Source organism: Mustela putorius, unplaced genomic scaffold, assembly GCF_011764305.1.
Source record: "Mustela putorius furo isolate JIRA1106 unplaced genomic scaffold, ASM1176430v1.1 tig00000731_pilon_pilon_pilon, whole genome shotgun sequence".
Taxonomy (NCBI): Eukaryota; Metazoa; Chordata; class Mammalia; order Carnivora; family Mustelidae; genus Mustela; species Mustela putorius.
Genome location: NW_025421461.1, coordinates 1,434,649 through 1,505,922, shown reverse-complemented (window position 1 = coordinate 1,505,922; position 71,274 = coordinate 1,434,649). Strand labels below are relative to the sequence as shown.

At 47.1% G+C, this 71,274-nt stretch overlaps 2 protein-coding genes across 3 annotated transcripts; both read right to left on the bottom strand.

Moving 5' to 3' along the window:
• Positions 1-26,763: 26,763 nt before the first annotated feature.
• On the bottom strand, positions 26,764-64,473 carry NT5M (5',3'-nucleotidase, mitochondrial). 2 transcript variants are annotated; one of them, XM_004776578.2, is made up of 5 exons: positions 64,031-64,473; positions 60,783-60,883; positions 49,173-49,233; positions 29,187-29,319; positions 26,764-27,594 (listed from the first exon to the last, which is right to left on the bottom strand). In XM_004776578.2, exons 1-5 carry the CDS (start codon positions 64,298-64,300, stop codon positions 27,452-27,454), a joined length of 708 nt encoding a protein of 235 aa, XP_004776635.2. In that variant the 5' UTR covers positions 64,301-64,473; the 3' UTR covers positions 26,764-27,451. The 2 variants fall into 2 exon arrangements, with proteins under 2 accessions (XP_004776635.2, XP_044939575.1); XM_045083640.1 differs by having other exon boundaries at positions 29,205-29,319; positions 64,031-64,472.
• A 3,425-nt stretch (positions 64,474-67,898) lies between these two features.
• On the bottom strand, positions 67,899-70,741 carry LOC101685883 (serine/arginine repetitive matrix protein 1-like). Its single transcript, XM_045083639.1, is given in 4 exon segments — positions 67,899-68,434; positions 68,437-68,610; positions 68,613-70,109; positions 70,112-70,741. Coding segments are annotated over 4 exon segments (2,685 nt in total). The 5' UTR covers positions 70,728-70,741; the 3' UTR covers positions 67,899-68,036.
• Positions 70,742-71,274: the final 533 nt, after the last annotated feature.

The following is a 71,274-nucleotide window of genomic DNA, read 5'->3' as shown; positions in this document are numbered from 1 at the left end:
ACCTGACTGCTCTCTCCCTCTGATCTCTGATGGCACTGGCACCTGGCACTGAAGCCAGAGAACACAGCAATGCAGCCTGAAGCATGAACGTCCAGGACCGCAGACAGAACAGAGGAGAGCAGAAGCTGAACCTGGAGCAGTATACCTCATTAACCTTATTTTGCAGATGAAGAAACAGAAACTAAGGCCCAGATAGATTCAGTAACTTGCCTGGGGTCACACAGCTCATAAGTGGCAAGGACTGAATAGGTAAGCATGATGCTGAGCTTCCAGAGGAACAGGGGACTGTAAAGATCCAAGAAAGAGAGGGTCTCCCTAAGAGGAAAGATCAAAAATGACTTCCCCAGGATCTGAGAACTAAAGGCAAAGTGGGCGTGAGGGAAGAAAAGGGTGTAATAAAACTACTGGCAGAAGTGCACAAGCAAGAACCCTAGGGCGGGAGAAATGATCATTATTCAGATGAGAAGAGGGGCGGGGCCAGCAGGGGGTTGGGAGAGCTCAGGGAGGCCAGGCAGGAAAGGTTTCCCCAGCAAAATTCATCAACTAGGGGGACAGGCACTGGAAAGCCTCAGTGAGAGGCTACCTGAACTAGTCTGCATTCTAGGAAGATCACTCCAGAGTGAGGGTGGGAGCTTAAGGAATAGTCTACAGGTGCGGTGGCGGCAGCATGGGCTTGAAGGCTGGCCGCAGAAATGGTGAACTGGACAGACTCAAGCGATGCAAGAAGTGGAATTATCAGTAAGACCCAGGCCCTGGGATGGATGGGGAGGGCGGAGGCCAGGGTGCCTGTTGGATTCAAGGCATGGGCAAGTAGAGAGAATCTGTTGCCTTCTACTGAAAAGGGGGGATGTGGGGAGCAAGCTTAGGGAGGGGTGCATATCACGCAAGGTTCTTAGTTGCAAACAACAAAATCCATGCCGAGCAATTTATTCAAGATTATACAGGGATAGATTTATTTAGGTGTAAAGCCAGTTTGCAGGCTTTTCAGGAGAACCAGAAGCTCTGTCCAGATTGAGGACCCTGAGGAACACAGCACCAGTGTCCAGGGCCAGATACTGAGCTGCATTGGACATTACAGCTGGTATAATAGCCCCTGGGCATCCTGGTGGCCACCATCACTAAAGTGGCTTCTGGATCTACAGCAGCACCTCACACAGGGTTGTGTGACTGGCCAAACCCAGATCTCATGTAGATGCCTATTTGTAAGGAACTCTGAGAAACGCATTTCTCTCTTACCACATGGGATATTCTCCCAACCTAAGAAGGATATCAAAAGTGCTGGTCAGCCAAAAAGTATGACCATTGTTGACCAGACACAGGCAGATGTGAGTTCTGTTTGGGTCATGTTAGACACGTAGTGGAAGAATCAGTAATTCTGGCTACAAATTCTGGCTGGAGCTCATGGGGAGGTCTGGACCATGTCATTTAAACCACTTTCCCCCTCAGAGATGTTAAGCAAACTTGAAGTGTTATTTACAAATTGCATGATGAGTTTTAACCCTTGCTCAGGTTATGGTTAAAAAATGTTGCCGACAACGTGGATGGAACTAGAGCGTATCATGCTTAGCGAAATAAGTCAAGCAGAGAAAGACAACTATCATATGATCTCCCTGATATGAGGAAGTGGTGATACAACATGGAGGCTTAAGTGGGTAGAAGAAGAATAAATGAAACAAGATGGGATCGGGAGGGAGACAAACCATAAGTGACTCTTAATCTCACAAAACAAACTGAGGGTTGCCGGGGGGAGGGGGTTTGGGAGAAGGGGGTGGGATTATGGACATTGGGGAGGGTATGTGATTTGGTGAGTGCTGTGAAGTGTGTAAACCTGGTGATTCACAGACCTGTACCCCTGGGGATAAAAATATATGTTTATCAAAAATAAAAAATTAAAAAAAAAAAAAAAGACACACACACAAAAAAAAATGTTGCCGATACTCAGGATCTATGGATTTAAGAAATCGTGTTTTCAGTTGTGGCCTAATTGATATATGGGTCTGTTTACTTTAAAAATGTCAAGATTCACTAGTATCTGCATTTAGGGTGGGCTGGACAAATTTGAATCTTGAATTTGAATTTGGGAGTCATAGAATTTTTCATCTGGAAAGAACTTCATAGGGTTACACCCATAGGCACAGGTTTGCCCCCATCAGGTCTGGATCAATGCAGAATGTGGCACAGCTTAGTCCTTAGTCAGCCCCTGCCTCAGACCTGGCTCTACCTTTGAGGTTCAGTGTAAAATGGGGAAAAGAGTCATATGTCCAAGGGCTGCTGAGGAGCAAATGGGAAAATATGGACAGTACTTGGCTTGGGGCCTACCTGTACATACCAGGGAAAATCAGTGACCAGCCCTCTGCTGCACATAAAAACTCTTCAGGTATTTTCAGGGAAGTATCCAAATTAAAAAAAAAAACTATATCATTTATGACAGCAAATATCATTCACAATGGTGAAAAACTGAGACCTTATTCCCTAAGGTCAGGAATACAGCAGGAATGTCCACTCTCACCACTGTTGTTCAATATAATACTAGAAGTCCTAACATCAGTAATCAGACAACAAAAAGAGATAAAATGCGTTTGAATTGGCAAAGAAGTAAAGATGAAGTTGCAAGAAGTCACAGATGACATGATACTCTGTGGAAAACCCAAAAGACTCCACCCCAAAATTGCTAGAACTCATATAGGAATTCAGGAAAGTGACAGGATATAAAATCAATGCACAGAAATCAGTTGCATTTCTATATATAAACAATGAGACAGGAAAAACAGAAATTAAGTTGATCCCATTTACAGTTGCACTAAAACCCATAAGAAACCTATGAATAAATCTTACCAAAGAGGCAATAGATCTATACCTAGAAAACTATAGAACACTCATGAAGGAAATTGAAAAAGACACAAAGAAATGGAAAAATGTCCCATGCTCTTGGTTTAGAATAACAAATATTGTGAAAATGTCTATGCTACCTAGAACAATCTACATATTCAATGCAATCCCTATCAAAATACCATCAACTTTTTTTATAGAGCTGGAACAAACAATCCTAAAATTTGTATGGAACCAGAAAAGACCTCAAATAGCCAAAGGAATGTTGAAAAAGAAAACCAAAGCTTATGGCATCATAATTCTGGACTTTAAGCTCTATCACAAAGCTGTAATCATCAAAACAGTATAGTACTGGCATAAAAACAGATGCATATAATCGTACAGAATAGAGAACACAGAAATGGACCCTCAACTCTATGGTCAACTAATCTTCGACAAAACAGGAAAACACCTGGGAGGCTCAGTCAATTAAACGTCCAATTCTTGATCCCAGGGTCATGAGTTCAAGGTCTGCATTGAGCTCCACACTGGGCATGGAGCCTACTTAAAAAAAAAAAAAAAAAAAAAAGGCAGGAAAGACTATCCAATGGAAAAAAGACAGTCCCTTCAACAAACGGCATTGGGAAAATTGGACAGTCACATGAAGAAGATTGAAACCAGGCTATTTCCCTATACCATACCTACCCACAAAAATAGACTCAAAATGAATGAAAGACCTAAATGGGAGACAGGAATTCTTCTAAATCGTAGAGGCAACAATCTCTGTAAGCTTGGCCACTGCAACTTCTTGCCAGACACGTACCCAACGGCAAGGAAAACAAAGGCAAAAATGAACACTGGGACTTCATAAAGATAAAAAGTTTTTGCACAGCAAAGAAAACAGTCGACAAAACCAAAAGACATGAGATGCTTAGGTGGCTCAGTCAGTTAAGCATCTGTCTTTGGCTTAAGTCATGGTCCCAGGGTCCTGGGATTGAGTCCTTCATTGGGCTCCTTACCCAGTGGGAAGCCTGCTTCTCCCTCTGCCTCTGCCTGTCACTCTCCTGCTTGTTCTCTCTCTCTCTCTGACAAATAAATAAATAAAACTTTATTTAAAAAAAGACAATGGACAAATAGGAAAAGATATTTGCAAATGACAAATCAGATAAAGGGATGTATCCAAAATCTATTAAAAACTTATCAAACTCAAAACCCAAAGAACAAATAATCCAATCAAGAAATGGGCAGAAGAGGGGCGCCTGGGTGGCTCAGTGGGTTAAGCCTCTGCCTTCTGCTCGGATCATGGTCTCAGGGTCTTGGGATCTCTGCTCAGCGAGGAGCCTGCTTCCCTTCCTCTCTCTCCCTGCCTGCCTCTCTGCCTACTTGTGATCTCTGTCTGTCAAGTAAATAAATAAAATCTTAAAAAAAAAGAAAAAGAAACAGGCAGAAGACATGAACAGACATTTCTCCAAAGAAGACATACAAATGACACATGAAAAAATGTTCAACATCACTTGGTATCAGGCAAATGCAAATCAAAACCACAATGAGATAGCATCTCACATAGGTCAGAATGGCTAAAATTAACAAGTCAGGAAATGACAGATATTGGCAAGGATGTAGAGAAAGGGGAGCCCTCTTACACTGTTGGTGGGAATGCAAGCTGGTGCAGCCACTCTGGAAAACAGTATGGCAGTTCCTCAAGAAGTTGAAAATAGAGATACCCTATGACCCAGCAATTGCACTACTAGGTATCTACCCCAAAGGTACAAATGTAGTGATCTGAAGGGGCACTTGCACCCCAATGTTTATAGCAGCGAAGGCCACAACAGCCAAACTATGGAAAGAGCCCAGACGTCCATGAGTAGATGAATGGATAAAGAGGATGTGGTATGTATACACATTGGAACACTACTCAGCTATAAAAAAGAAATCTTGCTACTTGCAAGGATGTGGCTGGAACTAGAGGTTATTATCTTAAGTGAAATAAGTCAATCAGAGAAAGACAAATGTCATATGATCCCACTCGTATGTGGAATTTAAGAAACAAAACAGAGAATCATAGGGGAAGAGAGGAAAAAATAAAACAAGACAAAATCAGAAAGGGAGACAAACCATTAGAGACTCTTAATCATAGGAAACAAACAGGATGGGTAACTGGGTGATGGACATTAAGGAGGGTACGTGATGTAATGAGCACTGGGTATTATATAAGACTGATGCATCACTGACCTCTACCTCTGAAACTAATAATACAGCATATGTTAATTAATTGAATTTAAATTAAAAATTAAAAAAAGACTTGCTGTAAATTTCTATTCAGTGAGATGGTGTGGGCTTGACACAAGGATGGCCAAATACACTGAAAGAATAGAATTGAGTCCAAAAACCAAAACAAACAACAACAACAAAAAAGAATTGAGCCAGAAACAAGTACACATTCAGGTTCCCTAAGTTGTGATAAAGTGCGATGGGAAGAGGTGGTCTTTTCAATAAATGGTGCTAAGTCAATCGGATATCCTTATAGAAGAAATAGTATCTTGACTCTGACCTCATACCAGATTCAAAAGACAGGCTCCAGATGGACTACAGATACAGACAGAAAGTAAAACATTAAACCTTTAAAAAGAAACCATGGGAAACATATGCCCATGCAGGAATTTTTACATAAATGTTCAAACCAGCCCTATTTATAGTAGACAAAATGTGAAAGCAACCCAAGTGTCCATCGAAGGATGAATGGGTAAACAAAATGTGGCATACGCATGCAATGGAATATTATTTGGCAACAAAAACGAATGAAATTCTGACTCGCGTTATCACATGGATGAACACTGAAGACATTATATGAAGTGAAAGAAGCCAGATACAAAAGCTCACATATTGTAAGATTCCATTTACATGAAACATGCAAAATAGGGAAATCTATTGAGACAGGAAGTAGAATGGCCACTTAGGCCTGAGAGTGAGGGAGGGATGAGGATAATGGTGTGATAGTTTAAGGATTTAGGATTTCTTTTTCAGGTAATGCAAATCTTAAATGGACTGTCATGACGGTTGCACGACTCTGTGAATATCTTACAAGTCACTGAATTATACACTTTAGATGGATGGATTGTATGGTATGTGAACTATTTCTCAATAAAGCCAACTTTTTTAGGGGTACCTGGGTGGCTCAGTTGCTGAAGCATCTGTCTTTGCCTCAGGTCATGGTCTCAGTGTGCTGGGATCAAGCCCCACATCAGGCTTCTTGCTCAACAGGAAGTCTGCTTCTCCCTTTCGCTCTCCTTCTGTGTTCTCCCCACCCTCTCTCTCTCTCAAATAAATAAAATCTTAAAAAATAATAAATAAATAAAATTTTTAAAGGGAGAGTATTTTCATGGTCTTGGAGAAGGTAGTGGTTCCTTAGGACACCAAAAGTGCTAACCATAAAGAGAAAAGTGATAAATTGAACTAAGCTAAATTAAGAATGTTTGTTGATCAAAAGCACTATTCTGAGAATAAAATGGCGACCCATAGCCTGGAAGAATATACTGCAACTCATATCCAGAATATATAACATATCCCATTTTTAGGCTAATTTTTTAAAGTATTGTATTTATTTATTTGAGAGAGAGAGTGAGAGAGAGCATGAGAGGGAGGAAGGTCAGAGGGAGAAGAAGACTCCACATGGAGCTTGGAGCCTGATGTGGGATTTGGTCCTGGGACTCCAGGATCATGACCTGAGTTGAAAGCAGTCGCCCAACACCAACTGAGCCACCCAGGCACCCCTAGGCTAATTTTTAAGTCCCTTTGCCTATTCTGTGTATGTCTTGATTTTGAATCCCTTCACCAACCTGGTTGTGTAGACACTGCTGATGGCTCTGCCAAAACCCACCAGCAGCCCCTCTTTCTTTGCAACTTCCTACAACAGAGCCTGGGAAGCCCCCAGTTCACTTCCCCAGTCTTCCTTCCAGTTAATGTGATCATCTTATCTCATTTTCCCAGGGCTTGTCCAGTCTTAACACCAAAGTCCCTGGATCTCCCTCAGTCCCAGGCAAACCGAGATGGTTTGTCAACTTACCTACAAGTTCAAGGACCTATATAACCCAGTTCTGGACCAAGACCTAAATGAAATTTCTTCAGAAGATCTGGAAAGGCTCCTGCACCCAATAAGAAGGATGGTGTGGGAAGGGAGTCTGCAGGTTTGATCTGTACCCCATCCCCCTGCTTGAACATAGGTATTATTTCTGGGGCTATGACAGTCATCAAGCAATGAAAGAATAAAGGTAAGCACACCAAGAGTGGAGACGCAAGAGTACAGATGGAGCCCGGCTCCTTGGGGCAACGTTGCTGGACAGTTCAATTGTGCCAGCCACTGGGAGATCCTAGGCTTCTATTTTATTCACTGTTGGTTGCATTTTCTGTGATTGGCAGCCAAAAACATTTCTAACATCTATACCATTTTTTTTTTCATTTGTTGTGATATCTCTTAAAATTCAGCACTCAGAATTGATCTCAACATCCATTTCCCTTCCCTTCCTCTCCAATAATCCCCGGTTGCAATTGGGATGCATATAGTTCTGGCTCCACACCTGGATCCTAGGGTAAAACTAATTATAGGACTCCATCTATGCTAATTAGAACATTCCATCCCCAGCCGATGTCAAGCCAGTCCACCTGAAATCCCTTCTTCCTGGGAACAGTCCTTCTGAAACTGAGCATGGGAACAGTCAGCACCCATCATAGGGCCAGGAGGAGCTCCTCCTCCTCCCTAGGACAGGTCTCCACACAGAAAGGAGGGCAGAGAGACAGGGAGTAGGACCTCAGAGACCTCACTGAGCTTGGAGCACGCCCTACCTGAAACAACACTGTTGTGTATTTTCTTTCAAGATAGTTGAGACAATGAATTCCCTTTCTTTTTACTTGAAAGTAACATAACAGACACAGCAGCCCCACCAACTTCTTTGATAAAGGTAAAATACCTAGAATACCTAGCTATGGTCACGTCAGACTTTTAGCAGTTGTGTCCTTATTGAATTATCTCCTAGAACTTCACCCCACTTGGGACTCCCATTTCCTCCCATGTGAAGTTAAGAAGCCTGGATTAATCCTCCCCCTCCAGGGGTGGGTCACCAGGGCCCTAAGCCCCACAAGTGATAAGGGAAGCCTGCTTTCCCCTGGATTGCCCCTCTCCTGGGTCCTGCTACCAGTCATAGCACACCACCCCAGGACAGCCCTCACTCCCCTCCAGGCTTTGTCTCTGCAATGCCACTGCCTGTAAACCCCTCTCCACCCTGCCCTCCTGGGAGGTCCGGCTCAAAAGAAGTCTTCAGTTCCTCTGTGCAAGTATTTACTCCCACTCTGGCTTCCTATGACATTTTGTTCAACCTCTCCTAAGACCACATTCATCGATACATTATATTTTAAATGTGTCACAGGTGTAGGTTTTTCCACACCATGGGCTCATATGTTACCTTGTTATTTTTGTCTTGTGAATTTTACATATACATTTTCACTATGGTAAAATACACATAAATATTTTACTATTTTAACCATTTTTCACCTGTTCCATTTCTGACCTGGGTAGATTCAGCTCTCCTTGCACAACGTATGGCTTCTGGACTCAAACCCTCCTGCCCCAGCCTCTCGGATTGCTGGGACTACAGGTTTGCAGCACTGGGCCCAGCTTAACTAATTTTAAGTGTATAGTTTAGTAGAGTTAAGCACATTCACATTTTTGTGCAACCATCTTTATCACCCATCACCAGAAGTTTTTGTACCTTCCCAAACTGAAACTCTGTCTCCATTAAAAACTAACTCTTCCTCCCATTTTCTCTAGCCCCTGGCAACCACTATGTAACTTTTTTTTTTTTTTAAGATTTTATTTATTTGACAGAGAGAGATCACAAGTAGGCAGAGAGGCAGGCAGAGAGAGAGAGGGAAAGAGGGAGGAGGAAGCAGGCGCCCCGCCTAGCCGAGAGCCCGATGTGGAACTCGATCCCAGGACCCTGAGATCATGACCTGAGCTGAAGGCATAAGCTTAACCCACTGAGCCACCCAGGCAGCCCCCACTATTTTACTTTTTGTCTCAGGTGTCTCAGGTAAGTGGAATCACACAGTATTTGTTTCTTTCTTTCTTTCCTTTTTTTTTTTTTTTTACTCAGTATAATGTCTTCAAGGTTCAGTCATGCTATAGCAGGTGTCAGAATTTCTTCCTTTTTTAAAGCTGAATAATATACCATTGGATTGTAGGCCCTATTTTGTTTATTCATTTCTCTATCAATGGACACTTGCATCATTCCCACATTTTGGCTATTGTGAATAATGCCTCTGTGTACAAAAACCTGTCTGAGTGCCTGCATGTAATTCTTGTGGGTTTTTTTTCCCCCTTTGTTCTGTGAATGTGTTATATTATTTTGACAGATGTTTGTATATTAAACCATCCTTGTATTCCTGGGATAAATCCCATTTGGTCATGGTATATAATCCTTTCAATATGCTGCTGAATACAGTTTGTTAGTATTTTTCTAAGGATTCTTGCATCAATATTCATCAAGGATATTGGTCTGTAGCTTTCTTTTCTTGTAGCTTTTCTTTTCTTTCCTTATAGTTTCTTTGCCTGGCTTTGGTTTCAGGGTAATGCTGGCCTCATAGAATGAGTTCCCTTCTCTCCAATTTTTTGGAAATATTCAAGGAAGGTTGGTGCTGGTTCTTTAAATGTTTGGTAGTATTCACCAGTGAGGCCATCAGGTTCAGGGCTTCTCTTTGACAGGAGGGTTTTGGGGTTTTTTAAAGATTTTATTTATTTATTTGACAAAGAGAGACACAGCAAGAGGGAACACAAGCAGGGAGCCCAAGGCAGGGCTCGAACCCAGGACCCTGCAATCATGACCTGAGCCAAAGGCAGACACTTAATGACTCAGCCACCCAGGAGCCTCTGACAGGAGGTTTTGATTACTGATTCAATCACCTATTCAGATTTTCTATCTCTTTGTGATTCAGTATTAATAGGTTGCATGTTTCTAGAAATTATCCATTTCATCTGGGTTATCCAATTCATTATTGTAAAGTTTTTCATGGTTCACAGTACTCTCTTATAATCAGTTTTATTTCCCTAGAATCATACTAATGTCCTCACTTTCGTTTCTGATTTTAATAACGTGAGTCCCCCCCCACTTGGTCTCTCTCAGTCCACTTAGCTAATGTCTTGTCAATTTTTAAAAATTTCTTATGTTTTAAAGAACCCAGTTTGGTTTTACTTATTTTCTCCCTTTTTTCTTATTTCTTATTTCTATTTTATTTATCTATTTCTATTTTATTTTCTACTTTATTCATCTATCTGTTTTATTTATTTATATCTAATCATGTTTCCTTCTTTCTGCTAGCTTTGGGCTTAGTTTATTTTTTTTCTAGTTCCTTAAGTTGTGAAGTTCTGTTGATGATTTGAGATCTTCCTTCTTTTTTAAGGTAGTCATTTACCGCTATCAACTTCCCAATTAGTCCTGCTTTTGCTGCATCCCACAAGTTTTGGTCCGTTGTGATTTTGTTTACATCCATACCTCTTCAAAGTCATTTTAAATCCTATTTCAGCTGTCAGTTGCCCATAGATAAGAGGAAGTCAGAACCAATTAATGTTGGGATCTCTTCACTCCCAGACGTGCTGAACAAACAAGAACTTGGTGCTCCAGGACCATGGGCAGGTCCTGACTCTCAAGTGAAGGTTTCTCCATCACCCCATGCTAAGGCCACACTGAATGCCTGGTGGCCTCCAGTTCTCCCAGTCTCCAAGTGCCCCATGGCCCAGTCTGGTTTAGTCAGGTGCACGTGGGCGACGGGCAGCAGAGAGGCAGAAAGATGAAAGGTGTCATGGATGCTGGCACCAGGCAGGAGTGAGGCTCGGCGACTGGGGCCCAGCCGATGTGCAAGGGGCTCACTCACATGGCACACGGTCACAGTCACTCTTGCAGGTGCATGCCAGACAGTCCCTTCCCGCCCAGCTCTCCGTGTTGGACCCCGAGGCCTGTCCTGGTGTGCACTTCTCCCACCTGGAGGGCAGGCGATCCAGGCCAGTCCAGAAGTTAGGGGGTTGGGATTGAGCTCCGGTCTGCAGCACCCACCTCTGGAGCCCCACCTCCTGGCTGTGAAAGCAGATGCTTCCCCTGCACCCACATTCTGCTTCTCCACTCTAGCCCCTGGTCCCTAGGCCCCCCACCACCCAGCAGCCCTCAGCTAAAGAACAATGAGTGTTGAGGGGCAAATCCCCATCTCCCTCCCTTCGGGGTTGGGACAACTTGATGCACGCTGAGCGGTCTCCCAGAGGTCTGGGAAGAACTGAACCCCAACTGCACACAGCAGTAGCTGGCTAGTGCCTACACACTATAACTGAACCCCCCTTTCTTTCCCATCTCATTTCCACTCCCCTATCCATGCTCCTTGGAATCACTTTCCAGATACACTTCTTGCATTCAGATCTTTGTCCCAGCATGTCCCAAGATAGGCAACTGGTATTTTAGTAAGAGCTAGCATTTAATTGAATGCCCACAATGACTCAGACTCTCAACAATACCGTGAGAAACCTTTATTATTGTTGGTTTTTATCAGTGCATCAGTCAAGATAGTTACTTCATGCTTCAGTAACAAACCACCCCCACATCTCAATGGCTTCATACCACAGAGGTTGGGCTTAGTGGGAAGGGTCTCTCTCCTTACAGAACTTCACAGAGTAAGATGTGTTTGGTGTCTTGTGACACCATCATCGTGACATGAGTCCAAGTCAGAGGCCATGGAGGACCACATGTGGGCGTTTCCTCGAGGATGTGTCAGCTGTCACTTTTGCTTTGGTTTCCCTGGTCAAGTGACGTGGCCATACCTCCTCCGGGGAGTGAGGTAGGGGGGAGGGATGGAAGTTTGGGTGAGCACCAGTAAAGCTGATCACAACCACCATCTTGCCATCACTCCCTTGACCGAAGAGGCTCCCGGAGCCCCAGAGAAGCCAGTTCAGCAAGGGGTCCACAGCTAACCAATGTCAAAGCCACCAAGGAATTAGAAAACTCATTTCCTTTTTTGTCCTAAGCTTCAGATTGCTTTGCACATTCTATTGCCCCTAAGCGAGTTCACGTTCAACCAGATTCAAGGGGAAAGTTGAGGAAACTTTGCAGAGAAGATGTAGGAGAGAGATATTGCTGTGGCCACCACATCCTGCAAAGGAAGAGGTCATCGGGGTGAGCCCTTACCCCATCCTGGCGACTCCACCCCCACAAGGGGAACTGAGAGGAACCACTCCTCCTCACCAGGATGACCTCAGAAATCACCTTGCCCAGGTAGCTGCCCCCATCCTGAGTGTCAACCCTCACGAATTTTTCGGTACCTGAAGTGCTCCGTTGGTATCTGAACTAGAGTACATGAAATTTGGTGGCATTGAAGGGACCCTCAGTCTCATCAACTACATACATTTTTTTGTGACACTGGAGTCCCACCACTACTATGTAAGGTAAGCAGAGTATTATTCTGTTATTCTGCCCCCCCCCTTTATGACAGATATGGAAACAGACCCAAAAGTTTGCAAGGTCAATACTAGGACTTGGGAGTGCCGATCTCTGTCCCCCAGCCTCCCAACCCACCACAAGGGTCTTGGCAGGACCTCTCTTCCAGGGTAAAAAGTGAAGTTTTTTTTAGGGGAATTAGTCAACGGGATGGAGAAGGAGGGGATGTTGAAACAGAGAAAGGAAGCTGCCTCCCCATCACATCTGTCTCCCGCAGGGAAAAACTTCTTGAATCATCCAAATTTAAACAAGAATCAACTTGTCCAAACTTCTTTTTATTACATAATGGAAACTGAGGTACAGGACAGGAAGGGGCTTAGCTAAGGTCACACAGAGGGTACATGGCAAAGTAGGTGTTTGAACCAGGTTTCTGAAGCCCCTGGGCTCTTAGGGTGGGGGTTGGGGGCAGGGATAGTGTCCCCTCCCGTGAGACAAAACACAGATGTCATCCTGCTTTCCAAATAGAACAGCTGGCAACCTGATTTCTAAATTTTTTAATTTTTGTGTCTCTTTAAATGTTTTCGTCAGCCATCCCCAGGACTGTAAAAATAGAGCTGCACAGACGCAGGCAGGGCTGAGCCAGGAGCCAGCCTGAATATTCAACTAAGGGGTGCAGAGCTTCAGAAAGCGGCAAAGCCTGATGAATTAACCAGTGTCCCTGAGCAAGGCGACTGCCTTGTTCCCACTTCCTGTTGCTCCCTCCCAGGCCACAGACCAGAGGAGAGGAGCCCCTGCCAGAAAGCGAATGGGCTGGGTCTCTGGGTTCAAGGGAGAGTGGGTCAGAAGCCCAGTGGGGCAAGAGGAGCCAGCTACATTGGGATCGTCTCCTCCAGGGACCCTCCAAGTTTTCAAGAAGGTGTTTCTTATGATTTCTCTTTCTCCCTATCTGGCTCCTTCCTTCCTTCCTTCATTCATTTTTAAAGATTTTATTTATTTATTCGGGAAAGAGAGAGACAGACAGACAGACAGAGTGAGAGAGCAAAAGAGGGGAGGTCAGAGGGGGAAGCAGACTCCCCATGGAGCTGGGAGCTCCATGCGGGACTTGATCCCAGGACTCTGGGATAATGACCTGAGCCGAAGGCAGTTGCTTAACCAATGGAGGCACCCAGGCACCCCCGTCTGACTCCTTTAAACACTCTTTGGCGTCTGGAAGCTCCAACCAGGGGGCTGCCCTATCCATTCCAGGAATTCAGGGTTATAGCAGGGACACGGTTCCCTCAACCTCACCTAATCCTGGTTTTTATCTCTCTGTGAGATTGGATGGTTCCTTCGAACATCTATTTATTTATGGGTCCTGTAGACAATCACCAGGCGCCAACCAGTCCCTGTGTCGGGTACAGATGAGGCTAAGAAGGGCAGGCTGACCTGGAAGACACTTACAGTCACCCAGGGGGATAGGGTGTGGGCGGGTCACTGTAATAAGCTGGCTGATAGCTAAAGGTGCCATAACAAGCTAGGGACCAGGTAGGGACACAGCGGAGGCTCTGCCTACCCCTGCCTCTTCCCCCACCTGTTTCCTGTCCCTGTCTACACTAGTCGCTATACAGGCCTTGTTTCAGGGCCCCACCCACCAAGGTCATGTCCCTCCTGCCCCGGCGTCTTCACACATCATCCCTTTCCCATCCCCATGAGCACCTCCTCTGCCGAGAGAACTCCTTCTCCTCCTTCTTGTCCCAGTTCATATGTCTGTCCCTCCCTCCCTTCCGCCCTTGTTCCCTCTCACGAAACCCACAAAACAGTGGGTGCCCATCAAGGTCTCCACCATCAGGAACTTGATCTTCAGGTTCTCGGATCCAGAAACCATTTTCCAGAGGCTCCAGTGGGGAGGAGTTTCCGGGGCCTGGAACCTGGGAGACCACTATAACCACAGGAGAGCCGAGGTCCCCCAGCCAACTGGATGGCTCAGGTTCAAGGTCCTGGTGTCCACTCAGTGCTGGCATATTTGCCCTGGGGCTCTGGGGCCTCTTGAGCATCCTTGATGTCCACCCCTACTCGGAATCCATACAGGGGAGAGAGTGGGGCTCCTCATGGCCCACCACCACCTTCTCCTTTGCTTGTGTGGCCTATGCTCAGGAAGGCAGGGTTGGGGTCTGTCTTCCTACATGATCCTGCACCTAGGACAGGGCTCGGCATACTGAAGACCTCTTTTTTGCCTTCCGCCTACAGGGATCAGCTGGAACCTGAACCAGAGCCCAGACTGAGAAGAGAGCATGAGTCCTGGCTCAAGTCTAATGCAGCCACAGACGAACGCCAAGCCTTCCTACCAAGGAAGAGGAGGAGGCCCACCCAGAGGCCAGTCACTGCCCCTGGAGGCTGGTTCTTCATCTGGAGGAAGGGCTTGTGGAACGGCCACCAGCTGGGTGTTCATGTTGTGTTCAGGCCTGGGCACATGGACATGTAGGCATGTAGGCACCCTCTCCCACCTCCATGCACTAGCTGGGTCCTTGATGGAGCTGTTGGGGTGTATCCTTTCACTCACAGCCTGCCAGTAGGGATACAAACCATCTCACCAAGAAGTTGCATGTTGTGTCCCAGTCACACTGGATAAAAATCATAATCTCAGCTATCTCTCAACTCCCCCCAGGCTCAGCAGACCCTTGAGGGCCATAGTAGCCAGGATATATGGGATCTGATGACAGCCGGCCTGAGAGGACCCTCACTCTGACGTCACTACTCCCACTCACCCAGAGAGAGACACTTCTCTCAAAAGCCATCATCTCTCCAATATTTGCCCAGGTCCTAATCTCTGACCTTTTTTTCTGAAAGAGGGATTTTCTGTTGTTCCCAGGAGCTCACTGATCTGTCTTAACTCCTGAGGAGACAGACTGCTTGTTTCAAGCCCACACTCCACCCCTTACTAGCTGTGTGGTCTTGGGCAAGTGGCTGAACCTCTTTGAGCCTTGGTTCCCACATTCACAAATGGAGACAATACTAGTACCTGCATCAGGCCTTGCTGTGACGATAAGTGGGACAATATGCATAGTTAGACCAGCAGCACACAGTAGGTTACCATCCTTACCCTCATGACCTGTGGCCCAGGTGCCAGCCTGAGGTGGGGGCTTGTCACCTGCTGGGACCCATGCTGTAGCAACACTGAATTTCAGAGAAAAGAGGCAAGCACAGTTGGAGCAGATTTGAGAAAGACAATGCATTTGGGAGGTCCGAGGGGTCATGCAGGCCCTAGAGGTGGGTGTGGAGCCCTGGAGAGCAGGTGGGGCTGCTGGGGGCGGGGTGCGGGGAGGGGGGGAGGGTGCTGTCCAGGAAGAGGGTGCTGAACGCAGAGAGGAAGGGCCAGGAAAAATCTGGTCTGTTGTGGACTTCAGTTTGGTGGTTCCTCAACAACTTAAGCATAGAGTTACCATATGACTCAGGAATTTAGCTCCCAGGTATACGCCCAAAAGACTGAGAGCAGGTGTTCAAACAAAAACTTGTACATCAGTGTTCATAACAGCACTAGTCACCATCGCCAGAAGATGGAAACAACCCAGGTGTCCTTCAAGAGAAGAATGGTAAACATTAAAATGTAATCTATCCACACAATGGAATATTATTAGGTCATAAAACGGAATGAAGTCCTGGTGCGTGGCATAGCATGGATGAACCTTGGAAATATGCTAAGTGAAAGAAGACAGACATGGAAGGCCGTTGTTGGATTCTATTCACATGAAATCTCCAGAATAGGCAAATGAGCATACAGAAAATAGGTTGGTGGTTTCCAGGGGCTGAGGGAGGGAAGCATGAAAAGTGACAGCAAATGGGTTTGGAGTGATGAGAAAGTTCTGGAACTAGATGGTGGTGCTGGCTGCACAGCATGGCAAATGTACTTAATGCTACAGAATTGTGCATTTTTTAATGGTTAAAATGGTAAATTTTATGTTATTTGTATTTTACCACAATTTTAAAAAACCAACCCATTTGGCCACAGGATGACCTATTCTTCTGGTCCCTTTGCTGCCTCACAGGTTCCCTGTAGAACTGGATTCTTCCTTCAGCCCTGGATATCACATCATCGGAGGAGAGGCTGGGCCATCGAGATCATAGCAGTGAGATGGGAGGGTGTTGACTACTCAGCTGCTGTGACCATCAGCCACTAACCAGCTATAGGACAACGGGTGACTGGGGCACCTTCTCTGAGCTTCAGAGGCCTTACCTGTGATGGCAGGGTTGGACTAGAAAGAGACTGTCACAGAGTCTGTCTCTCCTTTCTCTGAGAGCTTAAATGGAACCATATGTTCTGTCCTGACCCATGAGAGCATGAGAACAGGCAGCACAGTCTATCCCAGGACCTCTTGCCCAGGCTTACAGTGGCCCCAAGGGCTGTGAGGCCAAGACCCTCCCCCTGCCAGGCTCTCAGAGTTCCTCCTTTCAAATTCTGGAAAGTAGCCCAACATGGGAATCGGGGATTCTCAATATTTCCTGGATCATATACTTCTTTGAAAGTCGGATAAACCCAACAGACACTATCCCTAGAAGGGTACACAGAGCAGGGTTAAAAGCACCTGTTTATGGGATTTATATTCTTCGTATGGTTTAGAGATTAAGAGCAGTGTCAGTATAAGATGGACCAAGTCCAAATCCCAACCCTACTATGATTCACTATCCCTGTGTACATCCTGGGGTTTCCATCTGCAAAATTGGTGTATTAATAGTACCCACCCAAAGATTAGATAATTCATATATACCACTTGGGAGATGCTTAGCACTCACTAACCATCGGCAAGCCCAGATTCATCTGCTCTGTGCCTTCCCTTCACTTGGGAGACAATCCCTCCCAGCTCTCACCTCTTCAGCCAGAAAAGGCTTCCCTTTGTCCTCTTGTCCTCGCCCTCCCAGGCCCCTTTCCCTGCTTTCCAAATGTCATCCCTCATAATTGTCCTGCTTTTCCCCTTTCCCACTGCCAGGGAATCAGTGGTTCTCGCATGTGGTCTTACAATCCAACAACTCTGCCATTGGCTCTTTCTCCCTTTTCTAAGAAGAAATATTGTCTAAAAAATATTGTCTAAAAAATAATTTGCTTTATGTCTTCTTTTTCAAGACTTCAATTTCATTCCCAGCCATTCCATGTATATTTGAAAATAGTGTAATTTCTTTTTTGAATTCTCTATATAAATATATGTGTAATATACATATATTTTTGCCTCTTTGATTTGTCAGTTTCTGAGAAAAGTGAATTCAAGTTTCCTGCTCTGATTGTGAAATTTCCAATTTCTGGTAGATTGTCTCTTTTAGCAACATGAATCCAACTTTGTCCCCTCTTAATGTTCTTCTTTGAATTTTGTTTCATCTGATATTGATGTACACTCACCAATAACACTTTGTTAGGACTCGTGCAGTATGTCTATTATCCTATGCAGAAACTTCCTGGTCATTACCATTTATATGTGTCTCTTGAAGGCAGGATTGTATTTTTTTTAGAGTTAAAAAAAAGAGTTTTATTAACATGTAATGTATTATTAGCCCCAGGGGTACAGCTCTGTGAATTGTCAGGCTTACACACTTCACAGTACTCACCATAGCACATACCCTCCCCAATGTCCATAACCCAACCACCCTCTCCCTACCCAGGATTGTATTTTTTATGTGGAGATTCTTCTTCAAATTTTAATCCATTCACATTTATTGCAAATATTGAAATGTTTGAAATTATTCCTGATATTGTTTTCTAGTTATGTTTTTTTTCTCTCAGTTGCTAATATCGTGATCTTAGCTCCAGATTGTGATTAATTCTTACACAATCAATACTTACTTAAATTTAATAACTTTTATTAGTTCTTGGTTAATCATTGTTTCTTGTACTTAATTTCTTGGATTAATTTTTCTTCTTGCTAGAGCACATCAATTAGCATTCTTTTTAATAAAAGGGAGTTTTTTCTTACATTTAGCTGGGTATAGAATTCTGAGTTTGAAATTATTTTCCCTTATATTTTGAAGATAATTACTTCATTTTCTTCTTTTTTCTAACATTATGTTGCTTACATGTGGCCTGGTTTTTATCCAGAAATATTTAGAATTTGTTATCCTCAGTGTTCTAAAATTTCAATACTCTGTCCAATAGTCAATCTCTTTCATTCATCCTTCCTGGCACTGGTGACCTATTTTAGTCAGAATTCTAGGACACTGTCAAGCCTCAACCCTGGACAATTTCTCCCCCACATTCTTGTCTCCTTTTGGACTAGGAAACATAATCTCATTCTTTGTATCTCCTTTTATTTTATACCTTCCGTCTCTTTGTCCTTTTAGTGTTGCATTGTAAGAGTCCTCAGCTTAATCTCCCAACTCACTATTTGCTATTCCGTGATGTCCACTCTGCTATTCAGCCTATTTATTGAGGTTTTTTCCCCATGACTAGATTTTAGTTTTCTAAATTCATTAATTGATCTTTTTGAGGGTCCAGTATTCTACAACATCTCTCTAAGGACATTGACCAGACCTGTTCCAAATTGTTGTTCTGGCTATATAACTCTCCTTCCTTGGGTCTCAATTCTCTTGTTGAGGAGTGTGATGCCATCATTCATGGACTCATCTTTGTATCTATATTTCACTCTAGCTGGAGGCACCACATCGACTTCCCACAGCCTGCCTTCACTCATTTGGGGGGAACAGAATGTACCATTATGCGATCCCTAGTGTTCTGTGTTGGGGGGTCTCCATTCACCCTGGATGTCACCAGCTTTCTGGGACACGCCTAACTCTTCAGCTGCAGCACCCACACTTGCTCCTCCACACTTCCCCAAAACCCAGATACTGGAGTTCTCTATTTGGCCCAGTTGTGTGCATGTGTGTGTGTGTGTGTGAGAGAGAGAGAGAGAGAAAGAGAGAGAGAGACAAGCATGTGGGTATTAGGGAAGAGGGTTCAACTCACCTGGTGGCTCCCGCTGAGGTACCCTAAACAGTTAAATAGTTATTCTGCCAGGAGCACAGGGCCCTCTTGAGCCTGCAGATCCCCCCTCCAGGACCTCTGGCCACCCCTCTTCCAAGGCTCCCTCCTTCCACAAGGCCCAGCTACCTTCCACCTTTGAGGTGTTAGGCATGTCTGTTTCACCAGCAGCACCACTCTTGTTTTTCACATCGTTGGGATTTGGGACCATGCTGGGAGGCTTCCGTGTGAGTCAGCTGCCACTTGACTCTCCACTGGTGTGTGCCTGTGGGTGTTTTCCTTTCTACTCAGAGCAGCGGCTCTGGATAGCAGGAATGGTATGGCCTTCGGAGTTGGACAGAACCCAGGCTCCACTTTCGCAGCTTCAATTTTCACAAAATTAAAACCAGATTATCCTGGTCTGACTTCGTAGTCATGTGGGAAGATTAATGACGTGATAAAGCGTCTGGAGTACACTCAGTAAATGTGGGGTCCTTTCCCTCCTCCGGACTCTTTCATCTGCTAGACAGGAAACGCCTCCCTAGTGGTTCAGGCGGTTAGTGCTGAGGGGGTCAGAAGAGGGAGATGTCCCTGCAGGGCTAGGGCAGTCTGTGAGAACTTTCTGGTGGGGGGGGGGGGTGGCAGAGACAAGCAGGGATGAACTGAGTGGAGAGGAAAAGGGGGGGAGTTGCAGGCTGTGGGGGTGGGGGGGGAACAGGACAAGGTCAAGAGTGGGCATGTTGGGCAAACAATGGTAAGCCTTTTTAGGGTCAGAGGCCAGGGGCTCAACTGCCACCAGGGGCCAGGAGATGACTCAAATGTGTGGAGAGGCCTGGGTGGGTCATGGAGGGAGTGGAGACAAATCCTCCAGGGCACACAGGCGTGAGCCCGTTCATCCATCATCTCTGCCCAGCACTGTCCAACCAGGACAGTCGCCAGCTGTCCCTGGCCAGGCTCGGGGCACTTGAGTGGGAGGGTATAAAAGCTCCCCTGAAAAAAACACCGTTAGCCAATAACACGTGCTTCAAGACTCCAGCTTGTGTCTCAGGTTTGTGTGGGGCACCTTGTGAAGGAGAGAATGCAGCAAGCTAGGATGGGATCCCGCAGCAATGCCATCTCCGTGGGAAGAGGGGCCCATAAGGTCTCTCAGCGCCTGCATTCTCCCCTAGCCAGGCCTGCCCAGGACTACAGTCTCCCACCTGCTCTCTCCCTGGAGCTTGAACTGCTCCCACTGACTCTGCTCTCTTAGGTCAAGGTTAGAGCAGATGCCATTGACCCATCTACTCAGTAATCAGTAGCTGAGGTCCCCTCCGGGCACAGCCCAGGCTCAGCCCACAGGAGTTTCCAGAGCGTACAGGGGTTCAGAAAGAGAGGCTGGTGGTTGGGAATACCAGTATGGGACCAGAATATGGGAAAGTCTGGTCCAGGAGGCCAATGTCTCTCTTGGGATTCCAGGGAGGCACGGAGCTGTCGGAGCTGGTCCTCTGGCTCCATCCTGTGGCCATCTGTGTGAACTGCAACTCCCGCTCTGCAGCCGGTCTGAGCCCTAGAGGATCCCAGCCAAGGTAGAACACTGAATGCATCACAGGCTTGGTCACCTCAGTCTCGCTTCTCCCCTGGCCTCTAAATTTTATGTACCCTGATGATGTCTGCCCTTTTTTAGACTCCAGCCTATGCTTCTGAACCAGCTTCGTGGAATTTAACCCAGGATTTTAAAAAATTTATCCAAATTGCCAATAGGGCTGAGGTGTTTGCTGGACAGGTGATTTGGTTCCTATTTCTATGAATTTCTATCCTAAAGAGCCATTTTGTCAGTCTAAACCTCATCCTTGGAGGGCTGCCACTCTGGGGCTTGGGCTGACACCTTCGTCTCCAAGGCCTGGCCCCCAGGGCCTGGGCAGCTTTGGGTAAAGACCTGCAAATGTGGTGGGGGGGTGCCTTGGTGGCTCAGTCAGTTAAGCATCTGACTCTTGATTTCCACTCAGGTCATGAACTCAGGTTCATGAGAACTCATGAGATCGAGCCCCGCTTTGAGCTCCACAATGAGCATGGAGCCTGCTTAATATTCTTGCTCTCCCTCGCCCTCTGCCCACTGCTCACAGTCCCCCCGCCCGCCCCCCTCTCTCTCACACACACACACCCCTGCAACTGCAGCCACCAGCTCAATCCAACCCTTCATTCCTGCAGATGGTGCAGGGCTGGGAGAGATGGCAGTCTGCCTCCCCACCATGAGGTCAGAGGTCAGGGTTGGCCCAGAAACCCTCCAGCAAAGGGCAGCAAACAGCACGTGTGAAGACACAGATAAGATGCATTCCAGGAGCTGCAGGGATCCAGGTATCTGGGAGATGCAGGCAGAGGCAGGTGAGGAGGGGTCTTTCTTGAGCTCCAAGGAGTCTCCCCCATACCCTCAGGGAGCCAAGGCTGACTTGGGATCTGCACAAGCTCCTGACTTTTCTCTTTGGGCCCCCTGAAGTTCTTGAGGGTGGTTAGTGTTTGAGGTTTTGGGCCTGAGGGTATCCTGCCCACCAGGCAGGCTGGACAAGGGTCCTCGGCCTGACACCCAGGGCTCCACCTTGTCCACAACAGCCCAGGAGGAAGGGGCAAGAAGAGCTGGTCCAGGAGGGATCAGGGAGTTTAGGGAATCTGGCCCTTCCCCCCCCCCCGCCCCCCCGCCCCACTCCCCGCAATGGCCTGAGTACTCACTAATCGCTAGCAACCCGTCCCCGCCCCGCCACCTAACCCCCAACAATTCCAAGAGTGGGCTGTGCTGCCACCTGGTGGTCAAGCCAGGATACGCGCCCCTGGATCCCATTCAGTGTCCAGAACTCACCCCTCCGCCCCAAGGTGAGCTCCCGGCTACCCACTACCTTGTTTCACGGAGCAAGTCAGTTTCCTCCAGGGACCAGAAGCATCGTGGAATAAAAGTCCCTATTTCCTGCAACCCTTTCTCATGCCATCATGGACGTTGACCAACTCTGGAACAGGTTGAGAGAGACGTGGCTTTGCAGAGCTCCCACAGCAAGCGGGTAGCAAACCCACGCTCCAGATTCCCTGTTCCCAGGCCCTCCCGCTGCCAGGCTGCCCTCTGGCTCTTTCCTGCAGGCTCTGGGAGCTGCCTTCAGAGCCCATCTCCGCCCACTGGCTGGCCCAGGGCTTATCAATTAGCCTCCCTGAACCCTGCTTTCTGGGCAGATTGTGGGAAAAACCAAATAAACCAAATATCTATAGAGCCAAAACTCTATAGATAAGCAGACACGTATTTGTTATTAACTATAACTGATAATCATTTTTTTAATTGCCAACTAGAACTAACTCAGCCTCTTTCCACCTAAAATGGCCTTCTTTGGTGTCATCTAACTCAAAGTCCTCATTCCTCGGAGGGGCTGATATTCCCCGTGGCTTTTCAGAGGGTCTCCCTCGTTTCCGTCCTGGCCAAGAGGATGTCTGGATTCAGGAGCTGGCTTCTGTGTGGGGCAAAGGTGAGGTCTCATGTCTCCTGGTTCCAGGTCATGAGCCTTACCCTACCTTTCGGCCTTCCTGAGTCCCTCCTTCAGGGGTAATGAGGGTCTGCTCTGGGCCCCAGCCAGATTGGGGGGGTCCCCCTGCAGCCCTCAGCCCTGGGGCCACTTGGTCCCTCCTTGGTGGCTGCCTAATGAGCTCCCAGCCAGGGTCCTCCTCCATCTTCTTGTATAGGCATGCGGGGACCCTGAATTCATTCCTTTCTGGGCCACAGGGAGAGCCAGGATCTTGGGGGCCACCTTGGCCTCACCAGCTCAATGGCTCCCCTGCTTGTGAGACTAGCCTCCTCAACCAGCTGGGTTGGCTGCTGGAATTGCTATCATGTCTCTCCCACACCTGACACACATTTGCTAGTGGGGGGGGGGGGTCCCTTTCCAGGAAACCTGCTCATCCTTGCTCTATCTGTGGTCACTTTCTCCAGCAGGTCACTTTCTCTCTAGTGGGGACTGACCCAGGCCATCTCCTCCTTGCTCACATCATGCGTTTTCTGATCTGACAACCTGTGCCTGACTTCCCTTGGGACAGTGGGACTCCAGGCATTGCCTGAATGCCAGGATGTAGGGGAGGACCACAGGCAAATCAGGTCCACAGGTCATGTACCAAGTGTCACACATGCTATGTTACATTCGTTCTTCTGCCTGGCTTGCAGGGGAATCAGTGAGCTCCCCCTCCACCCTCCCCTTCCTCTTTCTCCTTTTCTTTCTACCTCTTCCTCTTCTCCCCTCCCCAGCACCCCTTTCCTTGGGCTTGTGACTGAGGGCCAACTTGGCCAACTCTTCTGACTTCTAGGCAATGCACAGGTCTGGCCTGATCCTTTCCCACCTCCCATCAGGTCTACTCACCTTCAGATAGAGGCCCATCCCTGGACCACAGACATGGTTTTCCCACGGACACCTGAGCCCTTAGAGAATTCTGGATTGGAGTATGGTGTTATATAGAGGTCACAAGCCCCAGAGCACAGACACCTGGGCTACAATCCTGGCAGCACCAATGATGCGGCACAGCCTCGGTCAGGATCCCAGACTCTGCTGAAACCACAGCCCCGTCAGTCAAGTGGGAGTGACCCCAAGGGTTATGAGGCCACAGAATATGCCCATCAGCTTAGGGTCAGTGCTGAGGAAATGATCATTACGACAGTTATGATAGTGGAATGTGTCCCAGTGGGGATAGTGTGACCCAGAAGAGTGAAGGAACTGTACTGAGTTTTTTTTTTTTTTTTGCCTAAAACCCCTGGCTGACCAAGAGGTCGTCACTCCTTCCAGGGGCTCTGGTCCTAGGACCCAGACCATTTCCAATATTTTCAAAGGGGTAAATCTCCACTTCTGACCAGGGCCACCTCATCTCAGGGCAGGACAAGCTGGCTTTCCTACTGGGAGGGCGGACTTCCTTCCTTGTAGGCCATGCAATGGTTCAAAAGCAAAACATATGCCTCTCAGGCTTCTAAGAAAGTCACCTTCATCCCAGTTGTGCGTCTCCGTTCGGCAGCAAGAACAAAATCACGACACCATGCAGTCCTCGTGTCTGTCATTGGCTATTGCAGGTGTCCCCTGCCCCTCCTAGCATCATGAGGGTGGCGGCCAGCGCCTTGGCAGAATGAGAGCCACCGGGTGGGCAGCCATCCGCGCTGGTTTCAGCCCAGGTTCCACCTCCCACCTCCCCTTTATCTTCTCCAGCTCCCTGTTCTGCGGATTCCTCCCTCCTGTACTCACTCCTGCTCTTTGGCCACACTCTCCAGCCCCAGGACCTCTGCACGGCCTTCCCTCAGGCCAGAGGGCTCTAACCTCAGCTACCCAGACCCCAGCAGTGCCCCCTGCCGGAAGGGGCCTATCCGGGACGTCAGGCAGACCAGGGTCCCACTTTGCTTGACCCCGCGCAATGCCCAGGCCTCTCCTGGACCGCTGGCTCTAATTACAGTGAGTTCTGGATGGCCTGGGGGTGGGGGGCACTTTCCCAAGCACTAACTACAGCAACTTTGCCCCGCAATTATTTTTTCTCCTTTAAACGAACGAGGCACCTGAAGTGGTGAGTGTTACCTCAGGGCGAGTGCGCCTTGAGGAGCCAAGAATGGATTCAGCCATGTGTAGCTCTGGAGTTTTTGGACTGGCCTTTAAAGCTCCTGGTGCCCATCAGCTGAAAAGGGAACGCTCTGGAAGACTCAGAGCACTGCGCTCTTGCCGTAGCTCCATGAGGAGCAGACCTAGAATCAGGCCTCTCACAGGCTGGGAGCGGACAGCAGGGGCTGGCAGATGCAGGGGAGGGAGACCCTGAGAGGAGGCTGTGACCTGGCCTCCAACCCCACCCCTCCTCAAGCCCATGGCCCTAGATCTCTCTCTAGGAGCCAGGAGCAGGGGGAGGAAAAGCTGCAGGAGGTGAGCAGGCAAAGAGGTCTCCCTGCCCCCAGCAGGGTACAGTCGGGGCAACTGTTTCCCTGTGACCGAGGTGGCCCATCCCCCAGACACGGGGCCCTGAAGCTGACTTCGGGGAGACAGGCGATGCCAGTGCCAGCACCCATGGGTCCATTGACACCAGAGCGAGGATGAGGAGGGGGTTCCCTTCACCGCTGCCATCACTACACCGAGAAAAGTGCCCCCACATCCAAACATACCCACCACTCCATACTGGGGCCACTCCCCAGAGAATCTCAGATGTGGTTGAGAAAAGCCTGATGGGGTTATGTTTCCGTCCTCAGCAGAACGAGGCCCCAGGACAGAAATGAGCAAGTGGCTTCTTTGTTTTGAGGGCGTTGGGCTGGCTGGGTCTGGTCCGCTGCAGTAGCCTTGAGCTAGCCCAACCCCACGAGCGGCAGGTGCTCTGCGGGTCCTCCTCCCAGCCAGAAGGTCAAGTCCAGGGAGATGGTGGTTCTTGCCAAGCCAGCAGCTGTGATGCCTTTCCAGTCCCGGGCCATGGAACCCCAGGGGGTCCCTGCCCGACCACCAAGTGGGAGAGGATCTTAGGAGAGGGCATGAAGGCTCAGTGGGCAGGCCTCTGCCCGCGACTGGGGCTGGAGGCCACAAGCCCCAGACACAGGCAGAAAGTACATCATGCAGGTGACATCGTCTCACGGCTCTTAGACAGTGGCCTGGTCCTCGAGTGGGCAGCAACAGAGGGTCTCCGGGGAGCAGCTGGGAGCCAGCCTTCCGGGTCTAAGTTCTTCCCAGAGCCTCAGGCTGGCCAAGACCTGCCCACCCGCCCCAGACGCTGCCCAGCTTGGTCAGGTGACGCAACCCCGAATACACTCCTCGTAGGTGGGGACCTGTAGAGCCGCTCGCCACTGCTGGAGGGATACAGCTGACGTGGGGTCAAGGTGGGGCCGTGCCACGGAAGACTGCCTTTGACCCAGAAGACTGTGCTTCCTCCTCATCAGGATGGCCAGGCTGGCCCGAGAGCCACGGAGCCAAGACGGTCAGCCAGCCTGAGCCTCGGAGACTTTCTCTTGATGTCACCAGAGACACCACCCGCTGGGGCAGCCCAAGTGTGCCCGTGATGGGACAGTTAGGGGTTCTCTGCAGGGCAGTGATGGGGAGGATAGCAAGGGAGCAGCAGGAGGGTAGCAGGGCGAAGGCCTGAAAGCCTGGGCAGGTGAGGATGGGTTCAAGTTGCCACTTCCCAGTGGGCTGAGAAGAGAGGCCGGAAAGAACAAAAGGAAGATAATAACATCACCCAGACCCTCCCCACACAGCTCTTGGGATCTCAGGAGGAACTTGGTGTGGGAGGGGAGCAGAGAGTGGGGGGCCTGCTCTGAACCGGGCAGGGCAGGGGGGCTGGAGGCTGGAGGGCGGGGCATGCATGGGAAGGAGGCATGTTGGTGGGGGGACAGGTCAGCGTGGTGGGGAGACAGGTCAGCGTGGTGGGGGGCCTACCCAGGGGACCACCATGGCCACCAGCTCCTCCTTCAGCCGCTTCCTCCTCGGTCCCCCGCAGCGCCCGTGGCAAAGTGGGCGGTGAGGCTGCACGCTGCTCAGCCCCCTCAGGAGTGCAGGGGGCCACCCAAGCACTTACAAGATGTGCAGCGCAGTGCCCGGGGGCCAGGGTCTAGAGGGGGCCACATTATGGGGCAACACTTGAAACCCATTTATTTTGCCAGCTTTCGACAAATGTACAAGGCTGCTGACTGCTGGGCCCAGAGCAGGGCCCCCCGGGTCATGGGTACGAGAAACTTCTGAGCGGGTCCAAAGCAGGGCAGCCTGTGGTGCCAGCACAGAGCCTGGCATGCCCTGGAGCTCAGGGAGTGTTTGCTGAATCCATGGTGGGCCCCCGTGGGGAACGGAGACCGGGTGGGAGGGCAGGGGAGGAAGGGGTCGCGGCCCAGAATGTGAGGGCTCGTCCCATCCGCTCCTGCTTGTAGCCCTCTCACCCCAGAAGCACCTCACTGCTGGCTCCCTGGCCGAGGGGCCGCAGATGGGGGGACTTCCCTGAGGGACGGGAAGAGGCCTACCGGCCCTCCGCTCCTTGAGGTCTGGAGCCCCTAGTCCCAGCCTGGCCATGGCCTGAGGTCGGCCTGAGCTGCCTGGCTGGATGTGTCCTGTCCAGGGACCTTGGGCGAGCCAGCCCTGCCCCGAGATCAGTTTAAGGCCTGGCAGGGCTGGGGAGAGCGGAGAGACATGCAGTGGGCCTGGGCCATGTGAGAGGGAGCCCCCCGCCACCCAGGGGCCAGAGTTCTAGGCGCCCCCCACCCCCACTGGGGCCCTGAGCTGGGAGCCCTGAGGTCCAGGGCCCCCTGGAGAAGCCCAGAGCACAGTCCAGCTCAGCGGGGCCGCTTGCTGTCCAGAATGGCCTTCCAGTCGTCTGCCCACGAGTGCAGCCTGCGGCCGGGGGGCTGCAGCTGCACGTGCCGGTTGTGGCAGGCCGTGAAGAGGATGTGCTCCCAGCTGGGGTTTGGCTCGGCCCCTGTGGGCAGGAAAGCAGCGCTTCAGTCCCCCGAGTACAAAAAGTGTCCTCGTCCCCATCATGAAAGTGGTGACTGAGCTCGCACCTGTCTTGTGGCAGGTGGCCCGGAGTATGGGAGCTGGCCCACGGGAAGCAGGGGGGACGGGGAGGGCTGTACCCAGCGGAGGCACAGCACACGGGGACTTCTGTGCCAGCCACCACGGCGGCCAGCATCAGAGGCTGAGCCCCGCTGATGCCCGGCCCGTCCCCTCTGGCAGGCTCAGCCTTCCTGCCCCGGCCAGGGCCAGCTCCCGCAGCTTCCCTGCTCTTGGTCATGAGCCCCACGAGCCCCCCTAAGCTCCCATCCCTCATATCCACCTGTCTACACTGGCAAGCCGGTGCTGCTCCTGCTCCTCTCGTTCTGGCCTGACCCCCCGCCCCCATCCCCACCCCCATCCCACTCCCCGTGGCTGGACATAGAAGCGGCTCAGGGCGCTGTGCGCCCCATGTGCTCTGACTCTCCTTGTGAAACTACGTGGTTTGGGAGGTCACGAGTGGGCACATCCATGAATTATCCCCTCTGGACACTGTGACTAGTGCAGAGATGGACATGCTTCCAAAAGCCATTAGGGAAGCAATATTCTGGAATCTTCCACTGAGGTGTCCAAAAGAATTGGATTTATCCCCCAAACTGCTAATGGCTGCCGAGAGGAGAGAGCTGGCCTGCGTACAAAGAAAGCAGAGCACAGTTGGGAGACAAAGAAACTGAATTTAGACTGATGTTGTTTGAGCTCCTAGATTCATCGTGCCCAAAGCCTTCCTACCTCACCTTGCCAGGTAGATGCGCTGATAAATTTCCCTTCTCCTTTCTAAGTCAGTTTAAGTTTTGTTTGTTTGTTTGTTTGTTTGTTGGGAAGGAGTCACCTATAAGGGATAAATACAATTCCAAAACCACCTTCAACTAAAGAAATGAGGCTTTGGGGGCGCCTGGGTGGCCCCAAAGTGGGTTAACCCCTCAGTGGGTTAAGCCTCTGCCTTGGGCTCAGGTCATGAGCCCAGGGTCCTGGGATTGAGCCCCGCATCGGGTTCTCTGCTCAGCAGGGAGCCTGCTTCCCTTCCTCTCTCTCTGCCTACCTCTGCCTACCTCTCTGCCTACTTGTGACCTCTGTCAAATAAATAAATAAAATCTTTTTTAAAAAATTTTTTAAATGATGCTTTGCATTTCCATTTTATACAGTAGGTTCACTCCAAATTGCTCTTGGGGGGGAAATGGCTTTGAGGCTAAAACCAAATGTTTGGAAGCCAGTCTGGCTCTCATTTTACATAAGAAAGGCAAGGCCTAGAGATATAAAGGGAACTCATCCTAGGCCACCCAATGAGTTACCCCAGGAGCTAGGACCTGCTTTTCCTGACTCCTAGGAGCACCCCTTCCAAGGCTGGATGCTGAGAACAGCCTTGTCTTCCTGGTAGGGAAGGTGGTCAGTGCTGGGCTGGAGGCTGGAGGCCCACTACACTGCTGGTAGCCAAGTGGGGACCACCCAGGACAGGGGCCGTGAGGCCAGCCCCATGTGCTGTTTGTCCCTGTGGCTCTCAGCTCCACACTCACTCCTCACCTGCCGCAGGCCACTTGCCTGTGATGTCTGGCCGGTCGTCTATGAGAAGGTCTGCAGAGACCACAGTCTTGTCTGCGGCCAGCACGACGTGATCCAGAAAGTCAGGGCCAAAGTGCTTCTCCACCCAGGCATACTGGAACACAAACAGGTAGGGGGGAGAAGAGAGTGCCATCAGACCTGGACGCAGAGGGAGCGGGGTCCCAGCCAGGCTTTCTCCAGGAAGAAGGGCCGCTGTCTAGGATCTGTGATGATCCCACTGGCAGCAGAGCAAACGGACACTCTGGAGATGCTGTGATTTGTCCATGGCCCCACAGTTCCAGTCCTACACAACACCATCTGCCCAGGCCTGGTCTACACAATCCAACACTCATGCCAGGAGTGCCTCCTCCATTCCCCATGTGTATGCACTCTGTTGGGCTCCAGGGACAGAGACAAGGGGGGACAAAGCTTGAAGACACATTGAAGCAGTTCATTAGATGACACAAAGGAGACTGCCGCCCAGCAGTGTGGGGCAGCATGGTGGGAGGCAGTCATGGCCTGGGGTCCGTGTTTCCTGCATACCTACTCCACAAACTCACCTCCGATCACTGTATCTAAGCCTCACACAGCCAATACAGCAGGCAGCGCTCTCTGCATTCCATCCTTATGCACTAGTGCTACTGGGCATCCACTTGGACGTGGGAGCCCATGGTGTGTGGGAGAGATGCTCTCACACAGTCCGCACTCTAAATGCAGGAGACACGGCACAGAAACAGACAACCAAGTTCAGGTGGGATGAGGGCTCCAAAGGAATACAGCCAGGAGCTCTGACAGAGGGAGGCGACAGGAGGCCTCTCTGAGAAGGGACACCTGCCATTGACTGGGCATGACACGGTGGCGACTGGGTATTAAAGGTCTAGAAAGTTCCATAAAGAGAGAACAACAAATGCTAACGGTGCAGGGCAGGAACATACTTTGATGTTTATCTGAGTGGCTGGAGTGCAGAGAACAGAGCAGCAGGAGGAAAGAGAGAGGAGGGGGGCGCGGGGGCAGGCCAGGTCCCGTGGGGCCTCGCAGGACTTGTGGAGAGAGACCCCTTGTTCTAAGTCTGCCAGGTTATCTATTAGAGCTCCGTTTCACAAACTGCCTATGGCCGAGGACTGGCTGTTTTCTTAATTCCCAATTTCTTGTGGACCCCTTTGTCTGTGAGATATGAAACCCATGTCTTCTGCTCATTTCTTGATTGGACTTTTCGTTTTTTGGGGATGCTGACTTTGATAAGGTCTTTTCTTCAAAGAAGACACACAAATAGGTCAACAAGCACATAAGAGAATGTTTCACATCACTCGATCAGGGAAATACAAATCAAAACCACAATGAGATACCAATTCACACCAGTCAGAATGGCTAAAATTAACAAGTCGGGAAACAAGAGATACTGGTGAGGATACAGAGAAAGGGGAACCCTCCTACACTGCTGGTGGGAATGCAAGCTGGTGCAGCCACTCTGGAAAACCATATGGAGGAGGTTCCTCAAAAGGTTAAAAATAGAGCTACCCTACGACCCAGAAATTGCACGACTAGGTATTTATCCAAAGGATGCAAGCATAGTGATTTAAGGGGGCACTTGCACCCCAATGTTTATAGCAGTGATGTCCACAAGAGCTAAAATATGGAAAGAGTCCAGATGTTTATCAACAGATGAATGGAAAAAGAAGATACAGGGTGTGTGTGTGTGTGTGTGTGTGTGTGTGGCTGGATACAATGTCAACACACAATAACTACTTGTATTTCTATGCATTTGGATATTGAAATGAAGGAAATAATACCTTTTATAATAGCACCAAAAATATGAAATAGGATGATTACACACTTAGAAATAGTTCAGATGATACATTCCATGTTATACGCACTTTGCCACAATCATCAAACATTTGTGGGGTTTTTTTGGAGATTTTATTTATTTATTGTAGAGAGAAAGAGAGTGTGAGCAGGGGGAGGAGCAGAGGGAGAGGGAGAGGGAGATAATTTCCTGCACACTTTGGGATGAGTGCGGAGCCTGATGTGGAGCTGGATCCCCTGACCCTGAGATCATGATCTGAGCCGAAACCAAGAGTTGGATGCTTAACCGACTGAGCCACGTAGGTGCCCTGACAATTTTTAAAATGAAGAATAAAGCTGGAGAATTCACACTGTTTTTAAGAGTCGCTATAAAGGGGCACCTGGGTGGCTCAGTCAGGTAAGCATCTGCCTTTGGCTCAGGTCAGGTCCTGGATTTCCAGGATCAAGCTTGGGAATCTGGCTCTCTGCTCAGCAAGAGTCTGCTTCTCTATCTCCCTCTGCCCCTCCCCCTGCTTCTGCTGTCTATCACTCTCTCTCAAATAAATAAGTAAAATCTTTTTAGAAAGTCACTATAAAACTACAATAACCTAGAAAGAGTGGGTCTCACAAAAGGATAGGCATTTAGATCAAAGGAACAGAATATATTTAAGAAACAGACCCAAAGATGTCAAGGTAATTCAACAGAGAAAGGGAAGGCTTTCCAACAGAAGAACAGCTGGGTACCCATGGGCCAAAAAAATAAAAAAATAAAACATAAAACCACACACATTAAAACATCTATTTTTAACTCATACCATGTATAAAACGTAACTCAAAATGGACCGTAACCTAAATATAAAACCCAAAATTATAAATGCTGCTCTTCAAAGGCCATGGTTAAGAAAATAAAAAGATAAGCCACAAAAAAAAAAACCATTATCTGACAAAGGACTTGTATCTAGAATAAAGATTTTCCCCCCACTCAAACTAAGACAAACAGCCCAGTGAAAAAATCAGTCCAAAATGTGAACCCTTTATCAAAAAGGACAAATAAGCCCATAAGAGATGATCAACATCGCTATTTAGGGAAACACAAATCAAAACCACAGTGAAATAACATGAGGAACCCACTAAAACAGCTGCAGTAAAGAAGACTGAAAAGGGGCACCTGGGTGGCTCAGTGGGTTAAGCCTCTGCCTTCGGCTCAGGTCATGATCCCAGGGTCCTGGGATTGAGCCCCACATCGGGCTCTCTGCTCTGCAGGGAGCCTGCTTCCTCCTCTCTCTGCCTGCCTCTCTGCCTACTTGTGATCTCTGTCAAATAAAGAAAGAAAAAATCTTAAAAAAAAAAGAAGAAGAAGAAGAAGACTGAAAATACTAAGTGCACATAAGAATGTGAAGTGGCAGGTGCCTGGGTGGCTCAGTCAGTTAAGCAGCTGAGGCCATGGTCATGATCCCAGCATCAGGGATCGAGTCCCGCATCGGGCTCCCTTCTTGGCGGAGAGCCTGCTTCTCCCTCTCCCTCTGCCTGCTGCTCTACCTACTTGTGCTATCTGTCAAATAAATAAATAAAATCTTTTTAAAAAAATGTGACACAGCTAGACATCCCATGCCCTGCTGGTCAGCATGCAAGATGGGACAGTTGCTTTTAAAACAGCTTGACAGTTACTTTAAAAGCTAAACACACATCTATCATACAAGCCAGCCAATCCCACTCTCACTATCTGCCCTAGAGAAATGAAAGCATACATCCACCCAAAGATGTGGACCTGAATGTTTATAGGAACTTTATTCATAAAAGCCAAAATCAGAGAACACCCCCAAATGTCCATCCATTAGCACATAAACAAATGATGCTACAGTCATACAGTAGAATTATATTCAGCAATAAAAAGGAATGTGCTACTGATATTTGCAGCAACAATGAATGAATCTCAAAAATATTATGTCTTTAAATGAAAGCCAGGGACAGACTGTGTGAGTCCATACTATATGACACTGTGTAAAAGGCAAAACTGTCACAATGGAGAATACATCAGTAGCTCACCCATACCAACAACACCCAGAGAGGGAAAGCACAGGGAAAAAGGCTGATTGAAAAAGACACAAACGCACTTTATTTTTTTAATTTTATTTTTTAGAGCGATTTCAGGTTCACAGCAACTGAGCACAAAGTACAGAGAGTTCCCATATAATTCTTATCCCCAAATATATACAACTTCCCCCTTACTGACATCCAACAACAGGGTGGGACATTTGTTACGCTCAAGGAACCTACACTGACACATTGTTATCACCCAAAGTCCATAATTCATATGGGGATTCCCTCTCAGTGTTGTACATTCTTTGGGTTTGGACAGAGGTAAAAGGACATGCATCCACCATGAATAATTTCACTAATTGGAAAATCTTTTGCTCTCCATTTATTCATCCCTCCCTCCCCACTAGTCTCTGGCAACCACTGATCTTTTTACTGCCTCCATAGTTTTGCATTTTCCAGAATGTCTTATAACTGTAATCATACAGTATTATAGCTTCTTCAGATGGGCTTCTTTCATTTAGTAATATACATTTAGGTTCCTCCATGCCTTTTAATGGCTTGAGGGCCATTAAATGGCTTAGTGTTGAAAATAGTTCACTACCTGGGCGTAACACAGTTTATTTACCCATGCAGGACATCTTGGTTGCTTCCAAGTCTTGGCTATCATGGATAAAGCTTCTATACACATCTGTATAGAGGGTTTTTTTGTTTTGTTTTTTAAAGATTTTATTTATTTATTTGACAGACAGAGATTACAAGTAGGCTGAGAGGCAAGCAGAGAGAGAGAAGGAGGAAGCAGGCTCCCTGCTGTGCAGAGAGCCCGATGCAGGGCTCGATCCCAGGACCCCAGGACCTGAGCCGAAGGCAGAGGCTTTAACCCACTGAGCCACCTAGGCGCCCCTGTATACAGGGTTTTGAGTGGACATACATTTTCAACTTAACTGGATAAATACCAAGGGGTGTGATTAGCAGATCATACAGTTAAGAGCAGGTTTAGTCTTGCTAGGATGTGCCAAACTATCTTCCCAAGTGGCTCCACCATTTTGCATTCCCATCAGCAATGAGGGACAGTTCCTGTTGTTCCACATCCTCTCCAGCATTTGGTGTTGTCAGTGTCCTAGATTTTGGCCATTCTAATAAGTGCACAGCAGCATCTCACTGCTGTTTTAATTTGCAATTACCTAAGACATAGGATATTGAACACTGTTATGTGTGCTTCTTTACCATCTGTAAATCCTCTTGGATAAGGTGACTGTTTAGGTCTTAAGACCACCTTTTCATCAGGCTGTCCATTGCCTTGTCATTGAGTTTTCAGAACGCTTTGTATATCTTAGGTAACAGTTGCCTGTCAGTTGTCTCTTGCCAATATTTTCTCCCAGTCTGTGACCTGTCTTCTCATTCTCTTGACATCATATTTGGCAAAGCAGAAGTTTTTCATTTTAATGAAGCTCAGCTTATCGATGATTTCTTTCATAACTTGTTCCTTTGGTGTTGTATCTAAAAAGCCATCATCATGTCCAAGGTCATCCAGACTTTGCTATACATTGTCCACTAAGCACTGCTTTCACTGCATCCCACAAACTTTGAAACATTTTCACTTAGTTCTAGTGAAACATTTTCACTTAGTTCTAGATATTTGTCTTATCTTCTATTGAGCTCCTTCTTTGTTATTTTTAAGTGTGTTGTTTAATCTCCAGGAATTTTTGGATTTTCCAGCTATATTTCTATTACTGGTGTCTCGTTTGAGAACATGTATGATTTCTATTATTTAAATTTGTAAGGTGTGTTTTGTGGTTCAGAATGTGGTCAACCTTGATGAATGATGGTGCCATGTGAGCTTGAGAAGAAAATGTATTCTGCTGTTGTTAGATAAAGTAGTCTATAAATGTCAATCATATCTAATTGATTGATGGCATTATTGAATCCAACCATATCTTTACTGATTTTCTACCTTCTGGATCTGTCCATTTCTGACAAAGGGATGTTGAAGTCTACAACTGTAATAGTAAATTCATCGAATTCTCCTGAAGTTCTATCAGTTTTTGCCTCACATATTTTGACATTGTTGTTAAGTGGATACACTTTACACTTTAAGGATTAGCATGTCTTCTTGGAGAATTAACACCTTTATCATTATATAATGCCTTTATTTATCCATGATAATTTTCTTTGGCCTGAACTCTGTTCTGTCCTAAGTTCATATAGCTACTCTCACTTTCTTTTGACAGTGTTAGCATGATATCTCTTTCACTATCTCTATAGTTTCAATCTGTCTATGTCTATATATTTAAACTGTGTTTCTTGCAGACAGCATAAATGCGGGTCTTGGTTTTTTGATCCACTATCAAACTCTTTTAATTTAGACCATTTAGACCATTGATGTTTAAAATGATTATTGATATAGTTGGATTAATATCTGCTGTATTTGTTACCATTTTTGACTCTGCCCTTCTGTCTTCCAGTCTTTTCTGCCTTTTATGATTTTAATTGAGTATTTTATATGATTCCACTTTCTACCCTTTCTTTGCATACCGAGAATCATGTACTTTTTCTTTTTTTACTTTTCTGAGTGGTTGACCCAGAATTTGCAGTATACATTTATAACTAACCCAAGGCCATTTTCAAAAACAAGTGTGCTGCTTCACAGACAGTGAAAGTACATTATAATAGCAACAGATTTCTAGTTTCTCCCTCCCATCCCATGAATATATCATTGCTGCAATTCATTTCACTTGCACAGAAGTTAAAATCATCAAATACATTGTTGCTAATGCTATTCTGAAAAAACTGTTAGATGAACTAAAAATGAAAATTTTTATTTTACCTTCATTTATTCTCTAATGCTCTTTCCTCCTTGATGTAGATTTGAGTTTTTGACATATCATTTCTCTTCTCTCTGAAGAATTTCTTTTAAATTTCGTGCAAGACAGGTCTATGGATAATAATCTATTTTTGAAAGTCCAAGAACATATTTATTTCTCCTTCACTTAAAAAAAATATTTTTTTATTTATTTAACAGATACACAGCAAGAGAAGGAACACAAGCAGGGGGAGTGGGAGAGGGAGAAACAGACTCCCCGCCGACCAGGGAGCCCCTCGGCTTAATCCCAGGACCCCAGGATCATGACGAGAGCTGAAGGCAGATGCTCAATAACTGAGCCACCCAGGTGCCCCTCTACTTCACTTTTGAAAGAGGATTTTCCTGGAGAAAGAACTATAGGTTGGTTGGGTTTTTTCTCTCAATGCTTTAAATATTCCACTCTACTCTCTTCTTGTTTGCATGATTTCTGAGGAGAACTCAGCTAAAATTCTTATATTTGTTCCTCTACAACTAAGGATTTTTATTCCTCTGGCTTCTTTCAAGGTTTTGTCTTCATCTTTGATTTCTGTAGTTTGAATATGATATGCTTAGGTATGGGTTGTTTTGTTTTGCTTTTCCTATTTATCCTGCTGGGTGTTCTCTAAGTTTTCTGGATCTGTGCTTTGGTATCTGATACTCATTTGGTGAAAAATTCTGTCTTATTGCTTCAAGTATTCTGTTCCTGTCTCTTTTTCTTCTCCTTCTGGTATTCCTATTACATGTCTGTTATACCTTCCCATGGTTCTTGGATACTCTGGAGTTTTAGTTTTGGTTTCTTATACTCCTTTCCCCATTTGTGTTTCAGTTACAGAGTTTTTACCAGGATATCCTCCAGCTCAGAGATTCTTTCCTCAGCTGTGTCCAGTCTATTTAACAAGAACAAAGGCATTCTTCATTTCTGTTACAGTGTTTCCATCTCCAGCATTTCTTTTTTTTTATATTCTTTCTTAGACTTGTTTGCTCTCTCTACAAACTCTGTTCTTTGCCTTTTAGTATGCCTTGTAACTTTTCCTGAAAGCCACACAGGATGTACTACGCAGAAGGACTTGTAGTGAACAGACCTTTAGCAACGTGGTAGTGAGGTGTGCAGGAAGGGGCAGTGTTCTCTAGTCCTGTGAGGCGGCCTCAGTCTGACCATGAGCCCACGCCCCTGGATTCTGAGGTTCACCTGTGTTTCACAGTACTTCCCTCTTAAGTGGGATAGGATAGCTAAACGGGTTGGAGAAAGGTCAGGTAAGTTCTGATGAAATTGCAGCAATTTGGACTTTTGTAAAAGTTTTTCTTGCAGGCAGGCCTTGTTAAGAAGAACAGAATATCCTGGTGTATTTCAAAATAGTTACTTTTTCCTCCCCCTGCCAGAAGCACAAGGGAATTTCTTTTACTCTGAGGTTTACTGTGAGAATCTAGCAAACCTCCTAAAAGCAAAACTCACAACAGTGTGGGTCCCCCTATGACTGGGGCCCAAGAGGAAGCATTTTGTTGTGCTGGGCATTTTCTCTATCTTGACTGTGGTGGTGATTACCCTTTAAGGAAGTAAATTTGTTGAGTTTCAATTATATCTTAATAAACAAATGCAGGGACGCCTGGGTGGCTCAGTTGGTTAAGCAGCTGCCTTCGGCTTGGGTCATGACCCAGGGTCCTGGGATCGAGTCCCACATCGGGCTCCTTGCTCGGCAGGGAACCTGCTTCTCCCTCTGCCTCTGCCTGCCTCTTTGTCTCCCTGTGCTCGCTCGCTCTCTCTCCCTCTGTCTCTGGCAAATAAATAAATAAAATCTTTAAAAAAATAATATAAAATAAACAAATGCAAAAAATACAGCAATAAAGGCAAATTTTAAGGCAATTGAGATCTCTGCTAAATTGCCACCCAGAAAGGTTTTATATTTATTTCCATCAGCCATATCTGAAAATGCAAACATTTACCTAATACTAGTTATTATAATTTTTAAACAATTATCCCTAATAGCAAACAAACAAACAAACGAATAAAAAAACAAAACAAAAAAACGATTGAAGTGTAATTTCTTTCTTAATAAAGTTAAGGGCTCTGTGTGTAAGTTCACTGTAGGTTTTTGCTTTCTATTCACCTCCACAGTCCATTTGTCTCTAGGGTGTTCACTGTTCATTTTTCTCTATGGGTGTAAGAAGCCTCTCAAGTCATCCCCATGGTAACAGTTAAGTCTGTGTGGGTCATTGTCACTGTCTTAGCTTGGGTCTTCCTTATAGCCCATCTGGGTCACTGCAGCAAGCTCTATGTGGCTTCACCGATGAATCCCCTATACCACTGCAGTGAGTGTTCAAAGACATCCATTACAACAGCTTTGCATAAATATCCTTCAAAAGCCTCTCAGATCCTGTGGCCTGAAGTACAAACTCTTGATTACCAAAGGCCCTGACTCTTAGTCTCATCTCTAGCCTCTCCCCTCTCAACCCAACTGCTCACCCCTGCCAGCACCATCTCCTTCCTTCCCATGCCTCTCTGTCCTTACCCCTGCACACCCCATACCCACACCAAGATCCCTGGAATTCCTCTTTGCCTTTGTGCGTGCTGTTCCCACCACTCAGAGCTCGCTCTCCCACTTCTTTGTCTTCTCATCTCCACGACTCAACTCAATTCTTCTTTTCCCCAAGAAGCTGAGCCTAGCCTCCTCCTCTTGGGTGACCACAGAACCTGTGACGCAGTGATAACCACCTATCTTCCTAAAGCAGAGACGGGGCATTTTGTAAGCACTGAAGCAGATTGCTCAGTAAATGTTTGCTGAATGAATGCCAACCAAAAAAGCATTTACACTTTTTTTATTGCAAAAATAATGGCTTATCAAAAAAAATTTGGAAAATCAAGAAACGTTAGAGAGAGAAACATCTATAGCTGGCTGTACTTCCTTCCTTCTTATTATTTATTGTTTTTAAAACACAGCTGTAATCAAACTATATAGACAACAGACAACTATATACAGAACTTGGAGCCAAGAATGCAGAAAAACTAATCAACCATAAAATTGTTTGACTTTCTGGTTTGAGAAATGTATGTTGAAGTTCATTCTTTCTTTACTGCTGGGCAGGAGCATTTGGGGACAGACAGAAACAAGGGGACGACACCTACTGCTATCAAGCATAGTGCTAGGTGGTTTGTGCAAATTTCTTCTTCGGCTTTGTTTTTTAAATTTATATTTATTGAGATATGATTGGCATGTAACACTGTACAAGTTTAAAGTGTATAATGTATTGACTTGATATATTTATATAATGCAATTTGATTTCCAGTCAATTTTCTTTAAAAATGCCCATGAAGGTATTACTACAACTGTGCTGACAAAGAAGCCAAGTCCCAGAGAGGTGAGTTGAGAAGTTCACAGGTAGGTCCACAGACCCAAAAGTGAAAGTGTGATGCTCAGGTTCAGCCAGGGTTCAGCAGGGTCAGGTGTCTGAGGGGCACCTTTAAGGATAAGTCAAGGCTTGGGCAAGCGTCTTTCATTACTTTTACTAGCTGCTGTTGTGGAAGAAAGGCATTATTCACTAGTCACCTGATCACAACTTCAGTTCCTAAAAATACTTGGGGGATAAAATAGTTTGGCCCAGAGGAATGTAGAGCTATTCGAGTATAAAACTGTGTTGCCATTCCTAAATCAGAATCTGTCAAAATGACTGAAACTGAATCCAAACTACATGTTAGCAAAAGAAACACCAGAAGGATCTCTCAAGACATAGGTCATGAGCAGCAAGCTCATAAAACTGGCCACTGCAGGAGTGAAGAATTCGGTGTGAAGATGATAAAGGGGGGTGCATGGGTGGTGACGAGGCTGGTGCTGAGAAAGGACAGGGGGCAGAACATCCAGGGCAGTGACAGGAGCTGGAGCAGCTCCCTGACACCTCCTCAAAGCCCTCTCAGAGCCATGTGGGTCCACATGGCTCAGAAATGAAGATATGAAAGTAAGACATGGTCCTTGCTCTTCAAATGTTGGCTGGACTTCCCCCAAAGTCCTCCTCTGCTCAAGTGAGCAGATCCCAGGACAAGCCCCAAATGAGGGAAGGGATGCAAATCCTGGGAGATGGTGGGGACATGCCATTACCCAAGGACAGGTGTCATCATTACCAGTCTACTTCATTTAGTGGAAGATGAGAAAAATGTTGCCATTAAGTCCAAGATTTTCAGGGAAATTGGCTTGACCCAGGGTCCTGCACAGGTTATCATGCACTTCTGTCCACAAACCCAATTAAGATGATAAAATAACCACATCTAAGCAGAAGAATAGAGTTGGTTTTGGAACTATCAGCCATTTGAATGGCCAAATTTCTTTAGATATAATTCATATACCATAAAATCTACTTATTTAAAGTATATAATTCAAGGGCTTTAGCATATCTGCTATACCAAAACATGGCTTATCTTGCTAAATGTTCTGTGTGCACTGGACTAGAACAGGTATCTACTGTTGTTGTGTTAGGTGTTATATAAATGCCAACTTGGTCCAGCTGGTTGCCAATGCTTGTTCAAGGCTTCTACATCCCGACTGATTTTTTGGGGTGGGGGATGTCTACGTACTCTATCACCTATTAAAACAGATATATTAGTCTCTGTAAAAATTATGAATTTATCTATTTCCCTTTGCAGTTCTATTATATTTTTAAAATTTTATTTAATCAAAATAAAACAAACAGTTCACCCATTTCTCCCACCCCTCACCTCCAACCTCCAACAACTGCCAATCTGTTCTCTGCATTTATAAGTTTGGGTTTTTTTTCTTTTGTTTTATTGTTTTTTTGTTTTTATTATCTTTTTTTTTTAAGATTTTATTCGTTCATTTGAGAGAGACAGAGAGAGCACAGGCCAGAGAGATACAGAGGGAGTGGGAGAAGCAGTCTCCCCACTGAGCTGAGAGCCCAGCCTGGGGCTTGATCCTAGGACTTGGAGATCATGACCCGAGCTGAAGGCAGATGTTTAACCATCTGAGCCACCCAGGAACCCATATGTTTGTTTGTTTTCAGATTCCACATAGAAGACATCATACAGTATTTGTCTTTCTCCATTTGTCATTTCACTCAGCATAATACTCTCGAGGTCTATCCATGTTGTCACAAATGGCAAGATTCCATTCTTTTTTATGGATGAAATCACATTCCTCTGCATATAGTAACAAAATTTCTTTATCCATTCATCCATCCAAGGATTCTTAGGTTGTTTCCATAGCTTGGCTATTGTAGATAATGCTGCAGTACACATAGAGGTGCATATATCTTTTCAAATTAGTGTTTTTGTTTTCTTTGAATAAATACCCAGAAGTAAAATTGCAGGATCATATGGTAGTTTTATTTTTAGTCAGTTGAGGAACCTTCATTCTGTTTTCCACCACAGTGGCTACATCAACTTATATTCCCACCAACAGTGCACAATAGTTTTTCTCCTTATCCTCACCAGCACTTGTTACTGCTTGCCTTTCTGATAACAGCCAAACTAACAGGCGTGAGGTGGCACCTCATTGTGGTTTTGATTTGCATTCCCCTGATAATTAGTGATGTTGAGCTTCTTTTCATGTACCTGTGGGCCTCTGTATACCTTCTTTGGAAAATGTTTATTCAGATCCTTTGCCCAGGTTTTACTCAGATTGTTTGGTTTTGGGGTTGTGTGGTTTTTGCTATTGAGTTGTGTGAGTTCTTTATGTATTTTGGATATAAGCCCTTTATCAGATATAGGATATGTAATTATTTTTTCTCATTGAGGAGGTTGCCTTTTCATTTTGTTGATGGTTTCCTTTGCTGTGCAGAAGATTTTAGTTTGATGTAGTCCCATTAGTTTGTTTTTGCTTTTGTTTCTTTTGTTTTGGTGTCAGGTTCAAACCACTGCCAAGAGCTATGCCAAGGAACTTAGACCTATTTTTCTTCTTGGAGTATTATGGTTTCAGGTCTTATATTCAAGTCTTTAATCCATTTCAAGTTAATTTTGTGCATGGTATAAGGTAGAGGTTTCATTCTTTTGCATGTAGCTGTCCAATTTTCCCATCATCATTTCTTGAAGAGAATGTCCATTCTCCATTGTATATTCTTGGCTCCTTTGTTGTAAACTGACCATAGATACAGGGGTTTATTTCTGGACTCTCTTAGTTCCATTGCTCTATGTGTCTGTTTTATGCCAATACTATACTGTTTTGATTACCACAGCTTTGTAATATAGTTTGAAATCAGGGAGTGTGACATCTCCAGCTTTATTTTTCTTTCTCAAAATTACTTAGGCTATTGGAGTCTTTTGTGGTTCCAAATTTTAGGATTGCCTGCCTAGGTCTGTAAAAGTTACTACTGAAATTTTCATAGTGATTGCATAGTGAATCTGTGGATTGTTTTGGGGTAGTATGAATATTTTAACAATATGAATCCACAAGTACAAAACATGTTTATGTTTATTTCTGTCTTCTTTAATTTCTTTCATTAATGCCTGATAATTTTTAATATATAGGTCTTTCACCTCCTTGGATAAATTTATTCCTCAATATCTTATCCTTTTTGATGCAATTATGAATGGAATTATTTTCTTAATTTCTCTCACAGTTCATTATTAATGTAAATAAATACAACAGATTTTTGTGTATGGTTTTGTATCCTGTAACTTTACTGAATTTATTAGTTCTAATAGTTTCTTGATGGAGTCATTAGGTTTTTCTATATATAATATTATGTCATCTACAAATAGTGCTAGTTTTACTCCTTCCTTTCCAATTTGGATACTTTTGTTTTTTTTTCTTGCCTAACTGCTATGACTAGGACATCCAATATTATATTGACTAAAAGTGTCTTGTTCCTGATCTTAAAGGAAAAGCTTTCAGCTGTTCACCATTAAATATAACATTAGTTTTGCATTTATCATGTATGACCTTTATTAAGTTGAGGTACATTTCCTCTATATCTGCTTTGTTGAGAGTTTTTTTAAATTAAAATGGATGTTCAGGGGCACCTGGGTGGCTCAGTTGCTTGAGCGACTGACTCCTGTGTTTCAGATCAGGTCATGATCTCAAGATTGTGGGACTGACCTCCATGTAGGATTCTGAACTCAATCTGGAGCCTTCTTGAGGTTCTCTCTCCATCTTCTTTTGCCTGTCCCCCTGCTCACACTCTCTGCCTCAAAACAAATAAATAAAATCTTTTAATATAAACAAACAAATAAATAAATAACAAAATGGATGTTGAACTTTGTCAAATGCTTTTTCTGCACCTATTGAAATGATCATATAATTTTATCTGTTTTGTTAATGTAATTTATCACATTGATTGATTTGCAGGTGTTGAACCATCCTTGCATTCCTAGAACAAATCCCACTGGTTATGGTGTATGATCCTTTTAAAGTATTGTTGAATTCACTTTGCTAATATTTTGTTCAGAAATTTTGCATCTTTGTTTATCAGGGATATTGGCCTTGAATTTTCTTTTTTGTGGCATTCTTGTCTGGTTTGGGTATCATGGTAATGTTTCATAAATGTGTTTGGAAGAGTCCCTCCAGCCCCCTTCTATTTTTTTGGAAGAGTTTTAGGAGGAAGGGGATTAATTCTTCTTTGAATGTTTGGCAGGATTCACCAGTGAAGTAATCTGGTTATAGATTTTTATTCATTGGGAAGTTTTTGATTCCTGACTCCATATCCTAGGTAGTAACTGGTCTGTTCAGATCTTCTATTTCACCATGATTCAGTCCTAGAAGGTTGTGTTTCTAGGATGTATCCATATCCATTTCTTCTACACTGTCCAATATGTTGGCATGTAATTATTCTTAGTAGCCTCTTATGATCCTTTGTATTTCTGTGATATCAACCACTGTTGCATTAACTCTCTCATTTCTGGTTTTATTTGAGACCTCTTTTTTTTTTTTTTTTTAGTGTATCACTTTTCTATACTATAAAAGGCTGCTTCCTTTTATTTCACTTTATAGTCATTTTTATATAAAATTTACATACCATAAAATTCAGCAACTTAGAATGCACATTTCAGTGTTTTTTTTTTAAGTAATCCTCTATGTTGTACAACGATTGCCTATCTAATCCCCAAAAGTTTCCATCATCTTACAAAAAAACCCTATGCCAATTACCATGAACTGCAAATTATTTTATAAATAGTAGTTTGAGCCAAAACATAGCATGAGCCCCAATTTTAGACACTGGGTAGCACACAAAGTGGGAGGTACCACCAGAGGAAGTTCCTGGAAGGCTGGAGTGTGGCTCTCACTGCTCCTAAAAGAATCTATGGTTTCTGCTGGTGGCAAGAGAAAGTGATGCATATTTTAGTGTAAGTCTTAAAAGAAGGTTCAAGTTCTGGGAGCAGCTGGACAAGTTGGCGTGAAATGTGTGATTAAATTTAATTCATTATCTACATTTTTTTTACTTGAGTTTAAGTGGAGAGGCTTGATGATGTGATGGAAATGTTTAACATTTATTCTTCAATCCAAATACAGCATCTGGAAGACATCATCAGGAGACCAGACTTCAAATGAAAAGAACATGTCCCACTGTTACATCCAAGCATCTCACTTAATCCCACTTGTGATCACTCACTTGTGGAATCAGGAAAAGGAACAGTAAAATGTCATGCTCAAGTATGGAGAATTTAACATGGATTTTTAAAAAATCTCTTTGGGGGACAAACTAGTAATATCGTGCAAAGTTCTGAGTGAGGTGGAATCAGAAAAGGGGGTCAGCATAGCACAGAGGTGCAGAGCACAAGCTCTGGAGCCAGACTGCCTAACCCTGACTCACCATGTCTTGCTTCCAACTTTGGGTAAGTGATTTAACTTCTCTGTGCCTCAGTTCCCTCATCTGTAGAATGGGGATAATAATAGCACCTACTTCACAGGGCTATTATGAAGGCTAATGGATCAATACAGGTGAAGCCCTTGCATATATTACTAATTCATGAGTTAGCTACTACCGAGCCGGTTTGGCTTTAAAATGTCAGTAAGCTCCAGCCAGAAAGAAGGTTCTGATAAAACAAACAGCACTTAAGTCTGACTTCTTGGGTGTAATAAAGAAGCTGAACTCTTAGCAATTAGGCTTCCCTCCTTTGACTGGGTCTCAAGAGGAATCAACTAAGGAGAAAAACTCCCACTTCGGCTGCCCAAGGCTGATGCTGCTCTGGGGGGCAGGAGCGGAGGGAAGAACTCTGTGAGAGGTCCGGTCTTGTGCCCCGACTGAGACCACCATGAGAGCAAACATCCATCTCCAGTTGATGTCCTGAGAACCAGCCCAATACTCCCCCACCACAGGTACCAGGCAAAACAATCATCAGCCCCCATCTACACCCAGCCCCAACTAGCCAAGGACACAAGGTCTACTAGGGATGGGAGGGTGCGTGGATGGTGGGAGAGGATGTGGCTGGGGCTATTTTCATCTCTTCACAAGACACCCTCCGAGCCGGGTGAATTAGTTCCAGTGTATATGGATCGGGGGAGGTGAAAACATGGCTGGGAGAGACACTTGCAACCCAACCTGATCCCAACTCCACAGGCTCTAAGGCCACCAGCCAAAACAATTCACCCAAAGTTCCTCAAACATACTCCGCATTTTGCTGTCTTCATGTCTTTGTTTGATGTCCCACTTCCTCCACTGACCCAGGTCTGGCCCCTGGGTGGGGAGGGTGCTCGGCCAGCCACCAGCACAGCGACAACAGTATATGCCCCTCCCTGCAGTGTCACGATGTGCCTTCCTTGTGGGAGCCAGGAATTCTATCTCCTGGAATCTGTCCTATGGACATAATCGCACGAAGCTGTTGGTACAAGATGACTTCAGCTCTTAGCAATCAAGTTTTTGAAGAATATTTGGGGACAGAAAAAAGACTAAAACTCCATTAAGGAGAAAATGGGTGCTAAGCTACATGAGTTTCAAGTTTTGTTAAAATGTATGTATTATGGGGCGCCTGGGTGGCTCAGTGGGTTAAGCCCCTGCCTTCGGCTCAGGTCATGATCTCAGGGTCCTGGGATCGAGTCCTGCATCTGGCTCTTTGCTCAGCAGGAAGCCTGCTTCCCTCTCTCTCTCTCTCTGCCTGCCTCTCCATCTACTTGTGATTTCTATCAAATAAATAAATAAAATCTTAAAAAAATGTATGTATTATATTTAATATGCATCAAAGAAAAACTAGAAAGAAACACCTCAAAATGCCAACAGTGTTTCTAATGCTAAGTGGTAGGTCTGTAGCTGGGGTTTTGTTGTCCGCCCCCACACCCCACGTTCGGTCAGGGCATCCACCATCCACTATCACTGTGCCCCTTCCTCTGATCTCAGCACCTTGATTTTTCTCTGCAAAGACCCCTGTCCTTAATGGGACATCAGTCAGGATGCCCACCCTCCCCTGGCCAAGGGCTGGGAGTGTGACCTGAGCTAAGCTGGTAAGCTTCCCTCCTGGGAACGTGAATCCCAGGCAGAGACACCCGAAGATAGAGAATGAACCAGTCTGTGGTCTTCTGCGAGCACGTATGCTTGGGGAGACCGCCTACTGGCTCTGGCTCCCAACCTCCTTGTCAAGGGGCTGCTCCCTCAGATTCTGTGATTCTCTGAGCAAGCCAACAGCGTCCTCGTAAACTCTACTTTTGTTCAAGTTGGCGGAATGCCATTCCTGTTGCTGCATCTTAGGGGTCCCAAGGGATATCCTCTTCCCACGTGTTCACTGGACTCCAAACTCTTGGCAGTGAGCATGCGCAGCTCGTGGGAGGGGCTCAGGGCGCAGGCTCGGGGATGCATGGGTCAGGACGAAGCCCCGCCACCTGTAGATCACTAGACCCAAGAGACCAGTTGCCTTGCCCCTCAGGGCCTCCTTCCTCCTCCATCAGACCAGAGGGGTACTGTTTCACAGGGAACTGCTATACTGATCAGAAAAGTATAAAGCAGGGCGCCTGGGTGGCTCAGTGGGTTAAAGCCTCTGCCTTCAGCTCAGGTCATGATCCCAGGGTCCTGGGATCAAGCCCCGCATGGGGCTCTCTGCTCAGCAGGGAGCCTGCTTCCTCCTCTCTCTCTGCCTGCTTCTCTGCCTACGTGTGATCTCCGTCTGTCAAATAAATAAATAAAATCTAAAAAAAAAGAAAGAAAGAAAAGTATAAAGCTTGGCACATCGAAGGCATTGGATAAATGACAAACATTCTTACTAAGATATGTTTGATAAGTGTCTGTTGAGCTAATTAATCTATTCATTTGACAGCATGCCAGGCACCAGGACCAACAAGACAGACATACTCGCTGCCCTCATGGGGGTTGCAGTCCACTGGGGAGACAGACAGGTAACAGGACAGAGACAGAGATGCAAACCCATTTCAAGTGTTTATACAGGAAACAAGGCTGATGGCTGGAACAGCAAGGCTGTAAGCTTTAAGATACGGTCAGGAAATGGGGCTGGGGCAGCTGAGTGAGGCCCGAGGGATGAGGAGGAAGGAGGTACACAGCGGGCCCCACAGGTTTAGGGGTACAAAGCATGTTCAAGAAACAGGAACATGGAACATCATGAAGGCAGAATCAGGAACTCCGGTGATGCGAGAGGTGGCTGGGAGAGGCCTTGCAGGTTTGGGTGAGGAGTGTGTGTGTGTGTGTGTTTAAATTCCATTTTAAGTGCAGTGGGGAACTGTTAAAAGGTTTTCTAGTAGGGGGCTGACATGATCTACTTTAGGAAAGACCTTCACTGGCTCTGGGTGGGAATGAAATGATCAAGCAGTGTAGAAGGCTCTCTTAGTGGTTCTGGGAAGAAACGCAAAGGTGGTGTGATGGAGAGAAAGTAGGCAGACACCAGGTACTCTGAGCAGGACACACAACTTGCCGATGCACTGGGTGTGAGGGGTAGGAAGGGTGTCACCAGGATGGCTCCCTGGCTTTCAGCCTCAGAGGTTGGTGGACAATGCCAGTCTACCGAGAGGGGAGGGACGGACATGGGACGGGACGTCAGGAGCCCAGGGACAGACGCATCAGGTTTGAGTTGTCCAGAGCTCAGAGAGCAGCCCTGGGCTGAACTGCACATGTGGGATCATGGGCAGAAAGATGGAACCTGGATCCACAGAAATGCCTGGATGACAACCAGCATGTCCCTCTTCCCTCAACAAGCACGGGCCCCACTACAACCACAGCAGAAGCAGGTGCTCCAGCTCGACAAACACTTACACTCAAAGGTGCACCTGTGGGACTTGTTAAAACACACCTCGCAGCTCAGACGTTCCCAGGAAGGTCTAGAGAACATCCATTTCTATCAAGTGTCTGGGGGACGTGGATCCCACTGGTCTGGGGACCTGAGTTCAGATCACTGCTCTAGTAGAAACCTAGGACCAGGGAGGACCAAGCCTCAGTCCCCACTCCACACTTACTGATGGTAAGTCGTTAACTCCCCTGAGTTTAGCTAACTCCTATGACAAGACACAGGAAATGGGCGCGGGAGCATGAGATGACTCAGTGGCCGCCAAGCACCTCTCCAAACTCTCCGCTTTTAACTACTGAGTAAGGGCGAGTCCCCGTTCCAGTCAACGCAAACCAAAGGCATTAAACATTGGCGGACTGTGTGCATTTTGTGGAGTTGGAGAGAGAGAGATCATATGAACACACTTGAGAAAACTCGTGCCTAGAGGTCTGTGCTGAGAGAGCTCTGCCCCAGTCTCCCAGCCTGGAGAGACTGGGACCCTGAGACCCTCTCCAGAGCAGAGAGGTTGTGGGGCCCCCAGTCCTGCCTTCCTGGACTGGGAAGGCTGCTCCCACTTCCCTTGAACCCACCTCTGGTGCAAATGCCCATCTCCTGGACAACACACCTTTCCTGTGGGCTTGGCAACCAAGGAATTTATGGAATTGGTTCCCAATTTCCATAAAAGCCTCAGTTTTACGTAATTCTATTTCTTTTCAATGAAGATGAGGGCATGAGTGTGGAGCAAAATGCAACATAACCATTTCACCTTTGTTAAAACTTTTGCATAAATAAATTCACGCATAATGTCTGGGTTTGGCTTTGGGTGGCTTCCGGCGCCTCCCGCCACACATTTTCTCTCCTTGCCTCGCCCTTCGCAGATGATCCCTCACTACTGTGGGCGTGGACACCTTCCAGAGAACCTGGCATCCTCGCCAGGCTCCCTGCAGAGAACATGCTGGAATGTCAGACTGGTGCTAGCGAAGGTCTTTGGGAGAGGAGAGCCGGGCACAGACTGGAGGGACAGACGGGAAAAGAGGCAGCAATGAAGCCACCCCAGCTGCTGCAGGTGGGGCTGTGAGGGTCCGCACCTCTCCCCCCAGGGCGTGCTGAGCGTCAGCACCCTTTACCCGCAATCCATGGGGTCAAGGTGAGAGGAGGCTGCACATCTTACCTTTTCATAGGGACAATACTTGTATGTCCTCATGGGGCTCGTGCAGATGAAGACATCGGTGCTGTGAGAGAGAGGAAGGAGAGTCAGACTGAGCCCCCACGTCTGCTCAGCCTTCGCCACCCCTGCTCCCCTGCGTCAGGCCCATTACTGGAACAGGAAAACCCACTGCCCCACACTGCTCTCCCAGCCAGACACATCCTGTCCCCCAGCCCTGAGCAGCCGCGTGTGACCTCTCCTCTGGCCCAGCGAGCAGCTCGGGGATGGGCGTCCATGCATGGCAATTCTGCATGGCCGGAGCCCGAGCTTAACTGGGTGAAGCACCCGCGCTCTCTGGAATCTGAACGGAGAAATATGGAGAGAAAGGAGCATCTGCCGTAAGAGAGGCATGAAAGGGGTGCACAGCAAGTCACTTGTGGGCCTCGTGCATTGCAAAGCAAAGAACCCCGCGAGGGACAGTCTTCTGGTCAAGTGTGCCCGCTAAGCCCACTGGCAGAGGGGGAGGGAGGAGGAGCCCCCTCCTCTCGGCCAGGCTCAGCTCCCTCACGATGGGCAAGGGGTCTGCTGAGGACCGCCCCCTCCCACAGTCTGGTGACAGAGGGGGAGCTGACTGCGAGGGCCCCAGGCCCCAGAACCTCACCAACAGAGCCCTCTGGTCCCCAACACCCACAGAAAGCCGCCACGGACGGCTCCGCACACTCAGCCTGTGGAAGGCTAGATTTTCCAGGCTCCTTTGCTCTTTGGCAAATTAGTCCCCTGAGAGTCCTGCCTACATCAGACTGCCAGGTCCCTCGGCGGAGAGCACGGGCCTCCTAGTTACCCCGAGACTCGGTTCTCTCGGCCTCTGCCAACTTCACTGTCCCCTCCCGTGGCTGGTCCCCTAGGTCCTCGGCCTCTCCTCCCTGTTCTCTTGGCCCCACACGAGGAAGCCGCCTCCCCTATGCGCATTGGAGACGAAGCTGTGTTTCCCCCATTCCCCACCTGCTACAGACACACAAGGTGTGGAGGGTCTCCCTCGCCCTCCCTTGTCACTTCCAGACCATTCCTCCCGTTAGAGTGGGTGGTCAGTTAGGACTTAATGAGATGCCTGGAGGCCGGCCGAGAAGACGACATGGTCAACTAGGAGCAAAGTCAGAGGCCTGTCCAGGCAGTACTCCAAAACAAAACCACGAGAAATCGGATCCAACCAGACAGGCTCCAGACGGCTGACAAAGCATCATTCCTTCATCATGCTACATAACCATAGTCTATGAAGCTTTTCTCCAAAGGAGACCAAGAGCCTCCAGCAACATTGTTTGGTCGGGTCACCTCGGCCCCCCAGTCCATCCAGCAAGTCCTTCAAAATCCCTGACTCGGTGAAGCCCGTGCCCCGTGACTACGTGGGCTGAGCCTGGCCGAGAGGAGGGGGCTCCTCCTCCCTCCCCCTCTGCGTGTGGCCATTCCCCCTGCTGTCACCACCCTGCCACCTGCCGTCCTCCGCCAAGGCTCAGCGTGCCTCCATCCTCCCTGGGACCCCTGGAGCCCCACTGTCATCCCCCTGCTGGTTCTTCCTCCACTGGGAACGGAAAGAACCTGACTTTCCAGCTTCTTCGACCTGCACCCAAGCAACCACATGATGCTGGGGGGTAAAAACCAAAACCAAAACAAAACAAAACGCTCACATCATCAGGTTTGGGCATTTTCACCTTAAATTCATAACCACAGCCCCAAGGCAAGGGTGCCATCGCCAGGCAGCCTGTCCCCAGGGCCCTGGCATGTGATCGTCTCCAGCACAGCCGCCACGCACCACACCCGTGACCGCCACCTTCTCGGTTCTGAGACTCCCTGGCTTCTCATGGTGGAATCTAGAACCACGTCCATGTCTGATCTTCCTTCTACCTTTCCGCTGCACGGAGGAACAGCCATCCCTCCCGGCTGTCAAGGCAAGCCCTTCATTTGTGCGCTGGATTCCATCCCCCCCTCTTCACAAGGAGGAGCTACCCTTCCATATTCCCTTTCCCGGGACTGCTCTTCCCCACAACTCATTCAAACATGTGCTGCTCTCTTGCATCTCAAAACATACATACATACATACACACACACACACACACACACGACCTTGACCTCATACCCGCTCCCGTGACCTCCCATCTCTCTGCTCCCAAGACATCTACCAAGCGCCCTGCACCTGCTGACCCCACTTCCTCACCTCCTGTGTGTGCTTCGATCCACCCCAACCTGGGGTCCATCCCCTCCACTCCCCAAAAAGTGCCTGTTGTCATCAAGGACCCTCACATTACTGTAGCCAACGCACACTGCCCTCTCCTTCTCTGGCCCACCAGCACTCAAGTCGCCCTGCCCTCCTCTGTGGGAGCTCCTATCCCGGCACACCTGCCTGCCCGTCGTTAGCCACCTCAGCATGATCTCCTGGCCTCCCTGGTGATTCTGAAGAACCACTCAGGGGTTCTTCATCTACAGTTCCTGCTCCGTGATGTCATCCAAGGCTTTACACAAGGTGCCCCCTCCCAACTTACCTTCACCATTCAGCCCTGTACCCAAGGGCCAGCCTTACGTCCTTAATATCCTGCCGAATATCTCTGTGTGTGCATCTCACCAACCCTTGGTTTTTCCAAAATGGCACATGACATTCTCCCTACTCCCTAAACCTGCTCCTTCTCCTGTTGATGGCACTATTACATAGAGCCAGCTGCTCAAGCAAAAACCTAAAGATCACCGCTTTTCTTACCCTTCCCCCAACTCTCAGTATCCATCGCCAGATCTATGGGTTCTTCCTCAACGTGTGTTTTATTCCATCAACTTCCCTCCGTGGTCGCCACCCCAGTCTTAAGGACTGCCACCTCTCATGGTTCCTCTCCTTCCAATTCTGCCCCCGCCAAGCCTTTCTCCACCCAGCATCCAGACTGATGATTTTTTTTTTTGAGATTTTCTTTTTATTTATTCGAGAGAGAGAGAGAGCGACCGTGTGAGCGGAGACGGAGGGAGGCAGAGGGGGAGGCAAAAAGAGAGAGAATCTGAAGCAGACTCAGTGCTGAGCAGAGTCCAAAGCAGGGCTTGATCTCACAACCCTGAGACCATGCCCTGAGCCAAAACCAAGAGTCAGACGCTCAACTGACTGAGCCACCCGGGGCCCCTGGACGGATCATTTTTAAACAGCTTCTCTGAGGTGTGATTAACATGCAGTAAACTACACAGGTAGAATGTGGTAAGTTGCATGGGAAACACAGATCTCCACAATCGAGATAATAAATAGTCCCCTAAATTTTCTGGGCCCCCTCCTGTATTCTCTCCACCTGCCCCTCCTTGTCCCTACCCCGGCCCCAGGCCCCAGGGAACCACTGATCCGCTCTCTGTCACCACAGACCAGACTGTATGTTCTAGAATCTTATATAAATGGAAACACAGAGTCTATGCTCTTTTTGTCTGGCTTCTTCCGTCCAGTAAAGGTCTTTCTGGGACTCACTCATGTTATTAAATTCATCCAAAATTGGTTGTTTTTGTTTTCTTTCATTTGGGGGCAGACTCGTTTAAAAAAAAAAAAAAAAAAAACAGTTTCATAGGGGCACCTGGGTGGCTCAATCAGTTAAGTGGCTGCCTTCAGCTCGGGTCATGGTCCCAGGATCCTGGGATCGAGCCCCGAGTCAGGCTCCTTGCTCAGTGGGGAGCCTGCTTCTCCCTTGCCTGCAGCTCTCCCTGCTTATGCTTGCTCTCTGTCTCTGTCTCTCTTGTTTTTTCTCTGTGTCAAATAAATAAATAAAATCTTAAAAAGATAAATAAAAAGTAAACAACAGGGGCACATGGGTGGCTCAGTGGGTTAAGCCTCTGCCTTTGGCTCGGGTCGTGATCTCAGGGTCCTGGGATCCAAACCCGCATCAGACTCTCTGCTCAGCGGGGAGCCTGCTTCCCCCTCTCTCTCTGCCTGCCTTTCTGCCTACTTGTACTCTCTCTCTCTATCAAATAAATAAATAAAAATCTTTTTTTTTTAAGTTGGAAAAAAAGTAAAAAAAAACCAACTTCATGGAGATTTAATTCCTAAATCTTAACAGCCGCCCATTTTCAGTTTGTAATCCAATGGATATTACTACATTTGCAGACTTTGACAACAATCACCAGAACATTTCCACGGCCCCAAAAGGAACCTTGCGTCCACTAGCAGTTACTCTGTGTTCTGCCCTTGGCCTTAGGAGAACACCAACCTACTTCCTATCTCTGTTCCGGATATTTCACATACACAGAATCCGATAGTGCACGATCTTTGCTGCTGGCCTCCTTCATTCAGAAAAAGGTTTCCAAGGGTGACCCACACTGTAGAAAGTACCCGGGCTTCACGCCTTTTACCTGCTGAGTAATATCCCAGTGCATGGGGACGGATGGACCTCATTTGTTCACACATGTATCAGCTGATGGGCATGTGGGTTGTTTTTACATTTTGGCTATTACGAACAATGCTGCTAGCAACATTCATGCACAAGTTTTTGTGTGGACACATGTTTTCATTTCTCTCAAGCATACGCCCAGGAGTGCGACTGCGGGCTCATATGGTAACTCCGTATTTACCATTTGGAGGAAATGTTTTCCCAAGTGTTTGCCACAGCAGCCGCACCATTTTTCCAATCCCATCAGTGATGATAAGGAGTCCAAATGTTCTCCATCCTTGGTAACACGATTGTCTTTTTTTTTTTTTTTTAAGATTTTATTTATTTGACAGGGAGAGAGAGACAGCGAGAGAGGGAACACAGGCAGGGGGAGTGGGAGAGGGAGAAGCAGGCTTCCCGTGGAGCTGGGAGCCCGATGTGCGGCTTGATCCCAGGACCCCGGGATCATGACCTGAGCCAAAGGCAGGCTGTTAATGACTGAGCCACCCAAGTGCCTACCCCCCCCCCACCTTAAAGATCTTATTTATTTATTAGAGAGAAAGAGAAAGAGAAAGTATGAGAGAGGGGAGGGTCGTGAGCAGGGAGCCCGATGTGGGACTGGATCCCAGGACCCCAGGATCATGACCTGAGCCAAAAGCCGATGCCTAATTGACTGAGCCACCCAGGTGCCCCCTCTTTTTTTTTTTTTTTTCATTATTGTCATTCTAGTGGGTGTGAAGTGGTATGACTGTGGTTTTGATTTGCATTTCACAACAGACTAATGATATTCGGGCCAATTTTCATGCATTCATTGGCCATTGGTTATCTTTTTTGGAGAAATACCTGTCCAAACTTATCACCCCAAGCCCATATTGTTTTTAAAACCTAAGTTAAGGGGCGCCTGGGTGGCTCAGTCGTTAAGCGTCTGCCTTCGGCTCAGGTCATGATCTCAGGGTCCTGGGATCGAGACCCACATCCGGCTCCCTGCTCAGTGGGAAGCCTGCTTCTCCCTCTCCCACATTCCCTGCTTGTGTTCCCTCTCTCGCTGTGTCTCTCTATGTCAAATTAATAAATAAAATCTTAAAAAAAAAAGAACTAAGTTAAATCACATCACTGCCTCTTCAGTCCACCAGGGCCCTGTCCGTCCCATCCCTGTCAAGCTCACTGAACTCTAGCCATACTGGTCTCCTCCAAAATATTACTCAAGTAAGCAAAATCCTTGCCCATCTAAGGACCTCTGCACCCTGGCTTCTTAATAACTAGTTCATCTTAACATTAAGTTCTGAAGTCCCCTGTCACATTCTCAGAGACACCTTTCCACCCCGCCCAAAGTAGCCCTTTCCCCCATTTAGTTTCAAACACATCGCCTATTTCTTTCATGAAGCTTGCTGCAAACTAAAATTATCTTTCTTCTTACTTGCCATCCCCCCCCCCACTTCAATGAAAACTCCTCAAGACCTGAGACCTTAGGTTGGGTCTCTTATTTACAAATAGATCCCCAGGACTAGCACAGTGGCAGGGACATAGTAAGTGACACAAAACAGGGTGAATGAATACATCGCCTGCTACACCAGGCTCCTGTAGGCGGGCTGACAACACTGACTCCATCTTGTTCCTGTCCACATAATGACCTCCCTTAGGGATACGTGTTCCAGGCCTCTGGGAGGTTAACATGTGCCCTGACCGGAACGCGGGAAGGCTTTTTCTGATCTCCCTAAAGTTGTTTAGATAACTAGAAGAGGTAACATAGTTTCTTCCCCACCCTCTTTCAGCACACAGATGGCACCATGAGATCTGTCAAATGTTTGACTTCACGATCCGCTCTGTACATCCCCTTGCTCTATAAAATCTGTGGCTTAAGATCAGGACTTTGCAGAGAACAACAACACAACCCAGGATCCTCAGCCACCTGATCCCCCATCAGTGTTACCCTGAATGAAACTAGTAAACTGTATGGAGTCCCCAGCGCCAAAGTACTTGCTCAGGGCACCCAGGGGGCTCAGTCAGTTAAGCGTCCACCTCTCGCTTTCCGGTGTCATGATCTCAGAGTCATGACCTCAGGGTCATGAGATCAATGCCCTCATCAGGCTCTGATCAGCCGGGAGTCTGCTTGGGGAGTCTCTCCCTTGGTCCCTTCCCCCACTCGTGTGCACATGCTCGCTCACTCTCAAATAAATAAATATTTAAAATAAAAGACTACACTTATGGGAATGAGCCTGAATAATGTATACAATTGTGGACTATATGGCCCACCTGAAACTAAGAGAACTCATATGTTAATTATACCTAGACAAAAATTATTTTTAGCGAACACATATTGTTAAGTAAAAGAGAGAAAGCAGTGTCGTCCTATAGACGAGAGCAATCCTATTTTATAAGCAACAACTATGATGCTGTGATGTGAATGTCTCTTCAGCAGATGCCTGAGTGTGTGCCACGTGCCAGGCAGCACTCTAGGGACCAAATGATCCCTCAGGGAGCTGACATTTGACAGAGGAAGGGACAAACACACACACACACAACTTTGGCTTAGCCGGGGGCGGGGGGTGTTGGTTGGTTGGGGGGAGTGCGGCAAAACGACTAGCTGGGGACAGCAGCGCCTTTAGCTACGGCAGGATGGCCTCTCTGAGATGGTGACACACAAGGTGTTCAGAGCGGAAGGATTAAAAACAATGTGGCCACGTGCCAAGTACTCGGGGAGAAACATTCCAGGAGGGTATGTCAGGAACAAAGGCTGTGAGATCAGAAACGAGCCTGGCGCATCCACAGGCAGAAACTCAGCCAGCGTGGTTGGAACAGGTGCAAAGAGATCAGAGGGTAGCACGGCCAGGTCGCAGACCACCTTGCAAGCCTGGCTGAGTTCGGGTTTTATTGGAGTGTAAAAAAGAAGCCAAGAGAGAGTTTTAAGAGGGGACACACATCAGCAGAATTCCGTTTAGAAATATCACTCTGGCTGCTGAGTAGAAGGGATAAGTTTACAAACCTACAATACAAATACCTATGTAAATGCATTTGAGAAGGTCTGGAAGCACGTGCCCTGCATTGCTCACCAGGACAGGAAGAGCAGGATGGGGGGAGATGTGCATGGGGAGAGAGGGACAAAATGGGCAACTCACATTTTTTTCACGTATGTTCCTACTGTTGGAGTGTTTCATATGAATACACTCGTATATACTGAATAAAGGGTAGTCGCCCCTGAAGATGTTCCAAGGAAGCTCTTGGACATTAGATGAGGCCCAGGGAGACACAGCCTTGCACTGAATGCTCCACAAGCCGGTCCACAGCCTTCCAGGGAGGCGGTTATAGGACAGCGGGCAGATAAGGTGTTTGCTCACTGTTCCTCTCCTACCGGGAACCCCTTTGCCTTCTCCACCTGGAAGATCTCTTTTCATTGTTCAGCACAAGGGCTCCAAGGTCCCTGCCTTCCCCCCACCTTGGGGAGCTGCCCTGCCTGTCTCCACCCGCATACATCTACCACATCGCTTTTGTATCTATGTTCTAGTCCTTGGTTTCCTAGCGAACTCCTCGAAGGCCAGAACTGTGTCTTATCTACTTCTGTATCTGCGGCATCTGGTAGAGGGTCCCGCCCATAGCAGCTGCCTTACAAATATGCCTTCAGTAACATTTTAAATCTTGGTTTCCGGCTACATCAGCACCAGACACAAAGCTATCCACTTAGTTACAGACTAGACCTCTGTCTCTGTCCACACTTTGGGCGTGAACTGACCTTGGGAAGCCACCCCGTTGAGAGCCAAAATGGAGGTAACAGACTGCTGGTATGGTCTAGACTTGCATTTTCACAAAAGGGTTCACGGGGAAGCTGTGGGAAAGAGAGTTCTGGACTAGAACTAGAACTAAAACATGTGAAGAAAAGCTTCATCCTCTGCTTGTGAAGAATCACAATGCATACTAGCAAACCTGAAGCCCTTCGAAGTCCTGTGGTAAAGAAACCTTCTAATCTAATGTCCCTCACACTGTTATACTTAAAGAACGCTTTTTTGTTGCAGACCTATTAAATCTTGCAGAATACTAACAACTGCAGCTAATGTTTACTGAGCACCTACTATGTGCCAGGTGCCATAGTGAGGCTTTTTTTGTTCCCCTCATTTCACAGTTGAAGAAACTGAGGCCCAGAAAACTTAATAACGTGCCCAACATCTGAGGATTAGGTTCTAGAAAATCCCAGGCTCGAGCCTGGGCAATCTCACTCCAGTTAGGACATAACCTCTACCACTATGCCATCTAGCGCCTCAGGATACAGTTGGCTGAATGTGGTCCAGGAAATGCTAATCCAGACACAAATAGGGTTTTGAAAAGCTGCAGTGCAAATACACTGATTTGCCTCTCTGGGCTCTTCCTGCAGCTGCAAAATGTTATACAAAAATACTCCACTATAAATCAAGTTCAAATCCTAAACCAGAATGAAACAGACTACTCCGCACGGCCTGACTCAAGTCTAAAAAATAAATTGCTGAACAAGTCCACAATTCAACTCAAACTCTAAGCATTTTGTGTCCCACTGATGCCAATTTATCAGGTCAGAACTTTGAACGCTTATGATTTTTGGAGGCATTTATATGACACAATAAAGACCAAGCCATACCTAATGTTTCATTGGTGTTTCAGATTGGTAAATTCAAGCAAAACTGTGACCAATAAAAGTATATACAGACCTAAAAATAAATTCTAACATTGATGGGCAGTCCATGTTTGCCAAGGAAACCAAAACAATTCAGTGGGTGGGGTGGGGGTGGGGAAGAGTCTTTTCAAGAAATGGTACTAAAAAGTGGGTCTCTACATGCAAAAGAATGAGGTAGGATGCCTTCCTCACACCATATTGAGAAATTAACTCAAAACAGTTCAAAGACCTGAATGTAAGAGCTAAAACCATAAAACTCGTACAGGAAAACATAGGAGCAAGTCTTTGTGACTTTGGATTAGGCAAACAATCCTTAGATATGAAACCAATAATACAAATGACCCAAGGAAAAAAAAAAAACAAACACAGGGGCACCTGGGTGGCTCAGTCAGTTCAGAGTCTGCCTTTGGCTCAGGTCATGATCCCAAGGTCCTAGAATCATGCCCTGTGGCAGGCTCCCTGCTCAGTGGGGAGTCTGTTTCTCCCTCTCCCTCTGCCTCTGCCCCTGCTCATGCTCTCTTTCTCAAATAAATAAATAAAATCTTCAAAAAAAAAAAAAGAAAGAAAAGAAAGAAAGAAAGAAGAGAATGCCTGCGTGGCTCAGTTGGTAAGCATCTGCCTTCTGCTCAGGTCATGACCACAGGGTCCTGGGATTGAGTCCCACATCGGGCTCCCTGCTCAGCAGGGAGTCTGCTTCTCCCTCTAACACTACCCCCCCATGTTCTTTCTCTCTATGTAATAAATAAATAAAATCTTTAAAAAAGAAAAAAAAACACGTAAATTTAACATCCACATGAAAACTTTGGGTTTCAAAGGAGACCACAAAGAGATTAAAACAACAATCCACAGAATGAGAGAATATATTTGCAAGTCATATATCTGATATGGGACTTATCATCTAAAATATGTAAAGAATTCTTCGTGTGCATGGGTGGCTCAGTCAGTTAGGTGTCTGCCTTCAGTTCAGGTCATGACCTGGGGGTCCTGGGATCAAGTACTTCATCAGGCTCCCTGCTTCCCAAAGAGTCTGCTTCTCCCTCTGCCCCTCCCCCTACTCATTCTCTCTCTCTCAAATAAACAAACCTTCTTAAAAAAATAAAATATATAAAGAGATCTTAAAAATTAGCAATAAAAAGATAAATAAACCAATTGAAAAAAATAGCAAAAAAACGATAATTCTCCAAAAAACAAAAACAATGGCCAAAAACACAGAAGAAGATGCTCACATCATTACCCATCAGAGAAATGCAGATCAAAACCATGATGAGATACCCCTTCACACCCACTAGGATGGCTAGAATAAAAAAGACAAGTGTTGGCAAGGGTGTGAAGTTGGAACCCTCACACATTGCTAATTAGAATGTCAGATGGTACTGTCACTTTGGAAAACAGCTTGGCAGTCCCCAAAATGTTAAACAGGAATTTACCACATGACCCAGTGATTCTTCTCCTAGGTTTATACAACCTATACATGAAAACGGACATTCATAAAAAAGACTCATACATGAGTGCTTACAGCAGTATTATTCTTAATACCTAAGAAGCAGAAATAAACGCAGTGTCTACCAACTGATGAACAGATAGACAACAATGTGTCATGGCCATACAGCAGAATATTACTCAGCCATGAAAGGGAATGAAGTACAGATTTGTGCTATAAAAAAGATGACCCAGAAAACACAATGTTGCAAAAAAGAAGTCAATCACAAAAGACCACATAGAGTACTATGTGAAATGTACGTGAAATATACACAATATGTTCAGCACAGGCAAATCTACAGAGCTCTAAAGAAGACAGCAGCTGCCTAAGGCAGCAGGGGAAGGAGGGGGAAGAGGTAGTGACTGCTCATGGGTACAGGGTTTCTTTTGGGGCTGTTGAAAGTTTTTGGAAATCGACTACAACTCTGGGCACAGACTTAAAAATCACTGAATTGTACACTTTAAATGGGTGGAGGGTATATGAATTATATCTCAATATGGCTGTTGTTTTTTATGTCGTCCTCCGGGAAGCACATCATCTGTAACTGCTAATGGGTTTTAGTGAACAGTTATGGAACTGGGGCTTCAGCTCCCAGAAGCAGCAACTTCACTAGAACGAAACAGAAATACCTCACACACTGCTCCTTCAGCTGCGTCCTCACCATGTGTTGTTAGGTCTTCTGTTAGACCTCATTGTACTCCTTCCTCTGTTCCTTTTCAGCACTTATCACAATCCGTGCTTATCTTTGCTTGTGAGATTCTTTGTTTAATGTCTGCTCTGTGAGCTCCATGAGGGCAGGACCACTTTGGTCATCTCTGAATCACTTGTGTCCTATAGCATCTAATAGTCGGTTCTCAGTTATTTGCTGAATAAATGCATGTATGGCACCCAGTCAACCAGGTCCAGTTAGACTCAATATTTTCTCCTGTTACCAGATCAAAACACCTCACTTGCTTACCAGCTGAGTCCGTTTCACTCAGGGTTTTACCAGGTTGAGCACCAAAGGAACAAGCATGGACCTGTGCAGGGGTGAAGAGAGAGGAGCAAGGGATGCGGTGTGGGGGGGGGTGCAAGAAGCAGAAGAGTAGGGTAGGCGCTGACAAGAGGAAGGCACAAAAGCACAGGAAGGAAGACAAACTTACTTTTCTAGGTTGGCCATCTGCTTCACAGCTTCCACAGCCCCTGGGAGAGGCTCCAGGTCAAGAAAAAAATTTTCTGATTCCCATATGCTAATGGCCTTCTCCTAAGAAGACGAGAGAGAAGTGGGTGACCTCAGGGGATTCCGCACATTGCCTCACCACAGAGACGATGTCACAGCTGGGAAGAGCTGTTGACAAGAAGAGTGTGAGCCTTCCACATTCCCCTCCTGCAAACACACACACACACCCAAGGTCGTATCCTGGGGGGAGCACCTGTGTGTTCCAGCCCCTCTCCAGGGGGTCTGACTTCTGCAAGGATCCAGCAGAGACCAGGTAAGGGATCAGGAGCTATGGATTCCAAAGCCTGCTCTCCTTTAGGCATGGCTAGAGCTGTCTGGGACCAAAGGCAAGTCATCATGAATTGTGTGCTTGCTTGATTCTAACGGCTAGAGGCATCTCACTCAGGGCCTCTGAGGTAGACCAGGTCTTGCCATGGCTCTAGAGTCCTTAAGTTCAAGAGCTGGAGAAACTCAGAGATTCTTAAGAGCCCCGTTGTGCCGTGTGGGGTAAGGGGGGGCCAGGGGCCGAGTGGCAGGCCAGATGAGCAGAACTCTAGGTTCCTCCCCCACATCAACTGGAACAGCTCTTATATCTGTCTTCCGCATTGGTATATCATTAAGTACTTTGTTTAAAAAGCATTCTACTGCTTTTAAAGTCTGAAAGCCAAAAACCCAGGCCCTCATTATTCGTATGAGAAAATCAAGGCTCTGAATGGGGAAGGGATTTACTCAAGGCCACACGGCAAAACATTGCTTAGAGCTGAACACTATCTCCCAGCTACAAAGCTACAAGGTTCTGCCTTATGTCACTGGGCTAAAATTGAGTTTGCAGAATGTTACACTTTTCCAGGCCCAGGACAAGGGGAGGGAAGACAGACTCCCCAGACTCCGAGGAACGGGACCTAAATTCCATGTGGGCAGCTGGGGGTGTCTCTGCCAGGCCAGAAACCGCACACTCTGGAACAAGCACCACCACCATGTCCCCCTTAGAGGCGGAGTGCCCTGAGATCACACTGGCATTATGCCTGCGAACTATGTGGGCTGAAGCAAATGAGCAGTGATTGCTAATAGACGGTCTCTCTTGTTAGGTCGTCACCTCCCGCAAGGGGCAAGAATCACTATCCCAGTTTACTGATAAGGAAAGAGGCTTACAGAGGATTGTTTACAAGGCCGCTTACCGGTGATACTATCAGAACTTGACTCAGGGCTTCTGACTCACAGGGAGGCAGTGGGACTCAGGGGAAAGCGTACATGATGCAGGATTAAGTTGGGTACTGCATGGCCCCAGCTGCATGACCTTGGCCTCACCGCCTTTCCTCAGTAATCGGTGTCCCAGCATCCCCTCTCTCCCTCTATCACTAACTTGGCTCTGAAACCCTGCTTAAGGCACTTCCTCCCTCTGGGCTGAATTCCTCAACTGTCTTAACACTGCGGGATTCTAAGTCGGTTAAAATGAGCTTTGCCTTCCATCTCCGCTCTCTTTACCTTTCCGAGCCCTGAGAAGATCAAAGGGGATACCAATAGAGTGGTATTTTGTAAAGCAGAAATGCCTTCATAATTAAGGTGGGTTGGTGCATCAGCTGTTTTTAACTCTAGGTGCTGGGCCAGCTCAGCCAAGGGGAGACCCAGGGACATCTGCTGGGAGCTTTGCTGGGAACCAAGGGGATGTGTTCATCTATGAAAATCTTGCAATGTTCCCAGGAGCAGAACTGCCTCCTTCGTGTCCCAGGAGCCCCTTTCCTTTGCCTCGCCCTTAGAAAATGGTGAATTGATCTCCTTAGATGTGGAGCCTGCATGTCTGTACAAAGGACTACAAAGACTTCTGTCCTTTTCAGAGTTGGGGTAGGCTTTATGTCCTCACCTCAGTATACTCCTGGGAGGGAATGAGGTGCCCAGACTGTCGGCACTGTGTACTGTCTATACACCAACACCCACACGGAGCAGGGGAGTCTGTTACTGAGGCTACAGAAACCACGAGGGTATTCTCTCCAGCTTGAAGTTGGTAATTGGGTGTTAGAGTTGGGAGAAGCAAGCATGCAGAGCTCTTCCTCAAGTACCTGGTGGTGAGGAAGAGCCGTGGCACTTGATTTTCTGTTTCACAGCTGCCAATTATGGTTAAGTTACCTTTTTTAAGTCAAAAGAAATGCCACTTGTTAGAGCAGGACAGAGAAGAGGACTTTGTGGGTGGGGAAGGCTAAATGTGCTTGGGCAGGCAGGCAGACGGGTTGGAATCCTAGCTACGGGGCTTGGGACTAGTTTCCTCATCTGCATAATGAAGATAACAATGTCTGCCTCACATGGGAGACCATGCAGTCAACCTGTGGTACAAATTAGGCTCGAATATCATCATCATCAAATTTCTGGTGGTGACCCTGGGTAGGCAAGCAAAAGATGCCGGAAAATACCCCGCCTCTTTAAGTTTGTGCAAGGCAAAATTCCGTTCCTTTCCCGAAATAGTTTCAACTAAAAAACTAAGCCATCTGTCTAGAAACAAGCCTGGATATTTCCCCTCCATCCATCCTGGACTTGGAGAGCAAAGCACAGCAGGAGTCAGGGGGATGTGATGGGCTCAGGTTCAGCAGGGCCACCCAAGCAAGGGGGTAAACCAAGGAGTTGAACCCTCCCCATCTTGACTATTGACTCATTGTGTGATGTCCAGAAAGTCATTCAACGTCTCTGGGCCTCAAATACCACTGGGAGCTATGCATTCACGGGAAAAGGGCAAAAAAGAACGGCAAAGACACTCATCAAATTCGTGAGGATGAAGAAACGGGCGTGTGACTGTGGCCGGGGTCAAAGAGGACTTTACTTGTGACGTTTATTTCATTTAAAGAATTTCAGGACTTGCGGCCAAAAATTAAAAAGTCAGCTAAAGACAGAGTTCGTATTTTACGCTTCGCATTCTCCTGACTTTTGAGAAGCCCTCGATGACAGCCAACAGTTCCCGCGCGTGGGGCTGAGCGGGGCGCGGCGCCCTGGGTCCTCCCCGGACCCCTCCCCAGGCACCCCTGTCTTACGAGAGGACCACTCCGAGGCTCGGGGAGGTGACCCAACCAAGGTCACGCGGGCTCCCGGTCCAGGACCGGGAAGGAGGGCCGCAGTCCCGCCGGGCTCGGCTGGGCTCGGGGCCCCGGAGCGAGAACGGCGGCCCCGCGGCGGGCGACGAGCGGGGCCAGGGCGGGGGATGCTCACGCTCAGGCCGGGCTGCAGGCGGCCGTACTGCTCGGACAACCAGAAGCCGCGCCGGTCCTCCAGCGCGATGAAAGGCTGGTCGGGGAAGCGCGCGCGGAACTTCCTGAGGAAGCCGCCCTCGAAGTCGGCCAGGACGCCGTCCATGTCCACCAGCACCCGCAGGGCTCGGCCGCCCGCCCGGCCCGCCGGTCCGCCTGACCCCCAGCGCTGCCCCGCCGGGCACGCCGCGCTGCGGGGCCGCCGCGCACACCAGCCGCCGAGCCGGATCATGGCCCCAGGAGGTCGCTCGACGCGGGCGCCGGGACCTGGGCCGCGCCACCCCGCCGCGCCGGGCCCGGAGACATGACAGCGGTGGGGTAGGAAGGGAAGAAACCCCCGCCGGCCGGGGCGCGCGGGGAGCGCGAGGAGCGCGGGGGGGCGCGGGGCGCGGGGCGCTCGGAGCGCGAGCGCGCAGGCTCTGGCACCAGATCGAGGCTGCGGCACGCGCCCGGGCGGAGGCGGGGCTCGGGGGCGTGGCTTTGGGGACTGTCCACAGTCCCAGACTCTCCACTAGCATCTTCTGCCTGGACCGTGGACCTGGGCTCCCTCCTCCCACTGCAGCAGCGAGGCTGCGGGAGCTGTGCCCGCTGATGGAGCAAGGCTGTGTCGCTGAGCACTTACCGTATGGGGCTGCGGACAAAACGGACAAGTTCCTGCCATCCTGGAACGTCCCTCTTATTAGAAGAGACAGGCGGGAAGCAACCAAGCGTACAAAACAAGCAAAAAAGATGACAGTAGTATGAAGGAACGAAAACAAGGACGAGGTTCACTCGGAGAGCCTCCCTGCTTTATAGTGAACATCTGGGGAGAGACTGATACTAGTAGGACAAATAAATACCTTGCAAACATCATGAAGCCTCAATAAAACTGGTGATTTTCAAATAAATCTATGAACATATTGTTTGGTACCCTGGTATTGATTGCTTTGAGTGCCTTCTTCTTCTTCTTCTTTTTTTTTTAACAGAAAAGAAAAAAAAAAAAAAACACAGGATGACATGACCTTGGAGAGGTGGGGAGACAGGCAGGGCGCTCAGGGAAGGCCTCTTGCAGGAGAGGATGCTGGAGCGAAGACAGAAATGGTGAGAAAAGAGGATGCAAGAACCAGAGAGACCTAGGGGTCCAGACAGCTTGAGCAACAAGCCCCAAGGCCTCAGAGAGTGGAGAGGCCAATGAAACCACAATTTTCATTCTTATATTTCTTTGGCGCAGACTTGCTGAACATTTCCTGTGTGCTCGGTGGTGGATATCAAGCGGTGAACAAAGTCCCCACCCTCATGGAGGGACAGTTTTGGATCTGTCTGAAACTATGGTGAAGGAAGGGTAGGGAGGTGCATTCTCAGGCCAGAGAGATAATGAAGGCCACAAGAAGCAGCGCAGCACAGTTTGAGAAGTATTTGGGGGTGCCTGGGTGGCTCAGTGGGTTAAGCCTCTGCCTTCAGCTCAGGTCATGATTCCAGGGTCCTGGGATCCGGCCCCACATCAGGCTCTCTGCTCAGCAGGGGGCCTGCTTCCTCCTCTCTCTGCCTGCCTCTCTGCCTACTTGTGATCTCTGTCTGTCAAATAAATAAAATCTTTTTTTTTTTAAAGAAAAGTATTTAAGCTGTGGTGTCCCACAGACCCATGCTCCAGCTGAAGCACACAGTAGGTCCTCAGCACCCTCACACGATGGTTACTCTCATGGAACCAACTGGATTCAAGGGAAGAGACCAAGTGTGATTCATCCCTGCATCCTGAATGAATGAAAAAATGAATGTGATTCTGGAAGGAACCTTTTCTGGTTATTCTCTGACCACCTAGCTAAGACTCCCCACTGTGTTTCTCTACCCTGATTTTATTCTTTAATTATGTCACCTTGTTTTTCTTCTTAATTGTATTACGAAAGTTTTCACACAGATGAGTTGAAAGACTTGTATGAGGAAGATACGTGTACCCACCACCTGGATTCTGTGGTGAACAGTTTGCTATATTTGCTTTACCATACATCAGTGCATCTCCCGATCCCTCCATCAGTCCATCTTATTCCTGGAGGCATTTCAAAGTAAGCTGTAGACATCAGTATATGTTACCCCTAAGCACATCAGCCTCTATAGCTTAAAGCGAGTTCAATGTATTTACTTTTTTAAAGATTTTTTTAAAAGATTTTTTTTAAAGATTTTATTTATTAAGATTTTTATTATTTTATTTTATTTTATTTATTTGACAGAGAGAGATCACAAGTAGGCAGAGAGGCAGGCAGAGAGAGAGGAGGAAGCAGGTTCCCCGCTGAGCAGAGACCCCCCGATGTGGGGCTCGATCCCAGGACCCTGGAAACATGACTTGAGCAAAAGGCAGAGGCTTAACCCACTGAGCCGCCCAGGCACCTGAGTTCAATGTATTTAAACGTAAATTTTACAAGTGAAATGCAAAAATCTTAACATCATCATTCTGTGACTTTTGACAATGATCCCCAAGGGATGCATCCTTAGGAAGATGTGGAACAATGCTATCCAGATACAGTAGCCACTGGCCATATGTGGCTGTTGAATAATTAAAAGGTGCCTACTGCAGCTATGGGACCAAGCTTTCCATTTTAGCTAACTTTAAATAATTTAAATAATCCACATGTCTGGTCAGCATGTCAAACAGTGCAGCTGTAGAACATCTCCATCTTCCCAGAAAGTTCCATCCCGCTTCTTCTCCTTCAGCCCCGTCTCCCACCATTCTAATTTTTTTCACTGTGAATGAGTTTTGCCTGTTCTAGGACTATAAGTGGCATCCTATGCTGTGTACTTTTTTGTGACTGACTTTTCCCACTCAGCATGTTTTTGAGTCACTCGTGTTGTTGTATGTATCAGAAATTTCTTTTATTGCTGAGTTCTATTTAAATGCGTGAATATATGTCAGCTTGTCCATTCTCCCATTGATGGGCATCAAGCCATTCCTAGTTTTGGACTATCATGGATAAAGCAGCTATGAATCATACAACTCTTTGTGTGGATTTTTTTTCTCTCTCTCTATCTTTTTTTTTTTTTTTCATAAAACAAACTTTTATATAACTGAAGGATCCTTCCTGGGACTAGTTAATTGCCTTTACAAAAAAAAAAAAAAAACAGAATAGAATAGAATGAAATTCCAGTGTTCCAAATCAACTTGTTACACATCAGTATAAACCCACAGTGTCCTGGCAAACAACATGCTTTCATTTTCTGTCTCATCCTAGAGTTCAAATCCTGATTCGTTTCAGCAGAGACTCCACAGGCAACAGGAAATATTGTGGCATTAAAATATTCATTTATACTTTTGTGGTAGTTCAACAGTGGTCTTATTTCTGGGCAAGCTTGCAAACCATACAAGGTTGGAAGCATCATAACTTAAATGGGTGCTAAGACTCAAATGAGAAAAAAATAAAGAAAAAAATGAAAAGAAAGGAAAACCTCTGAGAATAGCCAAGGCCTTTAAAAAGAAACCATAAGAATGCCAACAATATTGAAACCCCCTTTTTTAAAAAGGGGAATTTTTTTTGACTTAAAATATTTCACTATAAATGAATTTATGTCAGCTGTCAATGAAAGAATGTCACTGGGGCGCCTGGGTGGCTCAGTGGGTTAAGCCGCTGCCTTCGGCTCAGGTCATGATCTCAGGGTCCTGGGATCGAGTCCCGCATCGGGCTCTCTGCTCAGCAGGGAGCCTGCTTCCTCCTCTCTCTCTCTCTCTGCCTGCCTCTCTGCCTACTTGTGATCTCTCTCTGTCAAATAAATAAATAAAATCTTTAAAAAATAATAATAAAAAAAGAAAGAATGTCACTAATACACTGTGGACACCTTTTGCAATGTAAATCCATGCCCCCCCCCTTTTTTTACATGGTGAACTTCAACCTAGCAATTATTACAACAAATGTTATAGTCTAAAGCTCAAACACATTTTAGCAATTTTGAAATTGAATTGCGTACAAACCAAATAAAATGTACATAGTGACACATATTGCCACCTAAGACTGTGGGGACACTTGAGCCTTCCGCATCGATCTCAGCGCCTTTTCACACAGGTGCTTTTCTAAGTCGTCGAGGTTGTCTTCAGGCTCGCTTTCGGTCTCCTTCTTAGGCTCTGGCTCTGCCTCCAGTTCCTCCTGTGCTGATGTGGTCGTGGGGGCAGTGGGGGCCACAGGGGTGATAGCTGCTGCTGCTGCTGCGGCTGCCGCCACGGCCTTTTCCTTCTTATGTTTTTTGTGTTTCTTGTCCTTCTTTTTCTTCTTCTTCTTTCCACCTCCTTCTGGGTCTGAGTTCCTCGCTGGAGATGGGCTTGGTGTTGGGCTTTTAGCCTTTTTGACTGGTACCGCTGGTGACCAGTTGGTTGAGGGGGACTGGGACTGGACAGGAGACTGAGATGCTTTTTAGCTGCTGGCTCAGGAGATCCTGAGACAGATCGGGAGGATGAGACCCTCCTTACAGACTGAGGGCTTGGTGAGGCAGCCTTTTTTGTCTTTTTGGGTTCCAGAGTCCTGGAGACTCTCCTAATGGGCCTAATACTTGGAGAAGGGGATTGCCTTCTTTGGGGTGATGACGCGCTCCTCTTCGAACAGGTGGATGGCTTGAGGAGGTTTGAGGAGCTCGAGGCCGTGGTGAGGGCGAATGCCTTTTGTTTGGTTGCGGTGACCGGGGCTCACGCGCAGACCGGCTCGGGGAAGACCCTTTCCTATGCTTTGATGATAATGAAGGCGAACGTCTCTTGGTGACTGAGGAGCTTCTTTGTTTGGGAGGTGGAGAATGGGAGACCTGACGCTTTGGTGGTGGAGATGGTGATGCCCTTCGTTTAGGAGGGGGAGGGGGAGAAGCTGTTCTTCTCTTTGGAGGCGGGGAAGGAGAGTATCTCCTCTGTATTGGAGGAGAGTATCTTCTTGGAGAAGGTGAGTGCCGGCGGGGTGGTGGAGGAGTCCTTCGTCGTGGTGGCGGTGTGGGAGATCTGCGCCTACGCCTACGAGGAGGAGGAGGGGCAGGAGAAGGAGAACGTCGCCTTCTGGTGGGTGGTGGGGAGGGACTCCTCCTCCATCTACCGCGAGGGAAAGTCTCCTTCTGGCGCTTTCAAGGTGATGGAGAGGCACTCCGGGAAGGGGAATGTCTCCGCCGCCTGCCTACCTCACCATTCTTCACATGGGACCTCTTGGGTCGCTCATCTTCTGAGGAAGAAGAGGAGCCAGAATCAGATGAAGACTGCTGGTTCTGTCGTCTGTACTGACGTCTCTGCTGCACAGAATCTGCTGCAGCCATTTTGCCACCTTTATCTTCTTCCGATTCAGATAACTCTACTTTTCTAGGCTTAGGTGCTGGTGAAGGGGACTCTCTTTTCTCAGTACCTTTATGTTTTGTCACTTTACCTGAAGGTCTCCCTGGAGAGACAGAAACACGACTTTTTCTTGTACGGTTTGACTGCTGGGGTGTTGAGGAATGACGAGTTTTTGGCAGTGGAATTGCTGGAGGTGATGGCCTATGCCTTCGCCTGGGAGGACTCGCTGAAGGAGATAACCTACAAATTTTTCGAGGGGGGCTGGATGTCCTCTTAGGAGGCCTCTTTGGCGGTGACCAGGAACGAGACGAAGAGGATGATGAGCTACTTCCAGACAAGGATGCTGATGAACGCCTTCTTTGTCTCACTGGAGATCTACTCCTTCTATGCCTGGGTGGAGGTGGCATTCGTCTTGGTGGGGTTCTTCTTCCAGGAGATGGCCGCCTTCTCGGATTTGGCCTCCTTCTAGGTGAGTATGATCTTGATCGGGATCTATGACGTCGTCTAGGTCGAGTATGAGAAGGAAAGCGAGACCGTGTCCGGGATCTTGATTTGGAACGTGACCGAGATCTTGGTCGGGTCTTCTCCTTCTCCTTTTCTTTTTTGGAATTTTTCTCTGGAGAAGGTTCTTTAGGCTCTGGTACAGGTTCAGGTTTGGGAACTTTCAGAATGTCACTAGTAGAAGTGGCCTCTTGTACTGAAGGTTCTTTTACTTTCACTGATGGTTCTGGGAGCTCTGGAGTTTTTTCCTTCTTTTCTGGAGCAGGGGAAGGACTCCGGCCTTGGTTCCGTGACGGGGAGATCGAGAATCACTGCGCTTTCTCTCTCTCCTGACAGGGGAAGATCGTCTTCTAGGGGAAGGAGATCTGGATTTGCGTCTTCTTGGGCTTCGAGACCTCTCCCTGTTTTCTCTGCTGCTTTCTTTTTCTTCCTTATCCCTCTTATCCTTGTCTTCATCTTGCTTTTTCATAGAAGCCAACTTTTCTTGTTCAATTTGTCTCTGTTTTATTTCTTCTTTCTTCAGTTCTAGAAAAGCAGAAGGGATTCCAGCGATGTTTTCTTGTGCACTTAAGAGGAGGGGCCACAGTTCTCCCATAAATTCTCTAGAATTTTTTCCATTCAAAAACCCAGTCAGGTTGATTTGCATCATTTTGGAGTCTGGATTCTTCACTTCCAGCTGGTTGAATATAAACTCAATCACAACATCATCTTCAAACCCAAGGATTTCCGTTACTCGTTTTGTTATCCAAGGCTTTATAATCTCCAAATTTACTTTGCTCATGTCCACCTTTTTTTCTAGGCATTCTGCAAATTTCAGCTGCTTCAGTAGCTTCTTCTGTTTATTGCTGAACCGATTATCCTGCTCTGCACTTGTTCCACGGAAGAATCCCGCGTCCATCTTGCTGCCTCACTCGGAGATCGCCTTTTTTTCTCTCTTGAGTAAATACCTAAAAGTGAGATCATTGAGTCCTAGAAAAAGGTTATGTGTTTAGGTTTTTTTTTTTTTTAATCTTATTTATTTTTTTGACAGACAGAGATCACAAGTAGGCAGAGAGGCAGGCAGAGAGAGAGGGGGAAGCAGGCTCCGAGCAGAGAGCCTGATGCGGGGCTTGATCCCAGGACCCTGAGATCATGACCTGAGCTGAAGGCAGAGGCTTTAACCCACTGAGCCACCCAGGTGCCCTAGAGATTATTTTAAAATAAAATCTTAAAACAAACCTGGCAGATATTTTTCAAACCAATTGCACCATTTTACACACTCACAGGGAATGTATAAGACTTCTGTTTGTCCCATATACTTGCCAACATTTGATGCTGTCAGTCTTTTTAGTCATTCTGGTGGGTGTGTTGGTGGTATCCCATTCTGTTCTATTTTGCATACATCGCCATGCTTTTTATTTCTAAAGTGGTTTGCTTTAGGGGTGCCTGGGTGGCTCAGATTGTTA

Bases quoted from the DNA above. Each gene is read 5' to 3' on its own strand.
- NT5M (XM_004776578.2), bottom strand. From the start codon at position 64,300: ATGATCCGGCTCGGCGGCTGGTGTGCGCGGCGGCCCCGCAGCGCGGCG. The intron at 49,234-60,782 runs GTAAGTTTGTCT...TCTCTCTCACAG, and splicing joins CAGATGGCCAACCTAGAAAA to CACCGATGTCTTCATCTGCA. The intron at 29,320-49,172 runs GTAAGATGTGCA...TTTGTGTTCCAG, and splicing joins AGTATTGTCCCTATGAAAAG to TATGCCTGGGTGGAGAAGCA.